The 70,338-nt window shown below is 35.1% G+C and overlaps 4 protein-coding genes across 4 annotated transcripts; all 4 read left to right on the top strand.

Moving 5' to 3' along the window:
• Positions 1-20,562: 20,562 nt before the first annotated feature.
• Positions 20,563-24,466, top strand: LOC144362828 (uncharacterized). Its single transcript, XM_078013896.1, has 6 exons — positions 20,563-20,648; positions 20,801-20,837; positions 22,200-22,220; positions 22,324-22,503; positions 23,305-23,349; positions 24,349-24,466. Exons 1-6 carry the CDS (start codon positions 20,589-20,591, stop codon positions 24,462-24,464), a joined length of 459 nt encoding a protein of 152 aa, XP_077870022.1. The 5' UTR covers positions 20,563-20,588; the 3' UTR covers positions 24,465-24,466.
• A 1,609-nt stretch (positions 24,467-26,075) lies between these two features.
• Positions 26,076-29,934, top strand: LOC102802081 (IgGFc-binding protein-like). The gene is made up of 3 exons (XM_006823395.3): positions 26,076-26,317; positions 27,042-27,337; positions 27,518-29,934. The coding sequence occupies exons 1-3, from the start codon at positions 26,249-26,251 to the stop codon at positions 27,528-27,530; spliced, it is 378 nt and encodes a 125-aa protein (XP_006823458.1). The 5' UTR covers positions 26,076-26,248; the 3' UTR covers positions 27,531-29,934.
• A 226-nt stretch (positions 29,935-30,160) lies between these two features.
• LOC102801807 (BMP-binding endothelial regulator protein-like) lies at positions 30,161-39,309 on the top strand. Its single transcript, XM_078013897.2, has 10 exons — positions 30,161-30,321; positions 31,350-31,386; positions 34,239-34,259; positions 34,484-34,663; positions 35,936-35,980; positions 36,118-36,225; positions 36,356-36,370; positions 36,922-37,166; positions 38,627-38,922; positions 39,031-39,309. Exons 1-10 carry the CDS (start codon positions 30,259-30,261, stop codon positions 39,041-39,043), a joined length of 1,023 nt encoding a protein of 340 aa, XP_077870023.2. The 5' UTR covers positions 30,161-30,258; the 3' UTR covers positions 39,044-39,309.
• A 2,382-nt stretch (positions 39,310-41,691) lies between these two features.
• LOC100371435 (inactive serine/threonine-protein kinase TEX14-like) lies at positions 41,692-70,029 on the top strand. Its single transcript, XM_002740199.4, has 8 exons — positions 41,692-41,876; positions 43,862-43,943; positions 44,188-44,312; positions 49,182-49,240; positions 60,795-60,906; positions 61,140-61,235; positions 65,895-65,970; positions 67,873-70,029. The coding sequence occupies exons 1-8, from the start codon at positions 41,727-41,729 to the stop codon at positions 67,980-67,982; spliced, it is 810 nt and encodes a 269-aa protein (XP_002740245.1). The 5' UTR covers positions 41,692-41,726; the 3' UTR covers positions 67,983-70,029.
• Positions 70,030-70,338: the final 309 nt, after the last annotated feature.

The following is a 70,338-nucleotide window of genomic DNA, read 5'->3' as shown; positions in this document are numbered from 1 at the left end:
ATTTTAGTGAGTGTACATGTATGCATTAAAATATGTATTCCCATTAAAATTATGAAATTTCAAATGTAATCATAGTACAAATAAAGTAAACAAAATTATCGAGAATGATTTTGGATTTGTTGAAAAAATATAAAGTCTAAATCTAAAAGTCTAATTGGTGATGGCAATTGCCAAGCCAGTTTAATAGTCAACAAAAATTTTCATAAATATTACTGACTGCAAAAGAAGCCTGCAGTGTCTTGTTATAAACCACCAGATTAGTAATTTCAAATCATTGGGAATATTATGTAATTTCCAACTTCTTAATGAAAATGGCTAGTCTGGTTGCTTTGATTTTTCGCTTACAGTATGCATTTTAAACAGACGTGTTGAATCAACCAATTCACTACTACCGGACTCTGCCTGATTCAGGGTGATTTTTTCGCAGTTTTCTAAGGTTTTATTTTAATTTTTTCTGATGCCTAAAAGTTTCACTTTAGTCATTGACGCCTATTCAAGAGTATGATGTTTATTGCGACTAGCGTGAATGGATATAAGCTTTGTTTCGACAATGAGCTGTTATCACTGTAAACAATATTAAATTATTCTTCAATTGCTCAGTTTATCCTCAGACTAGTAATACAACAGACTCGCAACGCCTATTGTTTAAGGTGTTAATCGGCTTAATTGTATATGCTATGCGTGCCATGCTCTGTAGCATTGGCATAGACACCGTCGAAGTTTACCGAGCACTGGATATTCTGCACACTTCGCGCTCCTTCGGAAATTGCGTATTTCTTCGTAAAACGGATCCGGATATATTTAAAAAAACGGGAGATGCGTTCTGGACATTTTGACCTTTGCAGCTGTGTAAGAATTTTAAGAATCGACCAAGAATCAGGGGAGTTACAAGTAACTGAATGTCTTAGTGTTTACCTCAAATAGTTTTTGAATATATAATGAGCAACTTTGAAACGATATTTCTCGCTGTTGCGGATTTTGCGGAAGGTTTCCAATATTTTTTTGGAGAGAGCTTATCGCTGTGTTTATCTTTTGAAAACAACTAATTTTTTTATTTAAGAACAAATCATGCCGCTTTCCCATTTAATCCAAGCCAAAAAATCGTACAACAACATTGGCAAATCTCTTCCATGCTGCGTTCAATAACATTAACATATTTAAATGAGCTATGGTAATTTGAACGCGTTGGCATCATCCATCATTTTGATTGGTTAATTAGCGATTTGACCTGACAGGTAACAGAACAACGTTCAGGTCAAAACATGGCGGATATTCATTTCTACAGCATCGAGTGTTTAAAATGCGACCAGAATCATTCGCTTATGACAAATAAATTGAAATTTATTTGCATTTCATAACAATTCAATGGATTTATTTTTTGCACGTTATTATAATCATTACTCGGTAAAAATCAACAATTGTGAAACGCAGCATGACCGGATTGCGCTACCGCGGTCATTTGCTCTTTAATGCAGTTGTGTTCATTTTTATTTGAAACTTCTTTAGAATATACTTTCGCTAATAATAAAATGAAAATAATAATAATTGTATTTGGCGCACAAGGTTCGTTAATGTGGTTTTGTTTTAAAAAGATGCGTTGGGTGACACTGTAATGAAATTTTAGGCAGTAAAATGTATAAAATTTTAGATTAGCTTCTGCCATAGTTTCTTTAGTTTTGGATGGTCCAACTGCCGGCGTTGAAAGTCGGTGCAGGTGAATTTTTCAATGAAAATACAAGTCCCCCTAAAAAAATATTTGATGATCATTTTTTGAAATTTTTCGGCTTGGCAAATTTAAGCAAAATCTGGTAGTTTAATGTAAACCTATAAAACCTATAGTTTGTCCAGGATGCATGTGGCCACTAGATATTAGTCCAGTATTTCTACACTAAGTGAATACATATAACTACATGTATATGTGTCATACACAACCCAAATTAGGATTCTATAAAGAGTAAATCATAATACAAAAATATTGGTACAACAAGTCAACCCAGACTTTCAAAACAGAAATAAAAAGAAACAGTTTAGTTAATTTATTAGCACTTGGTCACAATTTAGTTAGCTACAGTAAACAGCACACATTTTTGATTGATTTTACTTACCAAAAAAGAAATGTAACATTTTCCTTATTGTCTCAGTAAAGCTCTATTCTATTATATCGTCCTAATTAAAGCGTAATTGAATTGCATTGTCATAGAAATGACTATTAGGTTCCAGTAGGTCTAAAAGAATTTAATTATTATGAATATGAGCATTAGAACTTATGGTAGTCTAACAAGTAGATGCGAGTAGCGCCCTCGCTGGTCAAACGACATTAGACCATGTATTGGGTTTGGAGCACCGCGGAGCGCAGAGGGCGCAACTCACAAGACCTTGTCAGGCTATGACCATGCTTAAAACTGAAATAAAATACTAAATGCAGCTTGAAATAAAATACTAAATGCAGCTTGAATGCCTGTTTATCTTCCATTTTAAATCCCCATCCAAAAATTGAGCACACATTTTATTTTCCGGACGACACCTAACCCCTTTGTAGGTTTTTATATCAATTTTAAGTCAAATATGGCTGCCAGTCGGTATATGTATCAATTACATACAAAGCTTATAAAGATCCATCCATGAACCTCTGAGAAAAAAAAATTAGGGTGATAAAAAAAATTCTGGATCACAAATTTGTAAAAATTAGTCGCTCATGAAATTCAAATGGCTTATTACTTCCCAATCATAAATAGAGGGCACTCTTTCATAAATAAACTCACACACTCTTTTGGTTTTACTAGTAAAATAACTGTAAATTCCTAATCAAGGAAAGCTTAGAAAGAACTCCCCTGTGCTGAGAGTATTGTACCTGAGATATTGATGGAAAAACTGAAAACTAATTATGTAAATCAGGTAACTTATATGAACAGAACAAAAAAAATTATGAATTATTATGCTAATTAGAGAATTAATATGAACAAATTTTAACCCAAAATTAATCAGGCATGTCTATTGTCCTAGAGCATTTATGTACCAAATTTAATTCAAATGTGATGATCAGTAATTGAGATATCGGTGTTAATTAGTTATGTTAATTAGGTGATTAATTATGTTAATTAGGTGATTAATAAGCATAAATATTTACCAAAAACTAATTGGGTCTCTGCATAGTCCTAGATTCATTGAAATGTGATGATGAGTACTCTTTAAAAGTTTCATTAAAATCCAATTCGTGGTTCTTTATATATCAGTGGAACATTCATAGAAACAATTAACTAATTATGCAAATTTGGTAATTAATATCCACAATTATTTACCCTAAAACTAATCAGGTCTCTGCAGCTAAAAAACAGCTAATTATCATGCAAATTAGGTAATTAATATGCATGGATTTTTACCAAAACCTAATAAAATCTGCGCATTGGCCCAGAGCATCTATGCACAAAGTTTCATCAAAAAACAATGTATGGTTCTTGAAATATCGATGGAACAGACAAACACAGACTCCCTGTTTGTGCTTCGCACACTATCTAGTCAAAAATACAAATTAAGTCTAGATGTCTTATTGCCCTACTAAAATGAAAGACAAAGTTGCCAATTTCAATATCCAACGAGGACCGACTAATCAATAGATAACATTGAGGGCGCACTTTCACGGACAGAAGTACTCTTGAGATCAACTGTATGTATAGTCAACTGGGCTACAAAGTATCCAGTTTCCCGTCCCATTTTTGGAGTTTTGGATTTGGTCAGAACCTAATTATTCTATGCTATCTATACAAGGAAAACAAAGTGTTGGTGGGTAAAACAGGAATGTAATGCTTGCAACACGGCAACGAATACCACTGGTTTACAGACATGTGTACTCAGCAAAAAGGCTTTGTAAACACGTAGATAAACAAAAACATGCTCAAAATTGAACTTGCATAATTTATAAGAAAGGACATACAATAAACCTCTCTGAAAACACTTGTGACAAGCAAATGCATACTATGGCGGAGCATTTGAGTCGGAGATCTCTTTGGACCATTCAATGTTCCATTTTTTAACATTGTAAACTGTAAAAACGTCTTTTTTTTCCTTGTAAATTGTAAAAAGCCCTTTTTATTTCCCGTAAAACCATACCAGCTACCCCCCTTGCCTCTCCTCATACTAGTAGTAACCAACCTAAAACTTTCATCTTTTCTTAAAATTACCCAATTAAAATTTGATACTATATAGTACAGCATGTATTTTTTTTATTTCAGGTTTGCTATAATTTTAAATATTTGCAACTTTCTGTTTATTACTGCATACATCTTATTTTGTATTGTTTCATCTATTGCCTTGCGGGCTTCCATGATTACCAAAACAATAAAAAATACCAGCAAATATATATATAATAAATTAAAATAACATTTATGAGAAATGAAAATACATATTAAAAAAAAAGAACATTTTGGCAATCAAGTCAGGTAACACCCACAAGAACAGAATTACAGTTCACCCACAAGAAAATAGTTAGGTGCTGGTTGTTAAAGAAGATGTTTCAACATGATATCTTCAATTGTTAGTATCCAAATTGATGCACAGCCATGACGTCGGGTATTCTACCTCTCCTACTAAACAAAATTTTGTGTAATTTTAATTACAATATTTGCTAAAAATAAATTATTAATAAATAAATTAATGATTTCGTTCTTGTCAGTGAAATGAATAAATATTTCATGGAAGTTATATTAATGTAGCTATTCACACAGTATAAAAGAAATCGGGCCGGTAGTTTTAAAGAAGAAGTCATAGCATATTTACAGTTCAATTCACTGAATACTCACTTATATGTAGAAAATCTGGACGTTGTTTATATATTGACTGCTACAAGAGGGCAAATCTTCATCACATCGCCACGTCTTGGAGGATCCCGACGAAACATGAGTTGATCGGTACCAGTCTTGGTCCAATATGATACGTACCAGGAATAAATAGACCAATAATTTCGTAATTCCAAATCTCCCCGACATCGCAACTGAACTTTCCGGTGCATCTCAAACTCAACAGCGGCAGCAAGTGGGCAGCGACCATTTGCTTTATAGTGCGCCCTCAAACGTTACGTCTTTACGGCACAAGACCATAAGTTTGACGTGTTTGGGAAATTTTACCAACATTATATTTGGGGTGCTTTCGCAATATATATATATAATTTGCATGTATCCAAGAAATCATAAAAAATCATACTTCCAACGTCTATTATACATTATATTAAATTCAAAACATGAACCCAAACAGATTGAAAAGTAATACAACTGCATGGTCATCAAATGTAGAAGTGACTGATTCATCGGCAGACTTACAGAAATCACAAAGAGGGGTTGTAGCAATTCAAACCTTAAATGGACTATTTTGTAATCATTATCAGCTAGTAAAATTGGTTTGATACCATCAAATACGCTGTATAGTCACATTTGTTTGAGGTCAATATCGGGATGCCAGAAGTCATATTGGATATCTGTAATGAGGTAAACTGAAGGGTAAATTGTTTGGAATTAATGCTATAATAATTGGGTTAATTGTATTGCAGTACTTACTGCACCAACTAACTGAGATTATTTATTGTTTTACTTGGTAAATAATAGTTTCGAATGTTTGTAGTTCTTGGTTATTGGTACAATTTTTGTAAATCTCATATATGGTTTGAGATGGAAAAATCCAGGTATATTTTATAAGAACAGATATCGAATAGAATAGATCAACGGGTATTCCGGCGTCGTGTCTAGTAAATCGTGCATGTTTGCCCATGAAAGAAACATTTCAGAATAAAATGAAAATAAGTCAACTCTGAATCAATTGAGCCCATAATAATTATGGCATTTGTGTAGGAAACACCTAGGCTTGAGACAGAGAGTTGCTGTGATAGCATAGCCCGACACAACACCCATCTGCCCCGTGATGTTAGTTATTTTGAGGGCTATTGCAAACAGTTATACATGGCCATGCATTGCATGTGACTTGGCCATGTGCCATGGTCTTGAAAACCGCTGATTGCTGCTATGCAGCTATATTTACAAATGCTATTGTTTTAGCGAAGAGGGGCTTAGCCGAAGTGCACAGTCCCGGGGTTTCCGTTGATTGTAAATTATTTTTTTATTTTTTAAAAAGCCGTTTTTTCTTGAAATAAAAACGTGATTTAATAAAAAAAACAAGGTCGTATGGCTGCATATATAAGGTATAAGTCACCCTTTAATAAAAAAAACAAGAAAAAAATCACCCCGAAAGTCTACTACATCCTTAAACACTGGCTATATTGTTTTAAATTTTAACTACAGTGCAAGGTCCACATAATTTCCCCACCAACAAATCATTGTCTAATTTCAACAATCTGTTGACACTATCCGATCAAAAGCCATTACCAGCCAGGATTTGCGAAGCATTGGTTAAAATAACGTTGTGTTTGTGATCGTTCTAGATAAAGTTGAAAATTTGAGTTTTTGAATATTTGGAGAAGGAATTCAGATATTGGAGACACATTAAATGCATGGTGTAATGTGTGGGTCGGGGAGTAGTGTAATATGACGGAGTACTAGTATATTGTCTGTGTACATTGCTTCGTCTAGTTGGACTGAAACCGACCTCGTCGTCATCAACTACTCGTATGATCATCATAGTTTAGTAGGGCTAGGGAGGAGTTTAGGACACACTATAGGGACGACCATGAGGGCGCTGTTCATAGTTGGATGCGATGATGAACAGCGCCCTCATGGTCGTCCCCATAGTGTATCTGAGGTGGGAGCATAGATTAGCATAAATGATGACGTCACAATATGAATTCGTGCATAAATTAGCATTAATGAGGACCGTGGCCGTACAGGGCTTAATTTGAATAAGGATGACGTCACAATGGGATATTGTGAATACATTTGCATACATAAAATAGATTTGAATATGAGGTCGTGTCCAGGTCATCGTGAATACATTTGCATAAATTACCATCAATTTTTATTTTTATTTTTTTTTTTTTAATTGGACGAGCATGGACGTCACGAAAGATCTGTCAGAATGTATCGTGGCGCTCACACACATACGCATTTTGAAAACTAACGGAGTTTATTGCAAAAAAGAAGTAAACAAGAATGAAATATTGACATGAAGTATACATGGAGTATACATGAATCTACATTCATGGCGTGGTTGAGTTTTTTTGTTTGTTTTTTAACGCCTCGAAAAAAAAACATACGATGTGAGTAAGGAAAATAGTTGCATAGCGCGTAAATGTATAGTGTGATTAAATATTTCTTAACACCCTGAAAAATACGTACATACATGTAAATGTGCGGCGTAGTTAAATTCATTTTTCACGCCACGAGAAATACGAGTACATAAACGATTTGATTAAAAACACAGAAAAGAGAAACATCAATAATAGTAAACAGTGAACAATAAATAATAATTCATTATATATACATGTTCATTTTTACATTTCTTACATCCTTTCAATGAGTCAAGCAGCCTGTACACTTTTTTTTTCTTATTCCATCCCTCTAATCAGAATCGCTCATCTGTCATAGAAGAAAAAAATGAGAGAGAGAGAATAATATTAAAAACCGATAGTTATATAAAGAGGGTTATGTGTTGGTAATTTAAAAGTATGAGTCACCCTGTAAAACTGCGGTCAAAACCCGCTAAAATGCAAAGTATGCAAAATCGGTTAATCGACGTACAGTTTGGTTTTCAAAAAAATGGCGGACTATGCTACTATGAGTTAAAATATATATTTACCTGATCGTTTCACAGAATAATTTTGACATACATAATCATCACACGGAATGAGTTTACGGTGTAACGTGGCGATTTTTGTTTTCCCTCGGCAAAGAAGATCTACGCAACGAGTCATACAGAATGTATTGGCCACACATGGCTTGAAAGTATTCGATGATTGTAGATCCACATACGAGAAATCTTTTAAATTTCGTGATATGACTACCGTACGAGTAAAAATAGTCATTGGTGCTTGATACGAGCGATGTGTATTACTCCAAAGCACACTCGTGAATGCCAGTTTGAACTAAATCACACGATTAAGTTTAAGGCATAGGGGTTATTTATAACTCGCTCGTCATAAGTGTTCCCAACGTGAAATAGACCTCCCACGTAGATGATAAACAACAGATGTTGGTATATTTGTATATTTATGTTATCTAAAACATGAACACTCGCAAGCAGGGATATTGAATAGGGTTTCAAGTTTAAAGTGTTACCCATATGCATGAATTTCAACCTGTGTGTATTGAATCGCGCCTGGACATAACAAACATCGAGCAAACAAACCTAATCTCGTTTATGGCGATTAGTTGTATACTGTTCCTTTCGTGGCAGTGTGAATTACTACAGAGTTGAAATTCACCATGAATGAAAGTCGAAATACTCACATATTTCTAACATCAGTCACTAATAACACGACTTGACATTCTGTTGACCCCAGGCCCTATCAGTCAATTCACTTATTCTTATCGATTAGACTTTGCTAAAATACTACCGTCATTTTCGACACATAACAAAAACACATGACCCACAGCGGAGTGATTTGATCTCCCAAATAAATGAAATAAAACACGTATGTATGGACATTATCGAAACGTTCAATCACATCGTGTTTTTTTTCAGATTTGATAACGTCAGACCTCCTGCAAAAATAATCTTGTAAATAAAATGACGCGTTCCCCATGCCAATGTTATGATTATACTCCAAATTGACTCTTTGGGGGATAAACACTGGGTCAACTTGATTCAGTCAACATGAATCTGACCCAGGCAGTATGATGATTCCAGTCCGTCACCAATTCACTTGTCTGAAAAGGCACACCCCAAGAGTGTATGACGCCTTGTCTCAATTCAGGCCGAATCAAAGACTGTGCACGCCGTCGATCTATATCTCTCATCGGTGTAGACGAGAAACATTCCACCACTCTGATCGTTTCTATATCATCGGTAATTCAGTGTACTGCTCGAATGTAATGCATCAATCAATAGTTTATTTTTGAAGGTTTATTTTACAGTGACTGGAAAACCGACCGAAATCGCGAAATTTTAGGATTCAATCTTTACTCAGTCAACCATCAAAACTATTCAGTTCATTCTCTCTTCACTAGTGAAATGGCAGTACTCAGCAAACTATCATTCATCACTTTTTAAACATCATTTCGAGTATCCACAATTTCGAAATACTAGAAGAGGCAAGAATGAACGTTACATTTGAATGGTCAAATGACAAGATGCTGACCCCGCTTGAATGTGCAACAGAATGTATTAAATACATTGATCCATTTGAAAGACAGAGTCAACCTCGAAACATTGAGAGTCATAGCCGATGCTTCAAAAAACGAGTTTCTCTTTAAATGGTTCAAAACCAAATTAAATGAAGCACTATGATTCATCACAAATTACGCTGACATCCTTAGCAGCCTGGCAAAAGAAATCACTCAACTAACCTCACCACCAGATTCAAATTTCCACGATCAACGACAAAAAAGAAACATTATAGGCGATCTCCTGTTCGAGGTAACGGGCTTGGCTTGGCTACAAAGAGACAATTGCAGTTACTAGCTCGCCAAATTGACCACTTTAAAACGAGACATCTAGCCGATCATCATCATCAAGACATCGGCTCAGATACTGTACGCCTCAGCAAAACAGCCGATTGACAAATTCGTAGACTCAAATTCCAACAAGACCAATCCTGACATAATACTTAAACTACGTTCCTTGCAAGAACGTGTGGACGTCAACACAACATTTCTGGAGACCCACGATATGAAGAACACAATTTTAGTATATCTGTTAATTTTATGAATGAATTGGTTTTCCGATTTGAAAAACATTGAGTACGTATTCATGCGTTAATTAATAATGTTCAACCCATTGAATTTGTGTCTCACCCCAAAAAAAAATCGGAACAGCATTACTAGACATCTCCATATTTCTAAGACAAAATTAACCAAATTTCGAAATTATACATATTTTAATACCAAATTTGCTATTTTTACCATCAAACTACTGAATCACTGTACATATAATTACGTATACCATTGACAAATTCAGACTCCGCTTATAAATTATGCTCGATTATGTCTTTACCAATCATTACTCCGCTCATCATTCACGATTCGATTGACCACGTTCTGAATAATTTGTACACACAGATAAACTGATTTTTGCGATATACATGTACTTCTTGTTTTCATTCCAAAACTTACTGCTTATTTGATCCCTCAATCAAAAGCTGTTTTACTTGGGATTGACGTTTCCACGTTTCCACGTTAAACTGATGTGACGACATGTCGGTCATCAACGATTTTCAGAAAGGGTGACTGTCGAATAGTAGGACACCACTAATTTAAAATAAACAGTTACATTGGAGAGAATGAGATGAAATTGTATTATTATTATTGTAAATTCAATAAGCAAACGGGAAGCGGGTCAAGAAATCGTAAATGTTTCATGTTATAGAGATAGTGCGTAGTTCGTTCTTTGACGGTAAACACGTACGCATTGCATACAGAGTTTTTTCAATGGCGAACATCGACCAGTAATAATGGCATACACTTTGTATGCTAATTCATGTTTAATAAAATGCGCTAAGTTTTGATTATTGCCAAGATGTACAGGGAGCACTCGCTTATCCATTAGGCAGATTTCATTATACAATTATAATATCCTGACCGTATTGTTTACACTCTCGTAAATCGACTGTTTGACGTGACTGGGGCACCGGTGGACGAGGAATGCGTGCGTGCACGTTACATTTCGTCAACACTTTCATTGATAATAGTATCATTTGCAATATGGCGTAATATCAATCGACGATCCTCAAAATACTGTATGTATGTATGCACGTTGTAGTTCGAATGATAAAAAATGATAAAATGCGCTAAGTTTTGATTATTGCCAAGATGTACAGGGAGCACTCGCTTATCCATTAGGCAGATTTCATTATACAATTATAATATCCTGACCGTATTGTTTACACTCTCGTAAATCGACTGTTTGACGTGACTGGGGCACCGGTGGACGAGGAATGCGTGCGTGCACGTTACATTTCGTCAACACTTTCATTGATAATAGTATCATTTGCAATATGGCGTAATATCAATCGACGATCCTCAAAATACTGTATGTATGTATGCACGTTGTAGTTCAAATGATTAGATATTTCTTTTATTTTGCCATTTTTGTCGATTCTTTCATTATGAACAGTGTTGACTTGCTCTCGAAATAAATACTTTTACACCGATGTTACCGTTTGTAATGTTTGTTTATAGTGTGTACGTGAAAGATATTCACATAAATGAGCGTCCATGGCCGTAAAGGGGTTAATTTTAATGAGGATGACATCACAATGGGATATTGTGAATACATTTACATACATAAAATAGATTTGAATACGAGGTCGTAACGAGGTCATCGTGAATACATTTGCATAAATTACCAACAATTTTTTTTTTATTTTTTTTTTTAACTTTTTTTTTTAATTGAATGTTTTTTTTTTAATTTTTAATTGGACGGGCGTGGATGTCACGAAATATTTTCCAGAATGTATCGTAGATGGCGCTCATGCTAATTCCTTCTGAGCAAATAGCAAACAAGTAATTTGGCAAGCCTGCTGCAGTTGGGAAAATATCCTCCCCTCCCCATAGCAACTAGATTGAAATATTGGATCAAAATAAATAATTCTAACCCAAACTCTCTAGTTCACAAAGCTCACAAACTTGGAATACATCTTGATGAAAAAGGAAAAGACAACTGGGTAAAAGACATGAATCAGATTTTAGAAAATTTGACTATGGAAAAAAAAATATTTTGGAATAAACATAAATCTCAGGATGACAAAAAAAAAGAAAATCATTGAAATAGTGACAGGTAATTCGAACAATCTTTTGAAATCCATAGCACAGAAACATTACATGATGCAAATAAAAGTACAAATCATAAAAACAAGTTACGAACCTACAGAAAATTAAAACAGAATTTGCATATGAAAAATATCTCACCACAATCAAAAATCTAAATCATAATGCTGTGCTAAGGCGAAATTCGGAATAAGGGCTCATACCCTTCAAATCGAAAGGGGTACATATAATAACTTTATAACTGAAGACTAAATTTGCCCAGTTTGTGACAACTAGAAAATTGAGAACGAAAAACAACTTTTCAATTGTAATCTATACATGGAGGAACGAAAAAATCATGATTAAAATATTAAACACAATAAAATCAACTTTAGGACGGACGATGAACACCTAACAGATATACTAAGAAATTAAAATGACAAAATAATCATTGAGCTAGGAAAATTCGTCCACATCTGTTTCAGGTTACGACAAGAAAAAAAAAATCTAAAATGCCAAATGCCTAAACCAACCACCACATTTTTTTTTTGCTTTACATTCACATGTTTGTGATTTTATTATTGTTACACTTTGCTGGTTTTTAGTTACTTCGTTGTAATTCCAACCAAGATCCCACGCATGAATACGGTTTCAATTTTAATTATTATTGTGCAAATTAGGTGGTTGAATATTGACATCATGGTCAGTTTACCACCTCAGTTATCACATCGTGCTTTGTAAATATTTGACAAGCTCAGTGGTCACAGATAGTGTTGCTAACGCAACACACGCACACACTCTTTCGAAGGGGGAACTAGCCATGTTGTGTACGGCCGCAGTGAGTTGAATTGAAAAGCCCGCTTCAAGTTGTGTACGTAGAGTAATAGATTAATCTCAATCAAGAAGCAGATCTTTCCTCACCGATAAAATAGCTACTTATTGCTGACCCGTGTTTACCATGTTGTTAGGACATTTTGATTCATGGCATTATTCAATACAGGAATTATGAAACTCCCATTACAACAATATCACGCCTCATGCATTACTTCAATAATAACACCCAGCTGATTTGAAGACTATATAGTTGTGTCTTCAATAATTATTTCACTATAAACATTACAAACGGTAACATCGGTGTAAAAGTATTTATTTCGAGAGCAAGTCAACACTGTTCATAATGAAAGAATCGACAAAAATGGCAAAATAAAAGAAATATCTAATCATTCGAACTACAACGTGCATACATACATACAGTATTTTGAGGATCGTCGATTGATATTACGCCATATTGCAAATGATACTATTATCAATGAAAGTGTTGACGAAATGTAACGTGCACGCACGCATTCCTCGTCCACCGGTGCCCCAGTCACGTCAAACAGTCGATTTACGAGAGTGTAAACAATACGGTCAGGATATTATAATTGTATAATGAAATCTTCCTAATGGATAAGCGAGTGCTCCCTGTACATCTTGGCAATAATCAAAACTTAGCGCATTTTATTAAACATGAATTAGCATACAAAGTGTATGCCATTATTACTGGTCGATGTTCGCCATTGAAAAGACTCTGTATGCAATGCGTACGTGTTTACCGTCAAAGAACGAACTACGCACCATCTCTATAACATGAAACATTTACGATTTCTTGACCCGCTTCCCGTTTGCTTATTGAATTTACAATGATAATAATAACATTTCATCTCATTCTCTCCAATGTAACTGTTTATTTTAAATTAGTGGTGTCCTACTATTCGACAGTCATCTTTCTGAAAATCGTTGATGACCGACATGTCGTCACATCAGTTTAACGTGAAAACGTCAATCCCAAGTAAAACAGCTTTTGATTGAAGGATCAAATAAGCAGTAAGTTTTGGAATGAAAACAAGAAGTACATGTATATCGCAAAAATCAGTTTATCTGTGTGTACAAATTATTCAGAACGTGGTCAATCGAATCGTGATTGATGAGCGGAGTAATGATTGGTAAAGACATAATCGAGTATAATTTATAAGCGGAGTCTGAATTTGTCAATGGTACACGTAATTATATGTACAGTGATTCAGTAGTTTGATGGTAAAAATAGCAAATTTGGTATTAAAATATGTATAATTTCGAAATTTGGTTAATTTTGTCTTAGAAATATGGAGATGTCTAGTAATGCTGTTCCGATTTTTTTGGGGGTGAGACACAAATTCAATGGGTTGAACATTATTAATTAACGCATGAATACGTACTCAATGTTTTTCAAATCGGAAAACCAATTCATTCATAAAATTAACAGATATACTAAAATTGTGTTCTTCACATCGTGGGTCTCCAGAAATGTTGTGTTGACATCCACACGTTCTTGCAAGGAACGTAGTTTAAGTATTATGTCAGGATTGGTCTTGTTGGAATTTGAGTCTACGAATTCGTCAATCAGCTGTTTTGCTGAGGCGTACAGTATCTGAGCCGATGTCTTGATGATGATGATCAGCTAGATGTCTCGTTTCAAAGTGGTCAATTTGGCGAGCTAGTAACTGCAATTGTCTCTTTGTAGCCAAGCCAAGCCCGTTACCTCGAACAGGAGATCGCCTATAATGTTTCTTTTTTGTCGTTGATCGTGGAAATTTGAATCTGGTGGTGAGGTTAGTTGAGTGATTTCTTTTGCCAGGTTGCTAAGGATGTCAGCGTAATTTGTGACGAATCATAGTGCTTCATTTAATTTGGTTTTGGACCATTTAAAGAGAAACTCGTTTTTTGAAGCATCGGCTATGACTCTCAATGTTTCGAGGTTGACTCTGTCTTTCAAATGGGTCAATGTATTTAATACATTCTGTTGCACATTCAAGCGGGGTCAGCATCTTGTCATTTGACCATTCAAATGTAACGTTCGTTCTTGCCTCTTCTAGTATTTCGAAATCGTGGATACTCGAAATGATGTTTAAAAAACGATGAATGATAGTTTGCTGAGTACTGCCATTTCACTAGTGAAGAGAGAATGAACTGAATAGTTTTGATGGTTGACTGAGTAAAGATTGAATCCTAAAATTTCGCGATTTCGGTCGGTTTTCCAGTCATTGTAAAATAAACCTTCAAAAATAAACTATTGATTGATGCATTACATTCGAGCGGTACACTGAATTACCGATGATATAGAAACGATCAGAGTGGTGGAATTAGACTGTCGACAGTCCCTCTGGCTTTACGTGTGTGTGTGTTGTTTTTTTTTTATTATTAATATTAATCAAACGCCGTAGGCGTTTGCGAAATGCCGAAGGCATTTCAAGCGAGGGCCGTAAGGCCCGAGTGACTGTTATAGCCTGCAGGACTGGCCTTGCTATTAATTATGCATGCATCTCGATGACGTAGTAATAATTTGCATATGGGCGGAGTTAAACTGTTATGCAAAGGTCAAATCGCGGGGTTTTTTTATGTCACGCATGACTTTGATCGTCTCACCGAGTATAGATCGTTTTCTGCCAAGTATTATCCAGAACTACAAGTTGCGAACGCGAGTTATCTAATTTTAAACAAAGGAAGAGTGCGTTGGTGTCTCATGATGTACGACAACATTTCGCCCAGTAAAACTCCGACGAAAGTAGTGAGTAAATTGTGCATTTCCCCCGATCCAAGGAGCTAATTTATATTCTATGCGGAAGAGAATTCTCTGGTAAAAAGGATGCAGAATGTCGGCGAAAGTTATTTAAAGGCTCGTCGAAAACCGTCGTATGACTTGTGATTGGTTAGCATTTTTATGACATCACTCTGCCTGTCAATCATGATGGTACGCTACAGGAGAATTTCTCTACAGTGGCGAGTGGTGGCGCAGCAGGCTATAACAGTCTCTCGGGCCTTACGGCCCTCGCTTGAAATGCCTTTGGCATTTCGCAAATGCCTACGGCGTTTGATTAATATTAATATTAATAAAAAAAACACACACACGTAAGGCCAGAGGAACTGTCGACAGTCTATGGTGGAATGTTTCTCGTCTACACCGATCACAGATATAGATCGACGGCGTGCACAGTCTTTGATTCGGCCTGAATTGAGACAAGGCGTCATACACTCTTGGGGCGTGCCTTTTCAGACAAGTGAATTGGTGACGGACTGGAATCATCATACTGCCTGGATCAGATTCATGTTGACGGAATCAAGTTGACCCAGTGTTTATTCCCCAAAGAGTCAATTTGGAGTATAATCGTAACATTGGCATGGGGAACGCGTCATTTTATTTACAAGATTATTTTTGCAGGAGGTCTGACGTTATCAAATCTGAAAAAAAACCGATGTGATTGAACGTTTCGATAATGTCCATACATACGTGTTTTATTTCATTTATTTGGGAGATCAAATCACTCCGCTGTGGGTCATGTGTTTTTGTTATATGTCGAAAATGACGGTAGTATTTTAGCAAAGTCTAATCGATAAGAATAAGTGAGATTAGGTTTGTTTGCTCGATGTTTGTTATGTCCAGGCGTGATTCAATACACGCAGGTCGAAATTCATGCATATGGGTAACGCTTTAAACTTGAAACCCTATTCAATATTCCTGCTTGCGAGTGTTCATGTTTTAGATAACATAAATATACAAATACACCAACATCTGTTGTTTATCATCCACGTGGGAGATCTATTTCACATTGGGAACACTTATGACGAGCTAGTTATAAATAACCCCTATGCCTTAAACTTAATCGTGTGATTTAGTTCAAACTGGCATTCATGAGTGTGCTTTGGAGTAATACACATCGCTCGTATCAAACACCGATGACGATGACTATTTTTGCTCGTACGGTAGTCATGTCACGGAATTTAAAAGATTTCTCGTACGTGGATCTACAATCATCGAATACTTTCAAGCCATGTGTGGCCAATACGTTCTGTATGACTCGTTGCGTAGATCTTCTTTGCCGAGGGAAAACGAAAATCGCTACGTTACACGGTGTGATGATTATGTATGTCAAAGTTATTCTGTGAAATGATCAGATAAATATATATTTTAACTCATAGTAGTATCAGGGGGAATTTCTTCTCCTCGGGGTTCTCCACACTTGTCAGGGGGGAATCTCGTCTCGTCTCTATATCACGTCCCCTTGAGGTATGGGATCAGGAAAGTCACTTAAGCCTTACAGTCAAATAAGACACGCACAACGAAATACGTTTCAGCTCTCGTCTTACCCCGTAGTCGGTCAATCGAGCACTCTATAAGACACAGCGCCCTGGGGAAAAATCCCCAAGACTATCGCAAGGCTGACCCAAGACTCTCTTAGACTGCGTCAACACTCGCCCCAAGGCTCTCCAGGACTGGAGTCTCGACTGCGTCTATCATGCTGTGCTCCCCAAGACCAACTCAAACTCTCTTTATTCATTTTCAAAACTCTAACCAATTACAAAACAGTATTAAGACTCTAGGGCGTAACCTTCAATCATAAAGCCAATCACACTAAGTACTGAATACGTCATATCTTTTGATTAATCGTTCACTATATTAATAACTACGGATACCAACTGTCAGAAATCGTAGTCAGAATAGCGACGGTTATCTCGTAATTAGTTCCAAATCACTGAGCCAAGTTCCATCCAAAACTTCAAATAGGCCTAAACGATGACAGACATAACACAGCAATTCAAATAATCAACTAATTAAGTCGGTCAACAGATACGCGAAAACTAATTCATGACAGTAGCATAGTCCGCCATTTTTTTGAAAACCAAACTGTACGTCATCAACCGATTTTGCATACTTTGCATTTTAGCGGGTTTATGACCGCAGTTTCACGGGGTGACTCATACTTTTAAATTTCCAACACATAACCCTCTTCATATAACTATCGGTTTTTAATATTATTCTCTCTCTCTCTCTTTTCTTCTATGACAGATGAGCGATTCTGATTAGAGGGATGGAATAAGAAAAAAAAGTGTACAGGCTGCTTGACTTATTGAAAGGATGTAAGAAATGTAAAAATGAACATGTATATATAATGAATTAATATTTATTGTTCACTGTTTACTATTATTGACGTTTCTCTTTTCTGTGTTTTTAATCGAATTGTTTATGTACTCGTATTTCTCATGGCGTGAAAAATGAATTTAACTACGCCGCACATTTACCTGTATGTACGTATTTTTCGAGGTGTTAAGAAATATTTAATCACACTATACATTTACGCGCTATGCAACTATTTTCCTTACTCACATCGTATGTTTTTTTTTCGTGGTGTTAAAAAAAAAAAAAAAACTCAACCACGCCATGAATGTATACTACATGCCAATATTTCATTCTTGTTTACTTCTTTTGTGCAATAAACTCCGTTAGTTTTCAAAATGCCGTGGATTTATTAGCGTATGTGTGTGAGCGCCCTCTACGATACATTCTGACAAATCTTTCGTGACTCTTGGCAAATACATGTTATACTTTCTAGGACGCAAACTCTGTTCTCTAAACTTTCACTGGCCAATCACATGGTAATTACTCACCATATTCGAACGTTAAGACAATCATATACCCTTCTGTTAACATTATTTATAATACGTGATATAACAAGGCGACCTCGGGAAGTCACTTTCCAATTTCTATATGTCAAGATTACAGTTATTAGTATTAGTACTAGTTACTAGTACAATTGCACAAATATTTACACTTGGTTAGGTTTGCACTGGGTCAATAACTGGTTTTAAATCTGCTGACGGCATAAACTAGTGTGTCAACCAATGTCAGCAATTCTCGCTGTCACATATACAGTACTGTCTACACATTACGATAAGTAAGACTTGAGAAACGCTGCGTTTGGTTTGGCGAACGCCGGGGATCATGAGTTGTTGTGGCCGATCCAAATGCTGGAAGGTCGCTGCTTTCTTTATAAGTAAGAACCACACCACAGTGTTTCAGTTTAACTCGTATTAATTTCATTTCTAATTTCGGCATTTCTACATACTTTTCAAAGTTTTCACAGAAAGCAATAATAGATGAATTATCAGACAAAATGGGGTTGTATTATCGGCGAATCGATAAACAAACAAAAAACTGTGGAATGCCTCTGATGTCTGGATTAATTTTGATTGCAGTATTCAAGGGTTTGAGTGTCATTATACGGGACTGAAACAATTTAAAAGATTTGGGTTGATTGATTTCATTGGTTATGGATATTATATAGCTTAAACTAGCAATAATGTCGGCCGTATCTCGTCCACGACACAGCCGACATTATTCTAATAATTGAACCCACAACATTACGTAAATAAATGGGACGCAATAAGTTTAATATTCATTTTGGGATGCCAATCAGAAATGCAGCGTTTATCAGTGTTCTTTTAAGGAACAAGTTAGGGCAGTATACCGGGCACATTCATGCAGGGAAAAGGAAAAATAAAGCTATAGATATACCGAAATGTACACGCACAATTATTGGTTCTCCACGACCGTTCCTACACGCACTAGTCATACGAGTCCGCAATAAATCAAACAATCAATCAGTCATTTGAATTCAATTCAGTCGACATTAGTCAATTTATTGTATGTTCAACATGACTGATCTTGACGACATTTTGTTGAAATTCTTTAATGTTAACAGATACTTCTATGATGTGCACGAGATTTCAATAAAAATAGGCTTTTGTAGTTGTAAAAGTTGTCCGTATTCTACAACAGCGTACACAGCTGTGACATGTGATTGGATGTCTATGATGTCTTGAAAACACCAAATTATTATACAAATTATGATTGCTTGATTAGTGTTTAGTCTTCAGAAGCTGTGAAATGGATTTACTAGAAAAACAGGAACTATCCCAATTATTGATTCTAAAAGTCGAATATTGATACCATTCCTTGTAAACAAGCATAGAAGTGTATACACAGAGGATATTTCATGAGTGACTCTATAATATTAGATCGTCTAGTAATTTTCATTTGTTCTCTTATGAAAATAACTACATTTGTTTAATAAATCTGATATCATAGTGTCACATGTTTGATAACCTGTATATATACACTGATGTGCATGTTTACAGAGAATGATGTCGATATCATCCATATTCTAATTTCGCATTCCAAATTAGTTGCTGGTGTCAGAATTGTACTCAAATTGGAAATGAAAAATATTTCATATTAATCTAGGTTATAGTAACTACAAGTAAATACGTCTGTTCAATTTCCTGTGTATCGAGTATTAGCTTACACAAATAGGATTATCAGTAATCGACGAACAGATGTAGTTCAGTCACCCGGGCGGGCAGTCACTAAAGATTAAATGCTATGAAAGAAATTGCAAAAATAAAACATAGCGCAAACAAAGATCATGTCCAAACAAATATTGTGAAAAATACAGCAAATGACATTATAAACGTATTTTCAATTTTTTCCCGGAGTCTCAATTATGCACTAGTATTTAGTTCAAGTTTAACATGTTTATTGGCATTCTCCGGTTGAGGAAATTCTGTTTGTATATGTCTGGTCTTCAAATATTAAATATTATGCATTGCCTCTTGACTGGTGGTATTGGTTTGCCCAGTACATTCTTTTGCCCCTGTCCGTATATTCACAGTTTGCTTGGATATCTTTTTTTATATTATGTAAATCTGTAACATGTATTATAACATAATTAACATTTACGTCAAGCCTTATAATTAATTGCGCATGTCTAGATACAAACACACACGTATTATCCTTGTTCCACACCCAATAGCAAACCACTCAAATGGTGCAACATGACTCGCCGAAAATCCATTTCATTTCTATTTCAACTGAAAAGCCATTAATTAAAGAAGATGTGGCGCTCTTTGACATTTGTCTTATTCTTGTGTATTGCCGTTACATCTGCAATCCAGGTACTGCATTTTTCTGTTTCCATGTAGCCATGATAACATAGAGGATATTAACTTCCACTATGGTTGCTAAAAAGCCTTTTTTCAGTAACCGTGGATAATGATTTTTTGTATGTATTATTATAAGCGTCATTAATAATACGTGTTTTTTTCAGGATCAGCCACCCATTTGGAAATTTCCAAGAACACCTGGCAAGTAACTAGTTTATAATAAATAACCAGCTATAAGTTGTTGAATAAACTAACTACTAGTCGACGCAATGGTATTACTATGTGATCTTCATATCAATATGTCATATGTCAACTTGATGATGTTTTGTCTGACTATGAAGTCGAAAAAAAAACATTATAAATTGTATGATTTGCTTATTTTCCTTTGTTTCCATTAATTCCCTCAAATTAATTAACATTGCAAGTCTGTAACACATATATATATATGTTAGAGTTGTGAAACAAAAGTCAATGACACTATTATTTGAGGTCATTGTTTCACTGACTTCACAATGTATTGTGTGTTATTTTTTGTAATCGGACTTTATAGATTGGATGGAGTTGCTGTTAGTGGAGAGCGCATTGTAACTTTAAATCCCCGGCAACACCAGTCATCTGAGTATTGCGATATATTTTGCATGAGTCGTACGGGCTGTGTCAGCAGTGTTAGTTTATTTGAGAATTACTAAGCTTTTAAACATTATTGTGACGTTCTATAATTACAACTGACAGATTAATGTTGTTTCTTGTTTGAAAGTATGTTGTCATAGAATATCCGTACACAATCAATTATGAAAATTATAATGTCGTTGTAGATGGCTACATTGTATTTTGCAATGTGTCCGGATCACTTTCTCATCTATAATCTGAAAATCCGATTACATCATGCAAAATTTCAATTTATTTTATTATTATTATTCGACCAGAAGATTTTCTAATTTCGAGTTGTTGCGTATTGTTAGCGGATATTACATTGTTTTGCATAGATATGAATGTTTGTACAATTGATGCATGTATTCGCATTCACTAGGCGAAAATGTGATGTATAAAGTTACAAACGCTTTTCAGATTGCTACCGGTTTTTGACAAAAATAACAATTAAAATCAGAATTGTTGTCACCGTTATGCAACGAAAGAAAAACAAATTAAATAATGTCGGGTTATTTAGGAATCACTTTTCGTGTACCCGGTGATTAAGAACATAGTACAATTTTTCCTGTGACGAATCAGAGCACAGCGTTTGAAATAGTGTCACTGGTTTCCAAAAGAAGTGCTACATTTTCATCGCCGTTAAAGTAAAAATTAGAGACATATAAATAATCCAGAATTTTGTGATTTTGATTCCTAAAGGCACACTGTCAAACACAAAGCGTAAATAACTAAAATGTTTTAAGATGTTAATTCACCAGTTGTAGGCATTAATGGAATTAACTGAAAAGACGAAATTAAAAACAAAAGTTTATGTGAAAACAGACGAAATTATGATTGAGCTTCATTCGTATAGTTCAGTACGACTGGCTTGTTAAGATGCTAGTAATATTTTCATCTTTCTTTCCACTTAAGCTGTCGAACCAGTATGCCAAGGTGTGTAACAGCCTTTTATCATTTTACTCGTGTTTTGTATGACTTAATATGAATTAATGATAATTAATAAAATCGCTTACTGACGTCATAACTCAACCTGTAGTTCGTAGTAACACAAGATGCAAGGTGCAATATGACAACGATGTGAACCATGTGTTAAAAGGTATATGCCGCGACACGTGCACAAGGACATCTATTGTGGTGAATGACTTTAGAGAAAACCCACCAGATGGACAACAATGCCCCAATGGAAAAGGCTGCGTCTGTTGTTCTCGTATAAACAGTAAGTCGTTTCATATTATTTTCTTGGTTGCCAAACATTATGGGGTGTAAACAACTTATAAAGGCCATACTTTCAAAATCAATTATATGTAGCGTTTTCTTGAACAGCATGGCATTTAATGTGTATGTAGGGTATTTGAACATGACATAGCAATAGTGTATTTTATGACACCTTTACTTACTGCGACTTACGCGACACTACAATATGACAAATTACTACATCTGATTATTAGTTTCTATACAGATTAATACAAAATATAGAGACAGTCAATAACATTTTCTAACCATATTTATTGGATTGAAAAGCAAAATGAATGAAACCACGAAACCTAAAATAGATGCACACTTGTTTCAGAGCACACCGTTCAGTTTTAAGCTAAGACATGCCACTTGAATACGATATAATCCGAGTCATACATACTATAGGACCATTAATTTGTACAAGAACATCATATTCAATTCATTTCGGCGTTGCGCAATTCTAAAGTGAGAACGTTAATAAGTATATTTCTCACTAGCATACTGAGTAAAACAAGTTTTTAACACACTCGTTCTAATGTGTTCACGTGTATGTATACCATAAATGTGGTCAATATCCAATTTCTTTGAAAGACTTATCTACAATAGTCGTAATATGGTTTAATATTGAAAGACAATTTGAATTTAAATAAAGTACCATGGTCATTGACCTGATGAAAATGACGTTGTTCATTACATAATCCAATTTGATATCGTAATGATTACGTGAATGAATGAATAATATTTAACAAATTAATAAATGATCTGTTTCCTTTTATTATAGAGATTCGAATAGCTGACCCACCAGTCCCTTGCAGTCAGTTTTGCAGTAAGTTCAACACTCCTTTATCCTTTTCTGACATACAGTTATTTCAGATTTGTTTATAATTTTGGTGATTAATTAATTTTTTTGAATTATTAATAGCAGATCAAATTGTCTTTAGTAGTGTATATGTCTGTGGTATTTCACAATAGTAAATGGCAGCAAAGCGTGTACGAAACACCGTGCATACGTTATTTGATATTCTCGAATTGTGATCACCTACTTCTATATTCTGAATATATTTATTAAGCAAAGTGTGCCACCACGCAATTGCTGGAAAATACTTCTTGACCAATTACATGTATTTAATAATCAGTACGCTAATCTAATCTAATTTTTGAAGGGGGGACTCTATCAGATTTTTATACAGGCCAGAACAATCTCACTGAATGTCTAAATCTATATTTCAGATGTTATTTCTCAATATATTGTTAGCCAAGTGAAATATCAGACAATATTTATTCACATTGTCTACGTTTATCAATTCAACGATCTATGTCATGGTGTGAACACTGTCATTACCTTTTTTAGAACGTTGCTTCAGATGCCCCCTCCCCATTTTATTGCCGTCTCTGCATTCAACGAACAAAACGAAACCCCTCTGCCCAGGAAATATAATACTGCTATGAAAATGTTCACAACGATTACACACCAGATATGATATTTTTTTTAAATGTCTAAGCATAGATAATACAGACATTTAGTAATGTGCTTTGTGTGGTTTCGACCTGTAACCCATTCGTGAAGAGCGCGTGCAATCGTTCTTTTTAGTGGCACGGCTTTTGTTAAGATCGCCCTGAAAGTCTCTCCTACTGTGTTATATAAAGACACTGACCACCAACGTAAATTGAAAAATCATAATAGGAAGGCTTTCGAAAATGAAATTTAATATGTAGTCGATTTCAGTAAATTAACGTAATACATTACATTCTTCAACTGTGTAATTAAAATAAACAAATAGTACCGTATTATTGCCATGATTTGACAACCATTATTACCTTACAGACGATAATTGCAGTGCAATACATGGGAAATGTCAAAGACAATGTGATCCGATCACACAACAGGAATCACAGAACACCAAATGCCCAATGGACTGTGTTTGCTGCAAACGTGAGTAAAATTCAGTCAATCAACGATTATCTGAGATTACCAAATATTACAAAATGTCCATCTGTATTCACATTAAACATTTTCAGTATTTATTTATTCATATATACAATACATGCACTAGGACAGTTTACAATCGCTTCAACCAAACCTCGAACATAGAAATGCGTTAATTTCTCAAATTCTGAAATGCGTTAATGGTAACTTTACTGAATATTATACACCTCCATCCTATTGCTACTAGATGCGCTGTAATGTGCCTTGAAGCAATATTTTCGTCTAAAGGTCTGTTAAAATATTTCAGAATAAACTGACCTTATTAGGTAGTACTATATGACGAAAACCTCACACAGACAGAGTGCAAGTTCCATGCGCACACGTCAATCGAACGTATTAGTTCTTTCACATTCATTGATATATTATTTTTTTCTAAAAATGTACGTTCGTTTTACGATTGTTTGTGATCATCTCTTGTGGCAATTCGCGATGTTCATATCTCACCAGTTACATACCCTTATCTCGTAAATCATTGATTATACATAATATCCATATATTCTCTTATTTGTCACTGCTTTTATACTAAATCAATATCCTAGTAATTCTAATTCTAGTTTTTCGTTTTATATTATAGCCAAGTCAGAAAGTAAGTGCAGATTAAGTTTTTTCTTTTTGTTGTTTGTGATATTCAGTTCCTACATACTTAGTACGTACGTTCTTAGTCCGTCGCTATCCCTGAATGAATGAGGGGAACTGTGTACAACATAAAACAATTACAACAGATTTATATCTGACTCTAAGAACACCAAAATTGCTTCTTCTTCACATGTATCGATTGGTTGTGTTTAAATTCTTGTTTCTGGTCGTCGATTAGCTGAATAATGTAGTATTTTATAATTTAGTATTCCCAATTTATCTGCATCACCATGGCGTCTTTGTAAAAACCATGGTAGGTTTGTGTGGCACCCATGTGCTAGCTCATATGGTTTGTGACGAGTGTTTTTGTTTTCTTGGCACGCATTAAATACACATGATGCAGTTTGTTGTGTCACTGGACAGAAATGCACACACGCCGGAAGCAATTGCCATGATTACCCACGATATATCTTGTTTACTGCTTTAGATTCTTTACGGGATGTCCCAACTCGCGGCGATTGTTCACTCACTTCAAGGCGATGAGAACTAGTGATTTGGGGGAGATCAGAACCGTTGTTAGTAATGGGTCAACGTACCCCGAGTAAGCCTGAGCTAAATATGTGTCCCCCATCAATGTAAAGGGAAACTACATCTATGGATACTGGGTCTCGTATTTGTAATTTCCTTGCCATTTTGTTTTTTCGACTATATGTGATAATAGTTTCACAACAAATTATAATTATAGCAACTGGGAGTTATATTCATATTCCCATTATGTTCAATTGCTTTCACAATTGGCATATAAAATTATACGGGCAATCGACGACCTGTAAGGGTACACAGCAATTTCAAAATAGACAACGTTTGCGATCGATACTTACGACATAGTGTAGTAGACAAATCAAACAAGGGGTAAACAAATCTACTTGTGAATATTTAAATGTTCAATGATTTAGTTAATGTCATATATATATTATTATTCAAAGGAAAAATAAAGAATGTGGTGTCCGTTAAAGCTGACCCGTTTTTTTATTCATTCGATGGAAAAAATTTCAAATATGACGGTCGAGATGGTTGTGTATATGTTCTATTTCAAGAGTGTGTACATCGTCCATCTTTCTCTGTCTTGATTCGCCACCACTTCATTGAAGATGCCAAGAAAATGGTGGTTTACGAAGTATTTGTTGTGCTGGAGGACATTCGCGTTAACTTGATCAAACAAGATATTTATGTAAGACTGAGTGATATTCTTAATATTTAATTGTTTCGTATATATCTTTTGTCAACTTGTTATTGTTTATTATTATTTTATTGTTGTATTACTAAATAAGAAGCTTGATAGTAACTTATGTATATAATAACTTTGATGTCGGTCAGTGTTCAAGTTTGGATACTTTTAGTTTAAGACTAATTTGCTAAAACGTGTAGGAATCTAGTTTAGTTTAGTTTAGTTACAGTTACTACTGCCACTAATAGCTTACTTTAGACTTGTTTTCAGTAAAAAAACTTTCAAATCATTTTAAATCTATTCGATCCGAACACTGGATGCTTCTAAATAGTTCAAAGTTATAAATTAGATAACTCTGTGTTATACCAACACCACCCTGACTCTTGTGTTTCAGAAACATGTGATATAGTACGTTTTTAAAAATATTTGTATAGTTGTTCATTCGAGAAAAGGAGGACGAGGAATATTTCATCATTTTAATAATTAATTTATTGGAAAGACTTCACTGCATAATACTTCATACACAAATACACTTTTTGAGATTGTATAATTTAAATTTTATTTATAAAATATAAACAGGGCTGTGTTTTTATACCATAAAATGGTGACCATTTACGCGTGGAAACACTTTGAACTTAGGACGACGTCTAGTTTTTATTCGATATTCGAGTGAATTTATGTTAAATAGGAAAATTCTAAAACGTTTGAGCTCTACATTTATATTCAGGTGAATGGTGAATTACGAAGTGTTGCCTCTCCTTTCAACTATGGCAACATAACAGTAGAACGAATTAACCGTGAGATTATTAAAGTTACATTGAAATCCAAATTTGTTTTGAAATGGAATGGAAGTGGCCGAGTGGCTCCGATTCTTGACCAATCCATGTTTGGTAAAGTGTGTGGATTATTGGGCAATGGAGATAGTGATCCGGATAATGATATGCAAATTCCAATTCAAGATGGTACACTGAAGATGGTCGATATTATCAACGAATTCGGTGATGGTTGGCTTGTCCCAGGAAGGTAACAGAATATGTGTATTAAGTGTAGATATCTCGACTAGATCTAGAGGTCACACGATTGTCTACAAAATGACAATGCCGTATAAATGCAGATAACTATCTATATATTTATATATAAATACGAGTTTGCGGATTATTAACAAATCCACGTAATAACTGTAATTATTTATTTTTTTTGCAGTTGCAAAGGATGAACATTGACTCAATTGGCTGAACTGAAACTATGTATCGTGGTTCATCAATTGCCTGCATATATATCACAATAGATTATTTGTGTTTTGATTTTTCAGGATATATGTAAATAGGGTACTAGTATATAAATGGTATTCGTGGACGTGATTTTATCAGTTTTATTTATTGTGTATAGTAATATATAATGTATAACAAATGGATTTCCTTTTGGAAAGTGAAAATAACTATACAAAAAATTTAGAATATGTTATATATACTTTGCTGTTTTATTGTAAGGGCACAATTTACGTTACGTGCGTATTTGATTTGGTGAATTTGAATAACATTATTTATTTTATCAATTTGTATTACAAATGATAATGGAACTTCAGAAAAACCGAAACCACATAGTTAGTGTGCAGTTGTCACAAGTACATAATTATACCACTGTTATAAGTATAACAACAACACACAAAACTCGAACTCATGACCACGGCAAAACACCTTATCACTATTACCGACTCAAACAAGTCGGCGTAATCTACAAAATTCCTTCGTTCCTTTATTCACATATATATGTATCCGAAATTGATTACAATGTGAATACAGGTAACAAATTGGCGTCCAATGTGGAACTAGGACTGTATGTGTACTTTTCATAGTGTGTTTGCTCTACTGAATTCTTTGTACTTTCACTGTCTAGAATTAGCTGCAATGAAAATGTGTATTTAAACAAGTGTTGTTGAATACATTAGCACGAGTACCTATGTCTAGGTTATACTTTTAAAAAGTAGACTATGCTGGATGGAAATACCCAAGCAACTCGTCGCCCTGTCATGCCACAAGTGTAATGTCGTTGTATTTGATCGCGTATTGACAATACTTTTCTGATTGTCATAGTAATCGAATTTGTCGAAACTATCGCCGACCTATACTTACTCCTTTGACTCATTTGTACTCACCAGCAAACATGGCAGAAAGCGTATTGGTTATGCTCTCAACTTCTCATTGATAAATTGCCTGTTGATACGATAACAATATAATTTTGTTATGTTTCTCATGTAAATAGACATTGTATTTTACACACGTTCTATACGTCGCTATGAGTTCCATATCGAACAGAACGCGGTGCGACGACTATTCATCGTAAGTGGCGTGGAAATCCTTTATAACAACTTTATTTGAGTTGATTTCAAAGTTAAAGCGGGAGGGTCGTCACCTGCGCACGCGCGGGAAATGGAGCCACGTCGACGATAACAACACACGCTAAACACGCAAAGGTTTATTGGTAGACGCTTGTTTGTAAACAATGACACGCTATGGTCATCTGACGCATGCGCAGGTGACGACACCCCCGCTTTAATTACAATAATGTGCGATGTTCAACATTACTGAGTATGGACAAATATTAATCGTACTTTGTTATTGATTGTAACATTGCTGAGTTATGTAAACGTGTCACAGAATATGAGTGAAAACCACTGTATATGATTTTGTGTTGATTAAGTATTCGACGAGACAAATAGGATTGCCACTGAGCAGCTGCAATAACATGTGTTCAGTGAAGTTAATATCAATACTGTGTGACATGAATTTGAATTCGTACTCACATTAAGGTAGTGATAGAGGGAATTCAGAAGAACAAAATACCCCCTAGATTGAATGAATAAAATAATAGATTTAATTTGCTTACTGTTCAACATAACAATCTTGAATATCTTAGTTGCGTGATAGGCTATCTTGTTCAAATTAGCATTAATTGTTGGAAGAACTTTATCAGTTTTTTGAAATTGTTTACCGAATAAAAGTATTCGCTAATCTGATACTAGTATAGTCGTTATGAAATATATTTGATAATAAATGCCATGCAATAGTAACATGCTAACAGTAACATGCATGTCCACCGTCACTGTCACGACCGCCCGTCCGTCTTTCTGGTGAACATGCAGATTATGTTATTACATTCAAGAAGGCGTTATGTATAACTCCATGATGTCACAACAACGGTAACGACAATTTGTCTCAATATACATGATGGTACGTAACTATGCAAGTTGTAACTATGCAAGTTGTAACTAGGCAAGTAGTAACTAGGCAAGTTGTAACTATGCAAGTTGTAACTATGCAAGTTGTAACTATGCAAGTTGTAACTATGCAAGTTGTAACTATGCAAGTTGTAACTAGGCAAGTTGGTGCACGAAGGAGATATTTGTTTTATGAACATAGTGTACGATGAAATAATCTACATGTAGCCTATACTAACTGGAAATAGACTATATTGTGTATTGATTGGTAATTCTCGGGTAACATAACAGTAGAAGGTGTGATCACGTGATATAAAGTAGAAAGTGATATTCAAGGTGCCGCAGATACAGATGATGTAGTGGTGCATATATAAAATAAAATATACTCATCATTTCGATGTAATGTTTACTGTCTTGCATTATTTGTTGTATAGCGCACGACATAACTTTCTAATTTATAGTTTACGTCGATTAGAATTTATATCTTTGAAAGTTCTCAGACATTATATAATAGTGGTAAAACCAAAACCAATATTGACGTAAATATACAGATCAGGATTGCGCATGCGCGGGATATTACGCAATTATCAATAGTAATGTATTACGGCCCAATAGCAAGTTTGGCAAATGGTACAAAGCTTGCATTTACGGTATTTGATTTTAGATTTTTGAAGCATCTGGTTTGCTAGTAAACAAGCGATTTCAGTATATAGCGTTAAGTCTGAAAATGTGGCGCTCGTTGAGATACATCGTATTTGTAGGCATGATTGCTTGTATAACTGCATACAAGGTAAGAATTATTCGTCCGTTAAATGTTTATAACGCAAGCTATACGACTAACTGTTTTTATCCCAACATGCAATTCTAAATGTTGTTAGCGTAATTATGTGGAAACAAAGTGTCACTGTGCATTTGTTAAGACGGGTTGCCAACTATTTATAATTGTAAACTGCACAGTTGTGGTCAGCATCCCACAAACCGACCACTACGTTTATATAATGCTGACCGCATAAACACTCTGATAGAAATTTGGACAAACTCAATCAACCGATCCTATAACGACGAACATGACCCAACAATCAGCTGTTATGTCTCTTTTTTGGATAAATACACTAAAATGATATATTTAGGCTCTGATGTGTTCATGAATTATACAAATACAACGTGACATTGAACAGACCTTTGGGAAAACGCACATTGCCAACTTGTTGAATAGTTAACGAAGAATTCTATCTCCTCGTCAACCAATAACGATGCCAAGGCTATACATTCTTAGACATTGCTCAAATAAATTTACATATAAAAAATAGCACAGGTGAAAATTACACTGCAAAATCAACTAATGAATATTTATGACTACATTTTAAGAGGGATAAGCACAGACGTTGGGTCTATTACAACATGTTGTATTTGCTATAAAATATATGATGGTAACACAATAGTCATGGTCATTGACTTTGTTTCTAAATAGAGAGCCGGAAAATGTCCCATGAGAACAAAGAGTTTAAATCGGGTGCAGTGTTGTTAGTGCAGATGTGGAGCTATGCTATGCATATCAACACAGCCATGGCGTTTTACAGACTGCGTCATATATAAGGCAATAAATGTTTTTACAGAAATAAACGTGTGACTATGACAATGAGTCACAGGGATTAGTTTAGTATTTACATTTCATGGAGACATTGTGCTTTATCGTTGGGACGCATTGCGTTGTGTATATCTTCCATTTACTATACATAATATACTCACAACTTTACATTTTTTCAATAACACATCAGACGATACATTTTGTTATTCATAGAAATATTTCTATTTCAGGATCCACGGTTCAAATGGGAATTCCCTAGAGCATCTGGTAATTATGTAATTTAGTTTATTGATACATAAATAATTGTTCATAACAGAACGTAACCAAATGAACCATACGTAAAACAGTTGTCGTAAGTATTAGTATTACAATTTAATAGTAATACAGATCACAGAGTACATAACTAATTTCATGAATTCCATGTGAGGGGTTCTTCCCTTATTTGGGTCACCTTGTATATATGTATTCCCACGATTTATAAGCACTGTTACCGAGTTGGATGTCATTATTTTTCTTAATTTGTCACGAGTAGGGGTATGTCAAAAACATGTTGTAATCAATGTGGTTCCTAGCGTGAGATATAAAGGGCACTCGAAAATGAAATGGAATTTGTGTCTCTTCACTCACTACATCTAAATAACGACCCTCTTAAATATGTAATCTCTGAAATGAAAAATGAATGTGTTAGTGCGAATAGTAAAAGTACTACTTCGGGTTATTGTATCCTTTGAATAGAAAATTCAAGTAATTTATCGCCGAAAAAGTGTTCAATTCGTGCTTTTAAAAGAGCCACTGACGCATAAATAATTATCATTTTTTTGTTTAATTTTGCGAAGAATCTAATCGGCACGGGCTGTGCTAGGTGTATTAATATATTCGAGATTAACTCAATGTTCTAGTTTTATCATGCGATTATAATCGAAATCAACACTATTCTTAGGGACGACGTCAAAAGATCGATATCGGATAAAAACTTAATTCCTTTAGTTTTTTTCCAAACCCCCCTACCCCCCACTGAAACTTAATTGATAAATATTGGTCATGGCGTCAGACTACATTAACCATTAAATACAAATTGATAATCGGACAGTAGTATTGCATAGCAGTTGGTTGTCGGGTGGGTGTAAAAAGATTTTACAAATGCACCTCATTTGACGCACAGATTTACACTCGAACCAAACCATTTTTCTGTTTTTTTTTCCTTTTCGGTTATTTCTGTCCATGATTGGATAGAAAAAAAACGAACTACAAATACTCCAAGATTTTGTTGACTTTATTAAAAAATAAAATCGTTTTTGTAGGATGGAAACTTTTTGAGGTCAAAACCCCCCACCCCCAAACTAAAGGAAATAAGTTTTGTTATCCGACATCGATCTTTTGACGTCGTCCCTTACCCGTGTATATATAGACGCTTATTTTTGAAAAACATTTTCCCTGATGAACATAAACATAAACTAATATATTATATATTTTAATCTTGGTCACCTAGGAAAATAAAAGTCTGTCGGTTTTCGTAAAGTATAATTAATATTAGAATATTATTAACATGAAACTAAAGATAATCAAATGAGCAAATTTCGGAAATGAATAATATGAGAAACAAGGTCAAATTGAAATACTTATAAAAAAAACAAAATTATAGCTATTGCCAGGAGCCAGGAAACAACCGATTAAATATCTTGTACATTCAACGCTTGTCTATATCAGACTGGGTATTATATGCATGGGTGTCCACATATGTAGAAATAATAGTTTCACCACAAAACAGTGAAATGTATAAACGCAGGCATGCCGGGAAATGACATGGTCTCTTGCTGCGACTCATTTTCGTTACATCTAAAACTTAATCTTCCCCATCGAAAAAAAAATGAGTGTATATAAAGTATACTCCTTTTACCTTTCTGTCAATGTATTAATATGATATTTATAGTTTTGTTATGCAATATAGATATGTTTGTCTCCAGTGTTTAACCCTTCGTCTATCAGACAGGGGTTGTTTGTTCGACAATTTAAAAACTACAAAACAATGCAAAGTCAAAAAAGCAAACAGAAAAACAAGAAAAAGGATATTCTTCGCCTTTTGATTTATTTGTTTTGCCAATATCAGCACAGTCCTTGTAGTACATAGTCAGGCGTTCTTTCCATCTATTTAAATACTATTTAAGTATTAAATTTCATCAATACTGACTAATTTCTGGTTTGTATATAGAAAAATAATAGGAAAAAAACATACCAAAAGTCAGTTTTTTGTGGCAAGTTGTTGGACCTTGAGTTTATGTTCGACCTTAATGCGTGGAACTTGCAGTCAAACGAACTAGGGCTTATTCTATCCATTTGTCTTGAATTTCATGACATAAACATTGAACCAAATTTACCTACATTTTCACCTGTAAATACCCATGAATATATTCCCTATATTACAGTTATGTGAAATTTTGTTTTGACCAAGAAAGTAAGGCTACTATAAGGGTTAAAGTGGCGCGCCAAGATTCAAATATTTAAATAAATATTTAAATATAATGTCTGTTTTAAATTACACTAGTTGTACATTATAACTAAATTCATTGTCATCTATAATAATTCGTTGTGCACAGATTAAAAGATTATCACATTCTGCTTATAGCTTACAATAATTTAAATAAAAAGACAGACACGGTATAAATTTAACTCACAGCGTACCGTTATTTAAGCAATATTACAATTATTCATAATGATCACTCTAACAAAAAGTCACAGACGAGAGCCGCATCCGCAAAATCAGCAGTTCTACAATCTATAAACCCCTATGATTTATTATTTTCTGCGATGTCGTCGGTCACTTAATTGAATACGTCATTCTGATTGAACAACATACCCACTTGACTCTACCCACCTACCAACCAGTGTCAGATGTCGGAGACTTATGAAGTGTTTTCCCATCTTATACTTGAGGATTGAGTAACACAACTGTTCAATTGTGAAGCCTAATTTTGTCATGTACAATCTCCATTCAACAAAAGTATGAGTCACCTAAAGCATTGTTTTATATACTATTGATAATTGTAATGCTAACATCATGCCTTAGTTGTTGATTCTGCATCTCACACTCTCAGTTTTGTTCTTTTTTCTTCTTGCTCAAGCCGTTCAACCAACTTGTCAAGGTTTGTTTAGATTTTATGTCAATATTATTTATTTATTTATTTATTTATTTATTTATTTATTTATTTATTTATTTATTTATTTATTTATTTATTTATTTATTTATTTATTTATTTATTTATTTATTTATTTATTTATTTATTTATTTATTTATTTATTTATTTATTTACAAAAATGCAATCGTTTACCGAAACATTCACTCGAATGCACACCTGATTAACCCTAGGCCCTAAAGGTACAAAATGCTTTGTCCGTTATGACGAAGATGACAGCCATGTGGCAAAAGGAAAATGCAAAGATGTCTGCCCGAATTCAGGCGTGGAAGTGAAGGACATTAGAAATAATCCACCAAAGGAAGACCGATGTCCAGATGGAGAAGGGTGTATTTGCTGCGTCCGTAAGAGCAGTAAGTGGACAATGGCATTAAGAGAATGATGCTGTTTGATAATTTATTTTCCCCCACCCATACATATAATAACAAGGTCGCCGATTTCATGTACTATTCATTCTTGTACGTTTTACGTGTTTAATGCGACAAATGACAATGTAATTTAAAGTACAATTAATATGTGTAATGTGGGAATTATGGCTATTCTATTCAACCAATATACAAATCAAATTATTGCTCGAGACAAATGAATGACTTTTATTTTTTGGAAGAGGTGAGCCATTCTTGAAATACTACCGGTAACACCTGAACGGAGCGAAACGACTGGGACCCCTCGGTGAATGTTTGCATTTTCATTTTAAAACCGCCGCAACGGGTCGGGCATGTGTCATGAATTAGTTTTCGCGTATCTGTTGACTGACTTATTTAGCTGGTTACTAGTGAATGGCTGTGTTCTATCTGTCATCATTTAGGCTCATGCGAGGTCCTGGACGGAACGTGACTCAGTGATTTGGGACTAATTACGATATTACGAGGTTTCGAGGGAGAAAAACATCCCCCAATTTCCCCACCCGAGTTCATTTTCAATAAGCTGCTTTGGCCCAGATTCTCGTGTTACTGTTTCACATGTACAATTTTTACTAAATTACTACACACTGTACCTAGAAAACTTACATTGATTGGCTGTGCATTGTACCACTCCTCTAGATGTGTGACCTCTTGACTTTTCACTGATCTTGAAATAGTAGAAAGAATCTAAAATCTTACCAAGGGATATGCGAGGCATCAAAATTGTCTGTATATTTTATTTCATAATAGGCAAGGGATCTTTTTCGACATTTTTAGGAATGAATATTTGATCATAATTAATGTATTCACTACGTTTTTTCATGTCAAATAAAATATACTATACTAAACTTGGCAACACGGGGTGGGGTTTTCTTGTAAATGTGTTGCATGGGTGTGTTATTTCCAAACTGATTCACCCACTATTCTATGATTGCGTTTTGGTTTGCATTGATTCTGCATGGAACTACTATTCTAACTGCAGACACAAGAACCGTTGAGTTCGAATGCTACTTTTCATATAAACAGAAACAGTGTTGTACTATAAATTATAAATATCGCGCTCACTGTTTATCAGGGGGACACTCATAATATTATTACTATGTGACAATGCCAAGTGGTCGTTTAGCTCCGCTCATTTTGAACACGAACACCGATTTCTGTTGATTATCTTTATATCAATTTAATGAAACTGTATAACCGTTTTTAATGTTCCTATTTTAGTAATTAGAATTGAAAACTGGGAAATTCCATGTGGGCTGTATTGCGGTAAGTCGAATGTTATGTACTTATATAATAATACATCGGGGGTTGTAAGGCACTATGGCTTGTACATGCTTGAAATAGCGCACATGTATGACATAGAAACAGAATTTCATTATTCTAACAAAGAATTATTATTGCAGAACCTGATTGCACTGCCGTACATGGAAAATGTCAATCGTCATGTGACCCGGAAACACAACAGCGAGTACGTAAAATCAAATGTCCATTGAAATGTGTTTGTTGCAAGTGTGAGTACAAATACAAGTTGTTTTCTGCCAATATATAAATAATCCTATATACAATTAGTTATCGAGATAATTAAATTCACATATATACAATTGTTGCTACTAATTGTTTTGTTTTTACTTGCTATTACAGCCTATTCAGAAACAAGTAAGTAGCAAAAACACCACCTCTCAAGTGTACATGATTATCAAACATTTATGGACCAAATAAAATTATACATCAATATCTAAAAATAGTCTTCTTTGTGTTCGAAAAGCATTCGAAGAGTACAGAACAAGGATTCATATTGCAACATATTGTGACTTCCATCTACATGGCAACCAGATCAACATCACTACCATCATTAAATATAATTGGTCATTGCATTCATGTCATATGTATTTTATGTAATCCATTCATGATTGTTTGAGTTATAAATAAAATTAGTATCCGAAATTGTTATATATATATAACATATCATAACCTCCACCAAAAATTGAATGTTATAAATACAAACAAAATCATTGTATTGCAACTGTATCCTCGTCTGCACTCAAATTTAAACAATTGCTCCCTTTGTTCCTGGCACCATCCTGATAATTTTATGAAAATTCATGAATATCCTTTTGATAACAAAACCCAATAAACATGTCAATATAACAATATATGTGTATACCGTATGAACATTTTCAGGTAGTTTCTATTAATATTATTCACAGAAAACGGAAAAAATATGGTGTCCGTTAAAGCTGATCCATTCTTCTATACATTCGATGGGAAGAACTTCAAGTATGACGGACAAAATGGATGCGTATATGTTCTATTCCAAGAGTGTGTGTATCGTCCATCTTTCTCTGTCTTGATTCGCCACCACTTCATTGAAGATGCCGAGAAAATGGTGGTTTCTGAAGTATCAGTAGTGTTAGAGGACATCCGAATTAGCTTAATTAAACAGAATATTTACGTAAGATGGGTTGTTTACTTGAAAATATGTATAACCTAATATGGATTATATGTGTTTATATGTGTATTCGTTTGTTTGTTTATTATACGTGTATTTTTCTATGGAAGCGAGTATGTGGTGGTTTTAAATGAGCGTTGTTTACAAGTATAGTTAAGGTAGCGAGACTATTATTTGTGTTGAAAATTACGATTTTCACATTTATTTATTAATTGATGAATTGCACTATAAACTTTCATGTGATAAAGTCAACATAACATAGAATGTCATGTAAGTTGGTTAAAATGTAGATTTTCTGAAGGGAAGCAAGGCAGCCTCAGTAGTGTTTTCCAAAATCAACAACACAGGTTTAATCTGTGTGCCTATAAGTTTCAAAGATAAACTCAAGACAAAGCAATGTTAGGATGTGTTATCAGTAGCTATCTGACACACAATGAGTGTTTCCAAACATTTGAGTGGTTTTTCTCCGCCCCTATTTGTTTCACAGATTAGTCATTTGCATATGAATGTGTCAGACACAAGGTCAGACAGCCACTGAAAAAAAATCATTGATTTTGGTGTTTTCATATGCCGAATTTATCCAATTATAGCTATCCCATTCCTTTATTTTTTTGGTTTCCAATAGCCTTATACTTTTGGATGTCTCTACACATGTTAAAACAGACCTTGATGGGAAAACAAATTGATTGTGCCGATAAACAAGCTTGAAAATCTTTGCTGTTCCTTCATGGACGTTTTCTAGGAGTTTATGTTTTTCAAACTACAAGGTCTTTAACAAAAAATAACGTATACTTATTGTCGTCGGATTAACACCAAATTTGCACAGCTTTAAGGTGACGGTGAGAGGAACTTGAATGTGTCCAGACAAACTATTTCATCGTTTATTTACCAACGAGTTGTGGTTTGAGTTGGGGGCAATGCGACTAAAGCAGTAATTGAAATTCAGCACACTATTTTTTAAAACGCGTTGCTTGAATAAAACTGACCAGACACATTCAATTTACCAGACTATTGAACAACTAGGAAAAGTGAAAAAAATACTTCTTATCGCCAGCATAAATGCGTAATTATTTTTTTACAGAAAAAGTAATTTTTCACCTTTGGTTGAGTAACGCGTCGTAGAATGCAGATACGGGCATGCAAAATACACTTGTGAAAAGCTTGAAGTCTGGCGATTCTAAAAATATATACTTTCCCGTGTCTATTTGTAGTCACTTAGTCACAATTAGAGGATGAAAACAAGTATGCAAATAATAGTCCCGCTACCTTAAGTTTGACTTGTAATTATTACTGGTTATCAAATTTATATTCAATCTACAGCCACTACTATATTTCAGTGTATGCTATAACATAAATACCAACATATATTGATGTAGAATGAGGCTACACAGCCACGTCACTCATAATTTTATTCATTTATTTAAGCAATCAATGTAATGAGTAATGTTTTTTATGACGTTCAGGTAAATGACGAAATAATGGGCGTTGATTCTCCTGTAACCTATGGCAACCTGACAGTGGCTAGAGTTAGCAGCGAACACATCAAAATTTCATTGGGATCTAGATTTTCTTTGAAATGGAATGGAAGTGGCCGAGTGGCTCCGATTCTTGACCAATCCATGTTTGGTAAAGTGTGTGGATTATTGGGCAATGGCGACAGTAACCCGGATAATGATATGCAAATCCCAATGCCAGATGGTACACTGAAGACAGTCAATAATATTGAAGAATTTGGTGATAGCTGGCGTGTTCCTGGAAGGTAACGTGTGTTATGTATGTTTCAATAAATTTGTATTCGATTCTTTATAGGTACACGTATAATAAAGAAGAACTAATTGAATTTAATATTTTCTTGTTTGTATTCCAGTTGCAAGGCGTAAAGTCAACGTTGTTTATTGAAAGCATCGATATCTATCTCTGGTTACACGTTACAGTAATGTAATAATATGTATGTTACTTATATACGTTTAATCTGTGGTATAAGAACTGTATTGCACAAATAGGTTATATAAACTGGTCCTTGTTTAATTAATTTTGTGTTTCACTCTTTAAAATAATAGTCGATTGTATATTATGCTTTTACTTGTATAATGCCTTCGTTTTGAATGTCTAATAAAGCTTGCATAAATGCATTGCATATTATCAATATTACCAGTATTTGCCCAACATGCGTAATCGATCCTGTTTAATTTTAGACTAAATTATTTAGATATATGCTGTTCACCCTTTACCTAAAATTAGTTCTGCTAATTATTATACACCTACTGGTTTGGTTAGTTTAAATAAATCTGCATTAAGAATACTTTAAATAAACTTATTAACTCCGTAGGGGTACATGTACGACAGGTTGGGATGAATCTTACCAGTCAATATTTTTAACACATGAACACTTTAACAATATTCTAATTTGATGAACTTTGGTTATTGTATGCTGATGGACATAGTAACTACTGGATCACCCATGTTCTACGTGTAGTTAGGTGACGATATTATCTTCTGATACGAAGGAATGTGTTAAACTGGCCATTGTATCTTTTATTTCATTTACTAGTCCGTAAATCAATGTGGGAATATTGAAACGTAACATTACTGCACATATAAAAAGCATGTATTCGAACAACATGATAATTTCTAGTGGATATCGACTTACCAGTAACTTGGAAGTATATCGATACTAGCCACATCGTGGGCACTTACGTTGCTCGACGACCGGAAATAAACGCAGTACTCCTTCATTGTCGCCGGTGGTGGCATCACCTGAATAAATGCACACAGTTAATACAACCCTGCCTCCGTTAGCTTTTTTACGTATTACAAAATACCGTTTCGAGAACAACATTTCATGAAAAGTATCTTGCCAACCACGTTATTTTATTTTACGGAGAAATAGTGGGAAGCAGGTAGGCGTACTAGTTATATTGTGAGGTAACTTATTGCCAACACATATCTCGTGTTTATAGATATTCCATTTTTATTGTGTAATATGAAAGGCATAGTAGTCACGTGTTCATGTAATGTGTTCAACAACTCATGTATGAATAATAACATTCATAAATATTATTTTACTTGCCCGAGCATATTTTGAAAAGTGTTTGGGAGATATAAAACTGGAAACTATTTTGCACAACAAATACTAGTACTTAAGGCAGCTAACAATTTGACAGTAGTTATGTATCTGTTATCAGCTATTGTGACAATAGGTCACCTATTCGTCTAAATTTATTTGACTGTATGATTACTGGATTGTTGACGACGACAGATGAAAAAACTGTGACCTAAAAGAAGATTTGGAACACTTGATGTGGGAATGTGAAGAAAGCCAGAAATTCTGGCAAAAATTTAAAATATTTTGGATAAATATATGCGCCGAAAATATCAATATTTGTAAAAAAAAAAAAAAAAAAAAAAAAAAAAAAAAAAGAGGTAATCTTTAATTCTGGTGGCAAAAGTAACTTTCAAGCCCTGTGGAAGCACTTAATTCTACTTGGGAAATACGAATTATATATTGCGAGGTTCAATAATTCTAAACCAAACATAAACTTATTCATTGAAAGAGTAAAACAAACCTTTAACCTAGAAAAATCGATCGCAGAACAATACAACAAACACGAAATATTTGTTAACAAATGGGAAAATATAATGAAATAATTAGAAAAATTATAATACTGTAAATATATACATATATAACATGAGCGACTTTGACCTTGTTTTTGTGTTTTTGTATTTATATTACGATCAACTGTTTTTGTTGATTTTTTTTAGTATTGTATTAATAATGATAATAATAAAAAAAAATTCTAAAAAAAAAAAAAAAAATTGGGATATTTCAGTTTTATGACGCAATCAAGACGGTTCATATTGGTTACTTGGTGCGTTGCAAACGAAACATTGGCTGGCTTGTTGACTTCTTCGTATATTTTTAAAACATCGTATTTGTTTGTGGATAAAAGCACTTGCACGCTGCATATTCAATAAAAACGTTTTTATCCTACAATTCAAGAATTCCTAGGAGCCAATACAGAATTTTAAGGTAGGGTACGAAATTGAATTTCCGATTTGTATTCTATACATAATTTGAGAATAATAAAGTTTTGTTTGGAGCATGCATTTTTAATTGTTTTTCATGTTAGTAACAATATTAATATGATGATATAGCTTTATTACACTACTTAACCCGATTGTGTGTTGGTAATGCAATTTACAAAAAACATAAAACAAAAGAATTTTCATGCGAATGGCGATAAACGGACGTTGGCTGATGAAAATGGTACTCTCATGCAAGCCAGGGTTGTGGGAATGTTTGTGAACTGGGAATTGTTTCTTGCTTCCATGGTAACTACGATACAGGGTAGTGCGCCCTCAATCGCATGTAAATCACGGTGAAGAATATATGTAACCAGACAAGTTTTTGAATAAATGTATAATTTTATGTCCACATCAAAAATGAACGCTGTTATATTGTTTATGTTTGTGGGTGTTGCAGATTATTTTAAAAACAATAAAGTTGAATCAAAAAAAGGGGGAGGGGTATTTTGATATCGAGGTTGGATATGGAATTTCAAAATGGCGGCGAATGAGCGTCAAGAAACACCGGCGTCCCCAACACGGGTAGTGAAAGATCCGTCTGTCATGCGTGATTTGAAAATACAGCTTCAGACAGCAAAAATAAACCTGACAGAACTGTCGACATTAGCACAGAAAGGAGATGAAAGGGTAAGTGAATGGTTTATCTAGTGTTGGCTGATTCATTCAAAGCTCGTCGTTTCTGAGTCGTCAAAATGTATAAACAAGAAGACCAAGGAGACTATGAGTAGGCCTTTATAGGCGATTGAAGGACGGTCAGTAGTTGGTGGATAATATTAAAATCAACTTTTATTGCGTTTGCTGTATTGAATATACATATTTCATTCATTGTGGCAATCGAATCATGACATCTGTGTTTGTAAACAAATCTATGTTTGATCTATAACCCACATATCATTTGCTGTATACATACTGCTTATGTAAAATCCATATATACTATATTATTATTATTATTATTATTATTATTATTATTATTATTATTATTATTATTATTATTATTATGTATACTGACTCATTAAAATAGACACACCCCTATAATTCAACAGTCACTACTAATAGAGCAAATACAGTCAATCTAGAAATGCTATTAAATGCAAATGAGTCAGTGAAAGAACTGTTATTCTGTGTTTGTCTTAGAAAGTGTTCTTGTTTATTCACGTAGTATCCATTGCATATGTTTTTTTGTTTTTGAATACGACATGAAATCTTACTCATTTTTGTTGATGAAATCAAACAGATGCATGCTTCCACTACATTATTTGTTCTTCGAGGTTGTTGACTAGAATTGTGTTTAATCCCAGTGTAAACAAAATAAATGCACAATGTTGTCAGCCATGCATATTTATCAACATGGAAAAATAATTATTCTTTGCGTTCTTCTGTGCTGTTTTTTTTTCTTTTGCGCAATGATTAAATTAATAATAAATAGCATGACAACAATTAGCATCAGACATGTTCATAAGCTGCATGTTATCTGCTATGTTTGGCATGAGCTCAGTGGGTAGATCCTGATACAGTCTTGAATAATGTGTTGTGAATGTAGCTATAGATATCAAAATTATATCTAATAAATCCTTGGTTATACCAGTATGACGATATGTTGAAAATGTTATTATGATTGGTCAACATACATGTTGTGAACAATTTTATTTGTGCATTTCGCATGGGGCTATTTGAATATTATGAATAAAACCAGCAACATTCAAGAAACAAATTAAATATAGTTTAACTCTAAAAAAAAAATTAAATTGTGGATATTCTGGTATAGAATTAGGTAAAAAAATAACAAGTTTCCAAATAGGTTGATTATAATGTTTTTGATATCTAGAATTAGATGTATTAAACGAAAGGTTTAAATTCTAGCAAATTTAGCTGACAGCAAAATAAAGCCCACGGAATAATTAAGTGCTGTACAATATCAAAAAGCAGGAAGTCTGAGTTGATCATTTATATTTGACTATAAAATCATGCATAACACTTTGCTGAAGTTTGAGTTTGTTTCTCTGAGTTTAGACATTTTGTATTACTTGCATAATAGCAATAGTGTCTTGAATCTGTTGTAAGCATTGCTAAATGTTTGGTTCATATTTCTCATATGAAAGCATGTGCAAATTCAAAAATGTTGGAAAATATCTGAGCAAGGTTTCCACATGTGATAAAATGTTATAAGAAATTACATTATTACAGTACATCACATGTACACTGTAAACAGAGTTCATGTTAATGTATGCATTATTGATGCAACAATTATTTAAATAATGAAGACAAATATATGTATGTACTTACAGTAAACATCTTAAAATGCACACATAATCACATTGATTCATCAAATGAACTAGAAGTGCAGGTACGTACAAACTAATCATAATGACTGAATAATAATTAGCATTTGTCTTAAAAAACAATTAATTTATTTGCGTGTGAAACAGGTCGTGACTGAAATGACTAACATAACTATGGTTTTTTTTAATGAAATTTATTCTTGTGCAGATTGTAAAATTTCAACTGTTGTGGTACCTGATATAGAACCAAATGACTGCCTTTCACACTTGCACATCCCTTAAATTAGATTGACACTAAATTTAATTTACTGGTATTTTATCTTTTATTTGCAGCTTGTTGAGAAATTTTTATCAGAAAATGTACAAGTAGATATTGGATCTGATGATGTAGTTTTACAAAGTCAGCTGTATGTCGGTGAGTTGCTGCAAGATTGGATTACAATCTCTAAATTTCACAGTTGACATTTTGAGAATTTTTTCTACTTTTTTACCTTTATACTTGAGTAAGCATAAAGAGACCCCTAGTTTAAAAAGAGGAATGTTACGTGGTATCAGGAAACTGTCTGGTTTGCAAACTCATGTATGATACTTTATAAGTACACATGATCTGCCCAATTTCTATTATTATAATATTAAACTTGTTCTTCTATTTTTTATAGCTGCATTTTGGGGGTTTTATGATGTTCTTAAAGCCTTACTTAATGCAGGAGCTGATATAAATCATCAAAATAAAGGCACTTTGTGGACACCTTTGCATGCTGCAACATTTCAAGAACATGGAAAGGTATGTAATTTAATTGTTTTTTAATTATTGATTCTAGAAGTACCATGGCATATTGTTATAATTGTTGTAATTTTTGAGATTCAATGCTGATATTTTGTTTTGGAGCGAATAAGGCTTAAAAAAATATCAAATTTAAAGTTAACAAAATCTCGAAAATGCTAAAAAAATGTATTGACACGTTAGTTGTTAGAGCAGGTAATTTGATATTTAGCATTGGTCTTTTTAGTGTAGTAATACATTTGAGTGGAGTATTTGCTTAGTCTTTTGAGTCGTTTCTAATGTCCTTTGGTCATGTAGCTGGAAACGTGTTTTTTTGTCTCTACTATAGTAGTATAATGCATCTCATTATTTTAAACGTATTAAATTAACAGTCCACATGTACTACTAGTACATTGGTGGGATGCATAAACAAATAAGTGACCAATCAGTCGTGTTGATTGCAAAATACTATTATTTATAAATAGGCATGAGGGAAAAATTTATTGGACTAATATGCTAAAAAACAGTTTGTTTTTAGATAATGACATTTCTGAAGAGCTTACAAATCAAGTCTCTATGTAACCATGATATAATTGCTTGCCATGTGTCTGATACATGTATGTATAATTAAGATTAAATGCTGTCTTAGCAGCAGCTTCTCTGTTTTTATTAATACTAATGTTATATAATAATAATGTTATAAGATTCTTACATCGTTCAAGTACATTGTGTCTGCTACATTTCTTGACTCAAGTTAGCTTCCATCTGGCCAAGTTTAAATTGTAATTGTATTTTCGTTAACCTTACCTACCCATATCATTCAAAATTTTTAGGGGCCCAAGCCCGAAGGGCTAGGCCCCTATTCTTATTGTCCGTTTTTTTCTTCTTTCCTTCTTTCTTTCTTCTTTCTTCCGTATCTTATTTCGTCAAGCCGTTTGGGAAAACCGCTGAACAGAATGGTCTGATAATGCTCTATACTGATACTCCCTAATGTGAACTGGTGCAACATGCTTTTAGAATTTTGATTGGTCAATTAGTTTGGCAGCCATATTGGATTGAAGTTAAACAGGAAGTGGGTATTTGACCACTTTCTGAGGGTCTAGGCGATCAGGGTTTTTTATGGCATATAGTACAACTCATGTGTAATAGATATATGAAAAAAAATTCTAAACGTAAACCTCAACTTTTTCCGCCATGTTTTTTCTCCCCAAAACGGGAAAAAACGCTTGAAAATCTTCTTCTTCAGAACCACCCATATATGCTCCCATATATAGTATTTAGCTTCAATATACAAATGACATTTAGGTTTGAAAAAATTGTTATGATTGGTCACATGGTTTGGTCGCCATTTTAGATATCTTCTAGATAGGAAGTATTTTTTTTTTATCAAGCCACAATTATGTGATCGTTTTCTAATCAGCTAAGTTGCAGCTCTATGGCGACCTCTTTCAAATATCAAAGAAAAAATTCAGATAAGTCACATGGTTTGGCCGCCATTTTGAATTTTAGGCAAATTTGACCAAAATTTTGGACATTTGTTTCTCATAGATGCTTCAACCGATCAACTAGATACGTTGTATATCAGATGTATGGCCATAGCTCCATTTGAAAAAAATAATATATTTTCGATCAGTCACATGGTTTGGCCGCCATCTTGGATTTTAAATAAAAATGACCAAAAGTTTGGCCATTTGTTTCTCAAATGTGCTTCAACCTATCAACTAGATATGTTGTATATATCATGTTTGGCCATTGCTCCATTTGAAACAAATAATATAGTTTTGATCAGTCACATAGTTTGGCCGCCATCTTGGATTTCAAATAAAAATGACCGAAAGTTTGGTCATTTGTTTCTTAAAGCTGCTTCAACCGATCTACTAGATGTTTTCATTAATAATATGTCTGGCCATAGCTCCATATGAGAAAAATAAAATAATTTTGATCAGTCACATGATTTGGCCGCCATCTTGGATATTGCGCAAACAGAAATTGTTCAATTACATGTGTTGTATTGGTCCGATTGGAATAAAATTTTGTACGTGTATTCTACTCTTTAGATACATTCTTTCTCCTGAATGGCATATGGCTAGGTCATGTGGCTATGCGCCCATGGGGTGGGGGCTTCTAACCTCATTAATATGCATAACTGCTATTTCTCAAGCACTGTTGTAGTTACACATGTAGGAAGATGATTCCTGTGTTATCATGACAACAGTGAACAAGAGATTTGATTAAAATAACAGATGACCATTTATGGTCATATGAACTCATTAATATGCATAACCATCATATCTCAAACACTGTTGCAGTTAGGAAGATGAATCCTTTGTCATTATGACAATGTTGAACATGAAATTTGATTAAAAGAACAGATGACCATATATGGTCATGTGATTTCATTAATATGCATAACCATTATATCTCAAACACTGTTGTAGTTAGGAAGATGAATCCTGTGTTATTATGACAAGAGTGAACAAGATATTTAATTAAAATAACAGATGACCATATATGGTTATGTGAACTCATTAATATGCATAACCATTATATTTCAAACACTGTTGCAGTTAGGAAGATGAATCCTGTGTTATTATGACAACTTTAAACAAAAGATTTTATTAAAATAACAGATGACCATATATGGTCATGTGAACTCATTAATATGCAAAGCAGTCATATCTAAAACACTGTCGCAGAGCAGGACATGTAACTAGTGTCATTATAAAGACATTGAATGAAAGATGTAACTGACATTAGAAATGGCTATATATGATTATGTAATCTCATTATTGTGCATAACATGGCTCATTATATATCTTGAAAACCATATTTCGATAACCAAACCAGGTAAATACATGGTACCAACTTCATTTCGACCTCATGTTACTGATAATTCAAGCTACCTGATTGTCTAACATGTGACCTCATTAATTATGAAACAGAATCTTGTCAGCTTGCGCCCCGGTGACGCCGCTTGCGGCTTTAATATTTTATTATTATTATTAGTAAATGTTCTACCCGCAAAAATGATTTCATTTATTTTATTATTTACCTTGATGTAGTGGATGATTAACTTCAATTATTGGTAATTCTTTCTTAATATATATCTGTGATAGAAATAAACTCAAAGGGTAGTTTGTTAGTCCCTGTTCGGACGCGTCTGTGTGTCCGTGCTTCTGTGCCTGTGTGCGTCTAGACCTGTATCTTAGAAATGCCTGGACCAATCACAATCAAACTTCACACATACATCATACATGACATTATACATATGCACATTAATTTGTTTCACGATCTGATTTAAGATGCCTGAATGGCAGCAATTTTTGTACTAAAAAATCATCAAAATTAAGCATATCTCGACTGTTAACGGATGGATTTTGTTCAAACTTGGTTATATATATTGGACATTATAGGAGCTTGATGCACATCATTTTGTTTTTCAGATGAGATTCAAAATGGCCGACTGGCGGCCATTTTGTTTTAATGAATGTGGTTCTAGTGCCATATCTCTGACTTGCCTCGACTGATTATGCTTAAATTTTAAATATTTATTCTGATCTGTCATAGAGATACAGATATAGTAGTTTGACGATCCTATTAACAATGGCCAAATGGTGATCATTTTTGTGCTAAGAAATCATAAAATATCAAGCATTTCTGGCGTTTATGGATGGATTTCGTTCAACTTATTACATACGTTAGACATTACGGGTTCCTGATGCACATCATTTTATTTTTCAGATTGGATTCAAAATGGATGACTGGCGGCCATTTTGTTTTAATGAATGGGCTTCTAGGACCATATCTCTGACATGCAATTTTATATATTCATTATACATTATGTTATAGATATATACATGTATTCAAAATGGCTGATTTTGTTTTAATTAATGCTGTTCCAGAGCAATATCTCTCAAATGTCAATCATTCTAATGTGAAACAATCATCATAATAATATTCCTGACATGGTTATATTCCAGCTATATTACTATAAACAAAACTATATATCTTAAATGTGATAACTAACGAGGACTGATCCATGCATGGCTTGTTTAGAACAAAATAAAATCATGACCTTGATCTGAATCAGTGACAGAAATGAACCACAGTCTGGTTTTTGTTTGGTTTTATATGAAAACAAAATCTTGAAAACCAGTGGTCAGAAATGTTATATCTTTAAACTATAAAAATTGCATTCCATTATTAAGCGCCATCACAGAAATACCTATTCACAAATTTGAAGATCAGTGAAAAGACTTTGCAGTTACTGTTTATAAATCTTGGCCAGGCACATTGACACACGTGGTCTAAATATAGCTTCAGTTGTCAGCAGTGAGTGGATAAATGGGTCATACCATTAGGAATCTCAATACTAGATTACATAAAATCACTTTATGATGAGTTGTACCCACATAGAGGACATATTAATTCAACTGTTTGCTGATGTATTATTTTAACATGAGTATTTTATAACTAAATGTGACTGTGACATTCATGTCTTGTTAATTATTATTCTAAGACTGAGACAAATACTTGTGAGGGGGTGGGGGTGGGGAGGTACTGTTTGTCATTCAAGGGGTGAGGAAAGCATAAGGGTAGGTTAAATTGTCGTCTCTATTACACAGTCAAAATATTTATTTGTTAGTTGTATTTCTTCTTGAGAATATCAGTTTGCAGTTTGTTCATATCCCTAATCAACCAACTCTCATCTCACTATAAATAGCTCACATAACTAAATGTGACTACGATAATTGTGAATGCTTATTTTGTATAATATTTTTCAATGGTGAATGGTGTATCTGGAAATTTCAAGCAATTCAAAACCAATGAATACAAATACAAATGAACACACCAGCATCTTATTTCAGATTAATTTTCTTCTTTCCGCAGGTAGTGATGTTACTTTTAGAACGAAACGCACAACCTGAACTTGAAGATTCTGAAGGAAGGTCTGTATAGGGAATTTAGAAAACTATTCAATCAACTCAATCTTGAAGAAAATCCAATTAACCTGTTAAACACTGAAAACGATGCAATAGCTGTCACTGGCTATTTAAATCATTCTAGTTCCCATGGTGATGGATGTAGAAGAAGTTGATGTTGTTTAAGTTTGAGAGTACATCAACCACTTGTATTTCACTAATTGTATTTATTTACTGATGATAATTCAGAAAGTGATACTGCTACGAAACTACTTGACTAATCTTACATAAAGTCAATTCGGCAACTTGTGTTATTTCTAAAAGATTTTATCATTATGTATTTTTTTAAATAATTGAAGCCTGTTTCTTGATGGTTTTTTGATTCCCATTTGGACACTGTTTGCAAATGAGTGCTTATGGATTGACACCTGTACCTGTGTACACTGTGTACCCCTGGTATATTATGTACATGCCTGGGTTAATGATATTCAAACTTCTCATACCGGTATACGCCATACATCTGGCCAAATAGCAAACAATTTCATACTTAAAATTCAGCAAAATCAAGCATTTCTCCTATTCCAAAACCAGATTTTAGTCGTATATGGAAGGATTATATTCTAACTTGGGGCATCCATTGAATTTAATAAAACCTTGATGCATGTCATTTTTTCAATATACCAGTATTGGCTTACAAATTGGAGACTAGCAGGCATTTTGTTTTAATGAATGTAGTTTCAAAGCCATGCATAAAATGATATTATGTTCAAACCATATATATGCATCATGTTACACATATAGTCAGGGACCTACTATGTAGCTCAATTGATATACATCATGTTACACATATAGTCAGGGACCTACTATGTAGCTCAATTGATATACATCATGTTACACATATAGTCAGGGACCTACTATATAGCTTAATTGATATACATCATGTTACACATATAGTTAGGGACCTACTATGTAGCTCAATCGATATACATCATGTTACACATATAGTCAGGGACCTACTATGTAGCTCAATTAATATACATCATGTTACACATATAGTCAGGGACATACTATGTAGTTCAATTGATATACATCATGTTACACATATAGTCAGGGACCTACTATGTAACTCAATTAATATACATCATGTTACACATATAGTCAGGGACATACTATGTAGCTCAATTGATATACATCATGTTACACATATAGTCAGGGACCTACTATGTAGCTCAATCGATATACATCATGTTACACATATAGTCGGGGACATACTATGTAGCTCAATTAATATACATCATGTTACACATATAGTCAGGGACATACTATGTTGCTCAATTGATATACATCATGTTACACATATAGTCAGGGACCTACTATGTAGCTCAATTGATAAACATCATGTTACACATATAGTCAGGGACATACTATGTAGCTCAATTGATATACATCATGTTACACATATAGTCAGGGACCTACTATGTAGCTCAATTGATATACATCATAGTACACATATAGTCAGGGACCTACTATGTACCTCAATTAATATACATCATGTTACACATATAGTCAGGGACCTACTATGTAGCTCAATTGATATACATCATGTTACACATATAGTCAGGGACATACTATGTAGCTCAATTGATATACATCATGTTACACATATACTATAGTCAGGGACCTACTATGTAGCTCAATTGATATACATCATGTTACACATACAGTCAGGGACCTACTATGTAGCTCAATTGATATACATCATGTTACACATATACTATTTTCAGGGACCTACTATGTAGCTCAATTGATATACATCATGTTACACATATAGTCAGGGACCTACTATGTAGCTCAATTGATATACATCATGTTACACATATAGTCAGGGACATACTATGTAGCCCAATTGATATACATCATGTTACACATATAGTCTGGGACCTACTATGTAGCTCAATTGATATACATCATGTTACACATATACTATTTTCAGAGACCTACTATGTAGCTCAATTGATATACATCATGTTACACATATAGTCAGGGACCTACTATGTAGCTCAATTGATATACATCATGTTACACATATAGTCAGGGACATACTATGTAGCCCAATTGATATACATCATGTTACACATATAGTCTGGGACCTACTATGTAGCTCAATTGATATACATCATGTTACACATATAGTCAGGGACATACTATGTAGCTCAATTGATATACATCATGTTACACATTTAGTCAGGGACCTACTATGTAGCTCAATTGATATACATCATGTTACACATATAGTCAGGGACCTACTATATAGCTTAATTGATATACATCATGTTACACATACAGTCAGGGACATACTATGTAGCCCAATTGATATACATCATGTTACACATATAGTCAGGGACCTACTATGTAGCTCAATTGATATACATCATGTTACACATATAGTCAGGGACATACTATGTAGCTCAATTGATATACATCATGTTACACCTATACTATAGTCAAGGACCTACTATGTAGCTCAATTAATATACATCATAGTACACATATAGTCAGGGACCTACTATGTAGCTCAATTAATATACATCATGTTACACATATTGTCAGGGACCTACTATGTAGCTCAATTGATATACATCATGTTACACATATAGTCAGGGACATACTATGTAGCTCAATTGATATACATCATGTTACACATATAGTCAGGGACCTACTATGTAGCTCAATTAATATACATCATGTTACACATATTGTCAGGGACCTACTATGTAGCTCAATTGATATACATCATGTTACACATATAGTCAGGGACATACTATGTAGCTCAATGGATATACATCATGTTACACATATAGTCAGGGACATACTATGTAGCTCAATTGATATACATCATGTTACACATATAGTCAGGGACCTACTATGTAGCTCAATTGATATACATCATAGTACACATATAGTCAGGGACCTACTATGTAGCTCAATTAATATACATCATGCTACACATATAGTCAGGGACATACTATGTAGCTCAATTAATATACATCATGCTACACATATAGTCAGGGACCTACTATGTAGCTCAATTGATATACATCATGTTACACAAATACTAGTCAGGGACATACTATGTAGCTCAATTAATATACATCATGTTACACATATAGTCAGGGACCTACTATGTAGCTCAATTAATATACATCATGTTACACATATAGTCAGGGACCTACTATGTAGCTCAATTTATATACATCATGTTACACAAATACTATAGTCAGGGACATACTATGTAGCTCAATTAATATACATCATGTTACACATATAGTCAGGGACCTACTATGTAGCTCAATTAATATACATCATGTTACACATATAGTCAGGAACCTACTATGTAGCTCAATTGATATACATCATGTTACACATATAGTCAGGGACCTACTATGTAGCTCAATTGATATACATCATAGTACACATATAGTCAGGGACCTACTATGTACCTCAATTAATATACATCATGTTACACATATAGTCAGGGACCTACTATGTAGCTCAATTGATATACATCATGTTACACATATAGTCAGGGACATACTATGTAGCTCAATTGATATACATCATGTTACACATATACTATAGTCAGGGACCTACTATGTAGCTCAATTGATATACATCATGTTACACATACAGTCAGGGACCTACTATGTAGCTCAATTGATATACATCATGTTACACATATACTATTTTCAGGGACCTACTATGTAGCTCAATTGATATACATCATGTTACACATACAGTCAGGGACCTACTATGTAGCTCAATTGATATACATCATGTTACACATATAGTCAGGGACCTACTATGTAGCTCAATTGATATACATCATGTTACACATATAGTCAGGGACATACTATGTAGCCCAATTGATATACATCATGTTACACATATAGTCTGGGACCTACTATGTAGCTCAATTGATATACATCATGTTACACATATAGTCAGGGACATACTATGTAGCTCAATTGATATACATCATGTTACACATTTAGTCAGGGACCTACTATGTAGCTCAATTGATATACATCATGTTACACATATAGTCAGGGACCTACTATATAGCTTAATTGATATACATCATGTTACACATACAGTCAGGGACATACTATGTAGCCCAATTGATATACATCATGTTACACATATAGTCAGGGACCTACTATGTAGCTCAATTGATATACATCATGTTACACATATAGTCAGGGACATACTATGTAGCTCAATTGATATACATCATGTTACACATATACTATAGTCAAGGACCTACTATGTAGCTCAATTAATATACATCATAGTACACATATAGTCAGGGACCTACTATGTAGCTCAATTAATATACATCATGTTACACATATTGTCAGGGACCTACTATGTAGCTCAATTGATATACATCATGTTACACATATAGTCAGGGACATACTATGTAGCTCAATTGATATACATCATGTTACACATATAGTCAGGGACCTACTATGTAGCTCAATTAATATACATCATAGTACACATATAGTCAGGGACCTACTATGTAGCTCAATTAATATACATCATGCTACACATATAGTCAGGGACATACTATGTAGCTCAATTAATATACATCATGCTACACATATAGTCAGGGACCTACTATGTAGCTCAATTGATATACATCATGTTACACAAATACTAGTCAGGGACATACTATGTAGCTCAATTAATATACATCATGTTACACATATAGTCAGAGACCTACTATGTAGCTCAATTGATATACATCATGTTACACATATAGTCAGGGACCTACTATGTAGCTCAATTGATATACATCATGTTACACATATAGTCAGGGACATACTATGTAGCCCAATTGATATACATCATGTTACACATATAGTCTGGGACCTACTATGTAGCTCAATTGATATACATCATGTTACACATATAGTTAGGGACCTACTATGTAGCTCAATTGATATACATCATGTTACACATATAGTCAGGGACCTACTATATAGCTTAATTGATATACATCATGTTACACATATAGTTAGGGACCTACTATGTAGCTCAATCGATATACATCATGTTACACATATAGTCAGGGACCTACTATGTAGCTCAATTAATATACATCATGTTACACATATAGTCAGGGACATACTATGTAGTTCAATTGATATACATCATGTTACACATATAGTCAGGGACCTACTATGTAACTCAATTAATATACATCATGTTACACATATAGTCAGGGACATACTATGTAGCTCAATTGATATACATCATGTTACACATATAGTCAGGGACCTACTATGTAGCTCAATCGATATACATCATGTTACACATATAGTCGGGGACATACTATGTAGCTCAATTAATATACATCATGTTACACATATAGTCAGGGACATACTATGTTGCTCAATTGATATACATCATGTTACACATATAGTCAGGGACCTACTATGTAGCTCAATTGATATACATCATGTTACACATATAGTCAGGGACATACTATGTAGCTCAATTGATATACATCATGTTACACATATAGTCAGAGACCTACTATGTAGCTCAATTGATATACATCATAGTACACATATAGTCAGGGACCTACTATGTACCTCAATTAATATACATCATGTTACACATATAGTCAGGGACCTACTATGTAGCTCAATTGATATACATCATGTTACACATATAGTCAGGGACATACTATGTAGCTCAATTGATATACATCATGTTACACATATACTATAGTCAGGGACCTACTATGTAGCTCAATTGATATACATCATGTTACACATACAGTCAGGGACCTACTATGTAGCTCAATTGATATACATCATGTTACACATATACTATTTTCAGGGACCTACTATGTAGCTCAATTGATATACATCATGTTACACATACAGTCAGGGACCTACTATGTAGCTCAATTGATATACATCATGTTACACATATAGTCAGGGACCTACTATGTAGCTCAATTGATATACATCATGTTACACATATAGTCAGGGACATACTATGTAGCCCAATTGATATACATCATGTTACACATATAGTCTGGGACCTACTATGTAGCTCAATTGATATACATCATGTTACACATATAGTCAGGGACATACTATGTAGCTCAATTGATATACATCATGTTACACATTTAGTCAGGGACCTACTATGTAGCTCAATTGATATACATCATGTTACACATATAGTCAGGGACCTACTATATAGCTTAATTGATATACATCATGTTACACATACAGTCAGGGACATACTATGTAGCCCAATTGATATACATCATGTTACACATATAGTCAGGGACCTACTATGTAGCTCAATTGATATACATCATGTTACACATATAGTCAGGGACATACTATGTAGCTCAATTGATATACATCATGTTACACATATACTATAGTCAAGGACCTACTATGTAGCTCAATTAATATACATCATAGTACACATATAGTCAGGGACCTACTATGTAGCTCAATTAATATACATCATGTTACACATATTGTCAGGGACCTACTATGTAGCTCAATTGATATACATCATGTTACACATATAGTCAGGGACATACTATGTAGCTCAATTGATATACATCATGTTACACATATAGTCAGGGACCTACTATGTAGCTCAATTAATATACATCATAGTACACATATAGTCAGGGACCTACTATGTAGCTCAATTAATATACATCATGCTACACATATAGTCAGGGACATACTATGTAGCTCAATTAATATACATCATGCTACACATATAGTCAGGGACCTACTATGTAGCTCAATTGATATACATCATGTTACACAAATACTAGTCAGGGACATACTATGTAGCTCAATTAATATACATCATGTTACACATATAGTCAGAGACCTACTATGTAGCTCAATTGATATACATCATGTTACACATATAGTCAGGGACCTACTATGTAGCTCAATTGATATACATCATGTTACACATATAGTCAGGGACATACTATGTAGCCCAATTGATATACATCATGTTACACATATAGTCTGGGACCTACTATGTAGCTCAATTGATATACATCATGTTACACATATAGTTAGGGACCTACTATGTAGCTCAATTGATATACATCATGTTACACATATAGTCAGGGACCTACTATATAGCTTAATTGATATACATCATGTTACACATATAGTTAGGGACCTACTATGTAGCTCAATCGATATACATCATGTTACACATATAGTCAGGGACCTACTATGTAGCTCAATTAATATACATCATGTTACACATATAGTCAGGGACATACTATGTAGTTCAATTGATATACATCATGTTACACATATAGTCAGGGACCTACTATGTAACTCAATTAATATACATCATGTTACACATATAGTCAGGGACATACTATGTAGCTCAATTGATATACATCATGTTACACATATAGTCAGGGACCTACTATGTAGCTCAATCGATATACATCATGTTACACATATAGTCGGGGACATACTATGTAGCTCAATTAATATACATCATGTTACACATATAGTCAGGGACATACTATGTTGCTCAATTGATATACATCATGTTACACATATAGTCAGGGACCTACTATGTAGCTCAATTGATATACATCATGTTACACATATAGTCAGGGACATACTATGTAGCTCAATTGATATACATCATGTTACACATATAGTCAGAGACCTACTATGTAGCTCAATTGATATACATCATAGTACACATATAGTCAGGGACCTACTATGTACCTCAATTAATATACATCATGTTACACATATAGTCAGGGACCTACTATGTAGCTCAATTGATATACATCATGTTACACTTATAGTCAGGGACATACTATGTAGCTCAATTGATATACATCATGTTACACATATACTATAGTCAGGGACCTACTATGTAGCTCAATTGATATACATCATGTTACACATACAGTCAGGGACCTACTATGTAGCTCAATTGATATACATCATGTTACACATATAGTCGGGGACATACTATGTAGCTCAATTAATATACATCATGTTACACATATAGTCAGGGACATACTATGTTGCTCAATTGATATACATCATGTTACACATATAGTCAGGGACCTACTATGTAGCTCAATTGATATACATCATGTTACACATATAGTCAGGGACATACTATGTAGCTCAATTGATATACATCATGTTACACATATAGTCAGAGACCTACTATGTAGCTCAATTGATATACATCATGTTACACATATAGTCAGGGACCTACTATGTAGCTCAATTGATATACATCATGTTACACATATAGTCAGGGACATACTATGTAGCCCAATTGATATACATCATGTTACACATATAGTCTGGGACCTACTATGTAGCTCAATTGATATACATCATGTTACACATATAGTCAGGGACATACTATGTAGCTCAATTGATATACATCATGTTACACATTTAGTCAGGGACCTACTATGTAGCTCAATTGATATACATCATAGTACACATATAGTCAGGGACCTACTATGTAGCTCAATTGATATACATCATGTTACACATACAGTCAGGGACCTACTATGTAGCTCAATTGATATATATCATGTTACACATATACTATTTTCAGGGACCTACTATGTAGCTCAATTGATATACATCATGTTACACATACAGTCAGGGACCTACTATGTAGCTCAATTGATATACATCATGTTACACATATAGTCAGGGACCTTCTGTGTAGCTCAATTGATATACATAATGTTACACATATAGTCAGGGACCTACTATGTAGCTCAATTGATATACATCATGTTACACATATACTATTTTCAGGGACCTACTATGTAGCTCAATTGATATACATCATGTTACACATACAGTCAGGGACCTACTATGTAGCTCAATTGATATACATCATGTTACACATATAGTCAGGGACCTTCTGTGTAGCTCAATTGATATGCATAATGTTACACATGTAGTCAGGGACCTACTATGTAGCTCAATTGATATACATCATGTTACACATATACTATAGTCAGGGACCTACTATGTAGCTCAATTGATATACATCATAGTACACATATAGTTAGGGACCTACTATGTAGCTCGATCGATATACATCATGTTACACATATAGTCGGGAATCTAATATGTAGCTCAATTAATATACATCATGTTACACATATAGTCAGGGATCTACTATGTAGCTCAATTGATATACATCATGTTACACATATACTATAGTCAAGGACCTACTATGTAGCTCAATTGATATACATCATGTTACACATATAGTCAGGGACCTACTATGCAGCTCAATTAATATACATCATGTTACACATATAGTCAGGGACCTACTATGTAGCTCAATTGATATACATCATATAGTACACATATAGTTAGGGACCTACTGTGTAGCTCAATCGATATACATCATGTTACATATATAGTCAGGGACCTACTATATAGCTCAATTGATATACATCATGTTACACATATAGTCAGGGACCTACTATGTAGCTCAATTGATGTACATCATGTTACACATATAGTCAGGGACCTACTATGTAGCTCAATTGATATACATCATGTTACACATATAGTCAGGGACCTACTATGTAGCTCAATTGATATACATCATGTTACACATATACTATAGTCAGGGACCTACTATGTAGCTCAATTGATATACATCATAGTACACATATAGTTAGGGACCTACTATGTAGCTCGATCGATATACATCATGTAACACATATAGTCGGGAACCTACTATGTAGCTCAATTAATATACATCATGTTACACATATACTATAGTCAAGGACCTACTATGTAGCTCAATTGATATACATCATAGTACACATATAGTCAGGGACCTACTATGTAGCTCAATTGATATACATCATGTTACACATATAGTCAGGGACCTACTATGTAGCTCAATTAATATACATCATGTTACACATATTGTCAGGGACCTACTATGTAGCTCAATTAATATACATCATGTTACACATATAGTCAGGGACCTACTATGTAGCTCAATTGATATACATCATAGTACACATATAGTCAGGGACCTACTATGTAGCTCAATTGATATACATCATGTTACACATATAGTCAGGGACCTACTATGTAGCTCAATTAATATACATCATGTTACACATATTGTCAGGGACCTACTATGTAGCTCAATTAATATACATCATGTTACACATATAGTCAGGGACCTACTATGTAGCTCAATTGATATACATCATAGTACACATATAGTTAGGGACCTTCTGTGTAGCTCAATCGATATACATCATGTTACACATATAGTCAGGGACCTACTATGTAGCTCAATTGATATACATCATGTTACACATATAGTCAGGGACCTACTATGTAGCTCAATTGATATACATCATGTTACACATATAGTCAGGGACCTACTATGTAGCTCAATTGATATACATCATGTTACACATATAGTCAGGGACCTACTATGTAGCTCAATTGATCAAAACAGTGCCACACCGAGTACTGACAAGTTTGATGCCATATTTTGTAAGAGTAAGTCTTTCTGAACATTTGTAGTTAGTATTTTATAGAATCAAAATGTGTAAATGGTCGGTAAGTGGTCAATTAGATTACCTGAAATTTGATATTCAACTTTCATTAAATTTTTTGGGAAAATAGAAATTTCGAATCAAAATTAGTTAAGCAATGCACACAAAATGTACTACTAGTAAGTATATATGTATTTTTTCTAAATAATTTATTTTGCTATTTGCACACTTTAAAATTTCCATCACCATACCTGCTCACTTCCAGGATAGCTAATAAATAATCCTGTTATACCAATCTATAGTGCAGTTATGTACTAGGAATTACTGGATAAAATTACCATGAACTCAAATACGTTATTCGTTAATTTGTATAAGTACCTTAGATTTGAGCATTTAATAAAGATATTTAGACTTTTTTCAACTTCTTGAAAACCACTACTGCAATTGCTTCGATACATAGCATATGTAATAGATTTAATTATTTTGTGACGATATCTTCAATTCTGTAATTTAGTGAATCAGTAATAAGATCTAAACACAGGAGTCGAGACACTTAAATAGAATGTAAACAAAATCAATGTTATTTGTTTCTTCACTATGATGTTTATGTCTGCACTGTTTATTGCCAGACAGTACCTGCTCTGCTGTAAGAGTGGATTTATTTTGATCATCAGATCACTTATTATATAATCTAGATTCTCAATTGGCGAAGTTGCTATAGTATGTCTTGTTTGTTAAAATGACTTCCAAAAAACTACAATTTCACATACTATCCACACACGTTCAAACAAACTTATTTTTGCAAAATATGATGTCAGATCTTTTCAATACTCTGTGTTGTATGATTTTAAATTTTCATATCAATGTCTCAAAATAGCTCAAATAACAAAACCGTAAAATACCAAGTACTGTTTTTGCAAGAATAAGTCTTTCTGAGCATTTGTTTTATTCTTTGAATTGCAGGACACCAAAAGATTTTGCTTCTGCATCAGATAAAATCTGGGGACACTTTGCAGTTTTGGGTTGTCCAAGAACAAGTAAAGAAACACTCATAGAAAAAGGTATCATTAAAAAGGTAAGTACAACAGATGGTGTTATGAATTATCAGGGTAATAATAACTGCATTAAGCAAAGATACTGTATTTATGTACTCATATTAAAGGGTTTGATATGGGACTCATTGCAAAGTACACAACATGTGTAAACAAATTGTTTGTTTATATAAAATTCTAAGATGCACACTGCTTGATATTTGTCCTTCATTACGGTATCTTAAACCATCTCCATATTAAACTGTTTATATTTCAGATTGAGAGGCCATCATCATCCACAACATCATTACCCACCAGTGTAATACCCTCTGTACCAACATTAGGAAGACTACCAGGGTCAGGGATCAGAATGGTAAAATTCACTACATTCAATTACCCACCATAGACTCAAAATGAATGTTTTGAACTGTAGGCATTAATCAGCGATTCTGCCAAGGACGGAGAGATAAAATCTAGGTCAGGGGAAGCCCCATGACCCCAAGATTTTTTTCCCTTACGTCACGAACCATGTGTCTGAGGTTGGTTTCTTTGCATCACCTTTTCCAACTGTATTTTGCTTCCCTCATGCATGTCGTGTTCATTTTTATGTCTTACCAATGTATTTAGAAATGGATAGATGTAAGGACCGCACCAGAGGCTCGGGAGGCGACTGTGCAGTGGTTATAATCAGAATTTACCAGCATAGAACCCGCATCCGAAATGCTATTTTTGCCGTGACTGTGTGCGTGGTTCGGGGTTTTTGCCTTGAAGGTGTGTGTTTTCACTGGAGTTCTTAGGCCTTTGATGTTTTCAAGAGCCATGCAAATTGCTGAGACTGTCGCGTTGCTAGTATTTCACAGCAAGGTCACGCGTCCAGTAAAAATTGGTTAAAGTGAGTTGTGTGTTGGCATGAATGGAAAGTTCTCACGCTCAGCTACTGGTGCTTCGTGTACTGAGACGTCGAGTAGGAGGCTCGACAGTGGAGGTACTGATATTTTTCGGTCTGCCCCCGCTGATTGAAGGGCATTCTCACAGTCTGTTGTTTCAGGCGGTGGTTTACCCGATTTTACCAACAACGACGAGGCTGTGCCCCTGGAGGTCTTTCCTCCTATGGGGCCCGTTGTGGGTCCTTTTGTGGATTCGTCCTTGCATGGCACCTATTTTGCCTCTGAGCTTTGGTCGAAGGACTGTCGAGGCAAATTGCTTTCCTGGCAGGCCGGGTAGATCAGATGCAGTCAGAGCGAGCTGTCTCCACTGCGACCCCTCGGTTGGCAAGCAGGAAGAAACACATAAAGCATCGCTTGCATTCAAAACATGTCCGTTCCCGTTCTCAGCCGCGACTCTCCCACTGATTTGGGTGAGGCCGAGGCTCAGGCCAGCCGGGTAAAGGGGAACAGCCATATGCGTTCTCGCCAGCTCAGTCTGGGACTATCCATCATGACCTGAGGGCAGAGTTGCTGGAAGCGCATAGAACCTGCATCTGAAATGCTATTTTTGCCGTGACTGCGTGCAGGGTTCAGGGTTTTTGCCTTGAAGGCGTGTGTTTTCACTGGAGTGTTTTCCAGAGCCATGCAAATTGCTGGGACTGTCGCCTCGCTAGTATTTCACAGCAACATCGCGCGTCTAGTAAAAATCGGTTAAAGTGAGTTGAGTGTTGACATGAATGGAAAGTCCTCACGCTCGGCTACTGGTCTTTCGTGTACTGTGACGTCGAGTAGGAGGCTCGACAGTGGAGGTATTGATATTTTTCGGCCCTTACAGTCTGTTTTTTCAGGCGGTGGTTTACCAGATTTTACCAGCAACGGCGAGGCTGTGCCCCTGGAGGTCTTTCCTTCTATGGGCCCGTTGCGGGTCCCTTTGTGGATTCGTCCTTGCACTGAACTGAGTCAGGGAATACGTAACTGCCTCAGTTACGCAGACTGGACATCTTCCACCCTCTTTGATGGGGAGAAGGCGGGTGCAGTCTCAGAAACTCACCTCATGGGAGAAGAGAGCACCCACACCTCGCAACTGACGAACCCATGGCCACATATCCCTGTCGCACACAGATTGCGCCGGTGTAGTCCGGTTTGGAGGCAACGGGTGACCCTTCCCTGGACTTTCCAGGTGGTGACACACGGTTACAGGAAACCGCTGAAATCTCCATCTCTCCCGTCAGTGTCTCCCCAATTGGGGCACTGCCAGGAGACTCCTGCAAGGCGGAAGCAATCAGACAGGAAGAAGACAGTTTGCTGGAAAAGGGCGCCACACACAAGGTAGATCAGCCGGCATTAAGTCCAGGCTTATACTCAATTGTGTTTGTAGTACCAATTCTACAGGTGGCGGGCATCCAGTTCTGGACTCAGAAAGACTGAGTCAATACGTGCTCCTCGATCGGTTCAACATGGAGACGCCATGCAGCCTTCTTCTATCCATCTACCGTTTTGACTGGCTAGCCTCACTAGACTTAAGCAGGGCTTACCTGCACATACTGATGCACCTGGCAAGTTACCATCTCCTTCAAGTATTAAAATCTCGGGTGCCCCCTCCTTTCGGGTTATGCACAGCCCCCTACGTTCCACCAGAATGGATGGAACAGGTGGTGCTGCTGCTTCACCAAACGTTGGTACACATCAATCTGTATCTAGACGACTGGTTATTACATAACCCAACAAGGGGTTATTAGCCGAGCAAGTAAGGCTAACAGGATTTACTTCACCAGATGGGCTCTTTAGTAAATCAGACAAAGTCCCATCCCTACCCAACGCAACAGTTGGTGTTCCTTGGCATGGAGTTCGACACAGAGGTAGGCTTGGTATATCTATTTCAAGCGCGTTGCTTGGCGCTAAGCAGCCTAGCCGAACACCTAGTCAGCGCTCAGTGTCCCTCCGAGAACTAGATGGATCATCCGAAAGATGACTTCGGTTCGAAGGGTAGTGCTTAAGACCACATTGCGCAGCCACCCGGTACAACGCCAACACCAAGCTCACCTACGGGAACTAGACAGGTGGGTATTGATCTCGGGCCAAGCGAAGGAAGCCCTGCCCTGATGGTCGTCACTGGCCAACCTCAGACAGGGGTCTCCTTGGACCCATTCACCGCAGCTATGACTCTGGTAACAGATGCCTCCCTCCTAGATTGGGAAGCGCATCTATTGGACGAACAAGCCTAATTTATATGGCCCCCGCAGTTTCGGAAACGCCATGACAACCGGCTTGAACTGAAAGCAGTGCACTTAGCACTACCACACTTTCTACCCGTAGTTCAAGTCCTGCTCTGCACAGACAACACAGCGGTGGTCTCCTTCAACAAGGAGGGGGGTGCGTTCCCCATCGTTGTCAGTTCTAGCAGAGCAAATTTGCCTTTGGTGCCTGAAATACAATGTGGAGCTAACTGCACACCACCTTCCAGAGGAGAGGAACAGTCTGGCAGACACCCTTTCAAGGTGGCTCCGTCTCCAGAACACAGAGTGGCTGATACCCCAGTAGGTAGCCTCCAGGCTGTTTTGGCTGTGGGACGGGACAAAGATTGACCGGTTTGCCACACCCAGGAATGCCAAGCTCCCAACGTACGTAACACTCCTGCCGACTTCAGGAACCTGGGCCAGGGACGCCTTGCCGATCCTGTGGACCCACATAAATGTGTACGCCTTTCCTCCCTTCTCGCTGTTTCGCCAGGTACCGGAGAAAACTTCGACAGATGCACACCTCCATATTGACACTGGTCGCACCCAATTGGCCATCAAAGGCCTAGTTTCCACTTCTGTTGGAAACGCTAGTCGAAACACCAGTAGTGCTTATGAGGGCTATAATACTTTAACTTCCTCGACTCAGAGCTTGCAGAGACACCAAGTATGAGCGCATGAGGTCCGTGCGATTGCTAACTCACTAGCGCTAGCGTCGAACATATACTGAGGGCAGGCTTCTGGAGAATGCAAAACGTCTTATCAACTACTACCTAAGAGACACCCAGTTCGTTGAGGAGAGCCGCTTTATGTTGGATTCCGTCGTAGCGGGTCAGTCTCTGGTTGCTGACCCATACCGAACGACCACAAGGGTCCCTGCGCATAGGCAATAAGTCCGTCTCAGCATCTTTGTGGACAGATTTCTTTACCGTCAGTTTCCAGGTCTCGCTTTTCGACCTATGTCCTCATGCAGAACTGTTTCGGTCTTTACTTCGAAAGCATACTACCCCCTGAATTGGGTTTGGGTCTAGCTTTCTCTGGCACACAGAACCCTGTCACCCTAGCAGCATTTTTGGCTTTTTGCACTGGGGACAGACACAGGCAATGTTTTAGCTAGGTGATGAGTGGTAGTTGTAGAATGTATCATCCCGGACTGGGAAGAAAGACTTTCATCATTTTCTGTTTGCTCAGAAAACCCGCCACCTATCGGCATCTGACTCTGCCTACAGTTCAAAATAGTCATTTTGACTGACCGGAGTTTATGGTGGGTAATTGAATGTAATGAATTTAGGCAGAGGGTTCTCCAAACTCGCCAATTCACGTAGTTCATACCCACCATAGACTCCGGGTCCCCCCAACTACCCCACTCTTTCTGTAACGTTGGTCTAGTCCTCGGTGCGGAGAGAAAGGAGCCAGAGTGAATATCAGGGTATGATGGCCCCGCCACATTACCTCAGTCACATGGTTTGTGACGTAAGGGAAAAAAATCTTGGGGTCATGGGGCTTCCCCTGACCTAGATTTTATCTCTCTGTCATTGGAAGAATCCCTGATTAATGCCTACAGTTCAAAATAGTCATTTTGACTGATCAGAGTCCATGGTGGGTATGAACTATGTGAATATGCGGGTCGGAGAACCCTCTGCCTAATTTTTATTTAACACTTTTTGTATTTTGTTGTAAAGGAGGTAATGGGTTTGAGGTTTGTGTGTGTGGGGGTGTTAATTAATTGTCTTTGACTTATCAAACACTGTTTGTCAGACTGTATGTTTGTCTCAGAAATTTCATCTGTGACATTTGAAACTCTTACGTTTTACGCACAAAATATAGCATTTAATAATAATAATTTATTTGTAATTTTTCTTTTTTCAGGCTGCATATTCTAGACCTGATTCTGCATATGCAATCAGAGCAGATCCATTTCAGAAAAAAAATAGAACTCATGACTGTAAGTAACACATTTCATGATTATTATTTTATGCGTATGCCTAATATATTTTCACATGAATTATCACCCTCATTTACAGTTGTGACATTCAGCATTAAATATACCTTGTAAACGTCACAGTATTTCATGATGTCATCATACTTTATGTATGTTTGATTAGTACATCAAGAAAAACAATACAGTTCCATTTTAATCTCAGCAATGAGAAGTTGACACAACTACAATCACATATGGTTCAGTGTAATGAAAATAACTCACAATAATGATGTCCTTTCTGAAAACAGTTTCAAAATGGCTGACTGATGGCCATTTTGGTTTACATGTAGGAATACTTGCTTTGATCATTAACATTCAATACAAATGCAAAAAAAGCACCCAAATTACTGTCTTCAGTTTTTCATATGAGTGTAAAAGACATTCATGTCATATATCTTTAGACATATGTGTATCAGTATCAAGAACTGCAATCTATTGAGGTACCATCATACTAACCACACAACATATAATTGACAAATTTATAATACAGTGATAGCTTTCTTCTACAATTGCATGAAATCACTTTCTTTTAAACATAGTCTGCCTTTTTTACCTTACCCGTAACATCAAGATGGAAGGGAAAGGTATATTAAGGGACAAATTTCTGTCCGACGATGAGTCTCTGTGCTACTTCATGTTATTCTGCAATCTGCACTTTCTGAATTTGCTGTGTATTGTTTTATAACTGTAGAACTAACATGTATACCTTTCAAGTTACTGTACTGAGTAATCATAGTTAAAACAACTGATGGTTTTTGTATATTTGTAACAAGATTTGGCTTTCTTCAGCCCATGCTAACCACTGTTTCCTCCCATGTGTGAATGTAATTAGGTCTATCTGATATATATGTATGCTAATATATGAGATTAGCTTAAATTTTGTACTTTGTGTAGTGTTCACCCGGGGAGGTCGCTCTATATTAAAATCTTACACCATGTGCATTCTTCCTAAAAAATAATAGGCCCCTAGGCAAACCATACCCTCTATTGCAGATGCAATGTAAATTTAGTACCCCCTAGAGCAGACATATTGTAAAAAAAAGCACCCGTTTTTCAGAACTATATTTTGAACATCTCTCCCCTATTGCGAGCATTCTCTGCCGTTTTATGCACTCAAGTAGAGTGTGATCAACCCAAACAAGCTACTTATGGTTACTGTGTATGCAACTCCTTTTGGTGTCATTCGTTGTTTGATAAAGAAAGATGAAAAATATTGATATGATTGTGAATATGATCATTTATTTGATAGTTTAATACACAATACACACAACTTTGACAAGATTCTTATTCCATCAGATACCAGTACACAATTTTATGTTCAACTCCGAGTGACTTTACCCTGAATACATGGCAGAAAACCTAGAAAACTATAAAGAGTTTCGGAAGTGTGGATAAACCCGAGGGGGTGATTTTCCGTATTCTCATGTTGGAAGTGGCAGGAAAGTCCCGTTGGGAAAGTTCGAGCTGACATTTGCGGTCTGGTCGGGCTATGGGTCCGCCAATACAGGGCCCAAGGCGGTGTATGGGAGTGGTTGTTGCAAGAGGGGGCCTGCAGTGGGCACAGCAACCCTGTGAGTTTATTCCTAAGGGCCTATTTGCCTCCCATGGGCCCGCTTTAGAAGGTGAAAAACACCCCCCCTTTCCCGCTAAATTTGAAATGCACATGGGGTAGTAATGGCATATAGAGTGCCCTCCCTGGGAGTGTTCACTACTGATGATCTTTTCATTTGTAATAATATCCCCACTATCTATAGCAGCATGACCTTTTTTTAGTTATATGATAATAGCAGGAGACATAAAAGACATTTTTTTCTCAATATAAATTATTTTTATTTTGTAATTCTAGTTATATTATCACTTTTACAGCTTCACAAATGGCAGCGCTACTCGGTGGTGATGTCCTGGCGGAAGAGAATGTGAAACCTCGTCAGTCACAAGATGGGAGCCAACCACAGTTCTCACTTTGGAGATCTTGAATTTGTAAGGCCAGGTTGACAGTCAAATATGTCTATCTGGTGTAATTTACATTGTATAGTTGTACCTACCCTGGATGCCAGTACGCTACTGTAAACATATAAACATGATAGTTCAATCTCGTTATTTAACATATGCAATGATCTCATCAAGGGATTTCAAAAAAGGTGAGAGCCCTTTTTTAGTCCTCGATTTTTTTGGCACATCTCGAAAATGGGGACTTGTGGACTCTGTGAGTCTGTCTAAGTCTGTCAGTCCATGGAGACCTTGATCTCAGACATGCCTAGGCTGATCTATATACACATTCATTTGTTCCATGATTTGATTTCGGATGATCGAAAGCCTGCCATTTTAATGTTAAAAATTCATCAAAATCAAGCATTTCTGTTATTTTGGAACCAGATGAATTTCAATCTTGATACATACAATAGACATTATGGCACCTTCATACATGTTCATTTGTTTTTCAGATCAGATTCAAAATGACCGACTGGTGGCTATTTTGTGTTTATGAATGTGTTATTGCAAAAACAATTTTGCTTCGTATTGTTGACTGATTGTAAACTGTAGATCCAACTCTATAATGAGTTTAAACAGCTTACAAAAACATCCCATTAACATTTTTGAACTTGAAAATTTCTAGGTTGGAAGCTTGCATCCAAGTGGTATACTGGCATTTTACAATTTGGATCAAGTCCATGTTATGTTTTCGACAACTCTCTGTGAAATTAAGTATATTTATATACCATATTTGTCTGCTTGTGCAATTTGATTGAATATGATGAATAATCTAAAGTGTGTGTGTGTTGGATTTGTTTTTCCTGAAAACTTTATATAACTGTATTTTATGTTGTATTACATACAGGTAGAGTGATATTTTATTCATTTCTGAAACTCATTATATGTAAACAGTACTAAATTAAATTTATCTGTTGTGTAGTAACAGATTGGTGAGTTATCAACAGTGTAGCTGGTATTGTTATTTTAAAGACGGTAAACCTCCAAACTTTGAAACTTGGCCCAATGAAACCCTAGCAATAGCAATGAACCACTCAACTATCTTAAGATGACCACTTTGACTTACCAGGTCTGATCACATATATGTTAGATCACAGAAACAAATCACCAGGTCTGAACACACAATGTCAAATCACAAACTGTCAATCACAGAGACCAACCAATTATGTGATCACATTCACATTGGATCAAGAACATAAATGTATTTTATAAATAAATTTAGCCCACTGCCCCTCTTTTAGACATGTAAACACCTAGCCCTCTCCAAGCCCACTGCCCCTCTTTTAGAAACATAAACACCTAGTCATCTCTTAGCCTACTGTCGCTCTTAGAGACTCAGGCCTAACTTTACCAGAATAGTATGATCCTGTAATTATTGTGCAATTAAACATTCCTCCTATATCAATGCCAAATATTTGTGATATTGTCAAATATTATTATGCATTATTGTTATAATTTCTCTAAGGGTATCTTTTATTTCACTTAGTAACTATTTATTGTAACGATTCAGCTGTGTCTGTGACACTTACTGTAGCACTTCAGAATTTTTGAAATTTCTTGGAGCTCATGATTGTTAGAGCTGAGTCTCTCCAAAGATGTTATTGTCTTGGTTTATATAATTGAGGAATCTGACTGAGACAGTGTCTATGATATCTTCAAGTAGCAGCTGTCCAATCTCATATGATTTTTAGAACATGAATAGTTCCACTTTTTGTCCACCTTCCAAGTGTGGTGCTGATAATGTATTGTATATTTGAAAATAATTTGATATTTATTTGTGTATCATTATCACTTCTTTTACTATCACGAATTACCTTGCAAGTGCTGTTCCAGTAATTGTCCTCACATCATTAAGAATGAAACTTGACAACGTGATGGTGATCGGCGGGGGTTGGGGTGACAAATAAAAGAACAGTAATTTTAATCTCGTTAAATATAATCAGGATTTCTGCCTGTTGGTGTGAATTGTTTATGCAAATAAAACATTGTGAGTATTTTAATAAAGATTATATTAAAGACAGATTTGTAAGATTTGTTTTTAAGGCTAATTTTCTTATTCAGAATACAGATACACAATAATTGTATATGCCAGCATGGGTACCAATTATCTGTATAGTTATGTGTAAAGTTTGTAATGCTTCATGCACAGTTGGGAAAGTTGTGTGGAAAAGTTACAGGAAAAGTGGGTCAAGTTATGTGTGACAGTTGCGCACAAAGTTTGTAAAGTTACGTGGTAAGTCTGGAAAATTGCTAGCAAAGTAGGTAAAGTTACAAAGAAAGTTGCATGCAAAGTAGGTAAAGTTACAAAGAAAGTTGCATGCAAAGTTGGTGAAGTTACGT

Source organism: Saccoglossus kowalevskii, chromosome 7 (genome assembly GCF_978046115.1).
Source record: "Saccoglossus kowalevskii chromosome 7, keSacKowa6.1, whole genome shotgun sequence".
Lineage (NCBI taxonomy): Eukaryota > Metazoa > Hemichordata > Enteropneusta > Harrimaniidae > Saccoglossus > Saccoglossus kowalevskii.
This window is presented reverse-complemented; position numbering and strand designations above follow the sequence as displayed.

Bases quoted from the DNA above. Each gene is read 5' to 3' on its own strand.
- LOC144362828 (XM_078013896.1), top strand. From the start codon at position 20,589: ATGTGGCGCTCTTTGACATTTGTCTTATTCTTGTGTATTGCCGTTACA. The intron at 20,649-20,800 runs GTACTGCATTTT...TGTTTTTTTCAG, and splicing joins CCGTTACATCTGCAATCCAG to GATCAGCCACCCATTTGGAA. The intron at 20,838-22,199 runs GCAAGTAACTAG...TTTCCACTTAAG, and splicing joins GAAATTTCCAAGAACACCTG to CTGTCGAACCAGTATGCCAA.
- LOC102802081 (XM_006823395.3), top strand. From the start codon at position 26,249: ATGGTGGTTTACGAAGTATTTGTTGTGCTGGAGGACATTCGCGTTAAC. The intron at 26,318-27,041 runs GTAAGACTGAGT...ATTTATATTCAG, and splicing joins TGATCAAACAAGATATTTAT to GTGAATGGTGAATTACGAAG.
- LOC102801807 (XM_078013897.2), top strand. From the start codon at position 30,259: ATGTGGCGCTCGTTGAGATACATCGTATTTGTAGGCATGATTGCTTGT. The intron at 31,387-34,238 runs GTAATTATGTAA...TTCTTGCTCAAG, and splicing joins GGAATTCCCTAGAGCATCTG to CCGTTCAACCAACTTGTCAA. The intron at 34,260-34,483 runs GTTTGTTTAGAT...GATTAACCCTAG, and splicing joins CGTTCAACCAACTTGTCAAG to GCCCTAAAGGTACAAAATGC.
- LOC100371435 (XM_002740199.4), top strand. From the start codon at position 41,727: ATGGCGGCGAATGAGCGTCAAGAAACACCGGCGTCCCCAACACGGGTA. The intron at 60,907-61,139 runs GTAAGTACAACA...TTTATATTTCAG, and splicing joins AAAAAGGTATCATTAAAAAG to ATTGAGAGGCCATCATCATC. The intron at 65,971-67,872 runs GTAAGTAACACA...TCACTTTTACAG, and splicing joins AAAAAATAGAACTCATGACT to CTTCACAAATGGCAGCGCTA.